This window comes from Mercenaria mercenaria, unplaced genomic scaffold (assembly GCF_021730395.1).
Source record: "Mercenaria mercenaria strain notata unplaced genomic scaffold, MADL_Memer_1 contig_2846, whole genome shotgun sequence".
NCBI lineage: Eukaryota > Metazoa > Mollusca > Bivalvia > Venerida > Veneridae > Mercenaria > Mercenaria mercenaria.
Window position 1 is genome coordinate 1 of NW_026460930.1, and position 58,562 is coordinate 58,562.

The window sequence follows — 58,562 nt, forward strand, 5'->3', positions numbered from 1 at the left end:
TTGATACAAGAGCAACGTGCCCGAACTGTCGGAATTTTGACACAAAATTCCTAATCGGTCACATCAATGAATTGTACTTTGGTTAAATTTTGCCAAAAGAGCTCGGATGGTAGATAGCCACCGATTTAAGGTTCTTATAAACGGAAATAAGGTTAAACAGTAGAAATAACTATCGAAGTAACAGCTGCAGACAAATTATATCATTTTTTTGACAATGAAAAAAATGAAATACCCATGTTTCGTAAATGTGTCCCGACTAGCAACATTGAAACAGCTCGATCGCGTTGTTCTCGTGTCAGATTCACCATATATGTTTTTCTAGTAGGACTTTCGTCAGTAACCAAAAGTGAAATAGAACACGTACATGTTGGTGCACATTAGCCCGGCTTATAAGTCATTTGATCTTGCACTTCTTAGTAGAGACAAGCCATGAACTTAAAATGATTGAAGGTTATGTCAAATAGAAATCTGGATATGGAACACTGACTTTTAGCACCTTCTCTTGTCAGGGGCAGACAACTCATATCAAGGATATTTTCAGCAATTTTTTCTTTAAATCTTTAAATCGTCATATTTTACTCAAGTTTTGATAAAACTTTAAGATATTTTGGATTTAACTGTTTTGTGTTAATATCTTTCTATTTATAGTATTAAAAGCAGGTTTACTCTCAAGTTTATTCATGCGCTGCGACTTCCGTTATTTTGATAAAAATGCTCTTACTTATAGTAGTTTTATTTTTTAATGAATCCTGAAAAATTGTTATGTAATTTATCTTTATAGGAATGCAAAATTGAAATAATGTAAATAAATGTTGTATTTCAGAAAAAGACAAAAATATTCAGTGTGGTTAATAAAAAGCTACCAGTCCATTTTTTATCAAAATTACCGTAAAATGTTTGTAATATAATACTCATTATTCAATACAAACCCCTGAAAACAACACTTAGTACACTTTTTTGTGACATTATCCGCGATCGAATATATCATTTTCCAGAAAAAAAATAGTTAACGTAGTTAAAAGGGAGGTAATCGGTAATTAGAAATAGATTGAGCATATTTGTCGCATTACCGTGAATAATGTGTTATAATATTGGTTAGTTACAAGTATCCAGGCACTTGTGTATTTAGATTAAAAAGTTCGTGGTCTCAAAAAAATTAATTGAGTGGAATCATTTATGGTGATTTACCGTTAAATAAATTGCACATTTCGACACAGCTGGATTTGGTTAGAAGTTAAACAGAGAAGAAAGTAGCCAATCTCTGTATATTTAAGAAATAAGAATTAATATCACGTGGGCATATAGCTGGAGTGATATAATGATACGCATTTATAAGATGACAAATAATGAAGAGCAAATCACTTAATTTGATATATTATTTCGATTCTAACACGTTACGAAGGACTGTAAAGTATATCCTTGACGATATGCATCAAATGTTAGTATTTGCCTATTTTCTATTATTTTGTATTGATTTCTTTTCCTTTGCGACTGACGTAGTAATTGTGACGCCAGGAAAATATATTGACATATAAAAATACCCAATAATCAGCTAGAAAAATGAATTCGGTTGTGTTAGTATCTGCGATTAACAATGGTTCATTATGATGTCAAATGGTGGCATGACGTCCGGTTTATTACTTGGATAAACGAAGCCCAGCAAAATTTTATCATGAAATTTCAGTAACCACGTAAGAATGAAAATAAAGAAGGCCGTCGAGTGGTTTTTCACCTGATGTGTCACAGTTCAGAGCTCAGGTGCGCAGGAATTGAACCAAAATGTTTTAATATAGCTAATTAAAATGCGATATTTTAACAGCGTGATTTTATAAAGACATGGATGTGATATGTTAAGTGAAATGTTTCTATAAATCTAACAAAGCTGTTTACTCTTTGTAACGGCATGATGTGTGTATCATTCTGTATATTTTTGCAAACTAACGTAATTAAAGATATACTCAAATGACCAGTACTAAGTCGCGATTTTTTTCTTACGTTAATCAAACTGTATTTATATCAGACAAATGAATATTTTAGATTGAATAAAAGTTGACATCAGAACATAATTTAAACACAAAAAGCATGAAAAAGTCTTACAGAGTCCTAAAGGTCCATGTCCAAAGTGTAAAATAAAAATCAGCTATATATATTCGTGTTTTAAATGTTAAAGGGTGCGTATTTCGAACGCATCAATGTAGTACATACCAAAATGGAAACTGCTAATTTGCTATTTATATCATATAAGCACATTTTTTATTGTTTTTCTTTAACATTGTTTATACTGATTTAGTTTTGCATTACTTTAACTGTTTTATAGATAAACTTTTCAACTTACGGCATATATTTATACTAGCATGCATCATCGTGAAAATGTCATATGACTAATGTCTATATGTGTAATCACAAAAGAATGACGACGCGACGCCTTTAAGCAATCGTACATACAAACGTTCTGATATTTGTTGCCCCGTTTTGGAAAGCCTATTAACTTTTATAGAACTATTTATTTCATTTAATTTCATCCGATGCAATCGTTTTAGAGTACTAAGTTGTGTAAATATGTTTATATTAATTTTATGTTCCCTTTCATTAAGAAATAGACTGTGGTTTAGTAGTTCACATCTGGGTATGAAACATATTGACGTGTTTTGCTCTCAGAAGGTGGTAGTCTTCACACGCGATGGTGATGTGTATCTTATAACTACTACTTGAAATATTCAGTCTAATTTTACATATTTTGGGAGTTATACTTCTCGGGAACCCTACAACAAATGTATTATTGTGGTATCACAATGCATCTTTTCCCATTGGTCACATCCGGTAACATACACAATTATCATACCGAAATTGTTCCACGTTTACGTAAAGTCATAGTAATGGTACATAGGTTTATCGTTTATAATGCAGAAGCAATTTTAACATATACTAATGAGGTAGCCTGTCCAAATTGTAATGTACTTTGTTGACTTAGAAACATATGTAAAGTGCATTGATAAATATTTTGTCTACAGTCATACGACAGACTAGCACAGTATATCATCTCACTGGTGAAATGCAGTTTGATATAAATATGTTAGATCAAAGTCGCCACACTATAAGAAAAAGCATTAAGCAATCATACAGTTTTTTCTCATTAAATTATATGATAGAATAATGTATCTATGACAGGTAAAAACACCCCAAAAAGGAAATCGTTTAAAACATGCGCAAATGTTCACTTTTATTCATCAGTTAAAAAGTATATTCGGACAATATCTCCTTCCCCGAACACCCCCCCCCCCCCACCCCCTCTCCCTCCGCGCACACACACAAAACACCTATTTTCCGGATATTTTACCTTATCGGGATCAACTTGTATTAGTTAGTGTCAAAATATTAGAGAGTTTGAGATTTCAAACTTCGCCTTCCCCTTCAACGTCTCTCATATATATATTGGGTAAAACGTCACCGATATGCGTGTATTTTATTTATATCACACGTTACTACTAAAGTTTTCCATGTAATATCACGTAAGCCTAAGACTTCTCTTTATTACTATGCGAAATAAAAAGCTTAGTTTCAGGATTTCTGCTTATTAAGTTATTTGATTATCCATATATATAATTAGACTAAATTTGATGCGAAACACTATCAATAGGTATAAGAATAATGAAGTTTCGTATGGCTAAAGATTTTAACTAAATACATTGAACTGAACCAGGAAGTATGAAGTTATCAACTGATTTTGAGAAACTTTTGAGATTTTGTTCAAACTTTAACTTCTACTGCATATTTGTTCCCCAGGCGGTATCGATTATACCAGATGGGCCTTTTTGTCGTATGAAGTGAAGTTTTGAACGTCCGAAGATGTGATATCACGAAAGTCGAAACTTCATTCTTTTTACATCTATTCTGTCCACATACTCGGCATTAAAGACTGAAATCTGGATGGAGGCACATGGCATGACAGTCATTTTACTTGAAAAATAAATAATTACGCGCGATTATCATTTGGTGGAACATTTTTTTTTCACATCCAATTAAAATCAATCTGTTTCTGCCGGACACTTAATACGACAATTGCATTTTAATTATAAACATAAAATGGTACTAGTAAGACAGAAAATTCTTCTGAAGTATCAGTCAATTTCAGATCTATGATATCATGATGAGAGACGTTTCCTGTTAGCCGTATTGGATAACTCTTTTCTTTAAATGCACGGAACCAGAGCCTGGCAGAGGGACATTGTGGGTTAATTCCCCCTTTGATTCTTACATTTTACAAAGGAAGTCGGTCTTGAAACGACCCTACCTTACCCCCCCCCCCCACACCCCCCACCCCACCCTGAAATGGGTGACCCCCTCTTTAATGTTGGTGTCCCTCTAACCAAAATTCCTGGATCCGCAGATGCTTTACTTATAAAATAGTATATTAAAATCATATTGTGCTGTCTGAGAGTTTGGCATTATACATAGTCATACAGAGTGACATTATCACGTTGATATGATCATTATAGGTTATTAACTTTGTATGTGGATATATGCACGAGTTCTGCAGCGGTAATATTGCGCGACTTTATCCACATACAAAGTTAACCTTTTTATTATATATACACTATCAAATGATTAATTTATATCTAAATTATCGTTCTGTCACGAAAGACAGGAAAAAATATGGGAAAAAATTCTCCGAAAACGCAATAAACAAATCAAACTGACGCGCATTAATATTTTCCGCGAAAATGACGTCAGCTTGTTGTCGCAACGTGCGCGTGGACGCCATGGACGTCACGCGATTCTTTCCATTACAACGTTAAGAAAACATTCCACGTCCTATATTAGTCCAACTCATGACGTAATTATAACTTTCAATTCATTTCAGTCTGATAAATTACTACGTGCCAGTATCTAGGTCAGATTAATCAAAGTGTAAAAGTAAACAAAATGTTGCATAAATTACAAATTAAACAAACACACAATAGCAACAAAAATCTAAAGAAACGAGATCCGCAATGGACGGACCGTCAGGGGAGGTAACTAGAGTCACGGATTGGGACTAGTCGATATGAAAGCGTTCAACGTCATGATATGGAAAAAAATTGCACGATCGCGGTCCATTGAAACCCAATAGAAAATAATTTTAGGTATGTAATAATCATTTTTATTTCCTCTCCTGTATGATTTACAATCGTGCATTGTATACTGACTATACTGACATAATTTTATATAAAACCTAAATGTTTAGAGCAACACTAACGAGTTTTTACATTGTTCACATTGTTTTATCGTTTTATTTATTTATTTTTTTTTATAAATTTGTTTTTTTTTTTTGGATAATCGCTCTAATATCCATGCGATGATTATATTAATTGAAATGTTTTTTTTATTATTTAATTTTCACTTTTTCATTTTTAAAACCTCTTGTAAAATTCCTGCCCTTTCGGACAATTGGTATCAAAATGCACGAAAACAACGATCATAATAACGGATAAATTGAATGGGCGGATTAAAAGAAGTAAGGTTCATTCTAATGTTTGAAATCTCAAGGAATTTTAATCGAACTTCAACTTCATACCTTAACTTCACAAGAGACGTTGAAGGGGATGGCGAAGGTTGAAATCTCAAACTCTCTATTATCTCACATGCCACTTTTAAAATGGAGTTCTAAACAAATGTTTTAAATGACTACAATAAACAATAAAATATGAGCTAGATACTTAAATATGTTAAGTTTTTTTTTTGAGCCGCTTCTAAATGGGTTGATCCACTGATGTGAATAAAAGTATTTGATATTGCCTGTTTCAATTAGCTGTAATTTTGATATTTTACTAATAATATACTTTTCTAAATGAGTAAAAATATATGCATGCAGTAATTTGAAAGGTATTTGAAAAAGTGTAAGTATGACACTAGAAAATTTGGTAAGTGCATGTTGTCATACAGTTTACAGCTGTATGCAACATCGCGGTACTGATAAAATCTCTCTGACCTATTCCTACAAATCTTCTTTAAGGGAATATTTCTTCTTTAGGTTTTATATACTTTTCTTGCTTTTTAACAATTAGAAAGGGTCTTATTTTCAGAATATTTTATATGCCATCTCTTAGCCTAGCTCTGTTGCGAAATAGTCATGAAATTAACCACTCCACATTGTTCTTCATTATGTTATATCAAGTTATTGATCGCTGTAAAAGTATAGAAAAGTATTTATTTTAAATTAAGATCTACGTATGAATTGATTGTTACATAAATACGAAGTTTAATTCGTATCCACAAAAAAGAAATATACAACATTTAGAATAAGCAAAATATGAGGCTTCTCTCCCGTATGTGTGGACAATTTTTAAATGACCCAAAAAGGCATTTATAGTCGGAAGAATTCTAAAGCGATATAATCTAATTATGAACGCATATTTCCTCTTTTGTATAACACTGTTTTACAAAAAGTTTGTTTTGTTTGAAAACAGGATGTAAAGTTTAAGAATGTGATACGTCGTTTTAGATAAGTTATCCCTGTTCATACAAATTATTCCAAACGTAACCTTTCTTCGACATTTCTTAAAATAATGTAACTTCGAGAAACTCTACATAACCTAATGGTTTTGTCACCAGATTATTAGAAATTTCGAACAGGGCGATAAAATTTTAAACGTTGCTGAACATGATTAAATATTTTTTACAAATTCAATAGTCCTAAAGATGACGTCATAAAACAGTTTGCCCAGGCTTTCATGGTTGACTGATTCGAGTGTTCCATATCCAGAATTTATCTTCTGGTATTGTTCTTTAAGAATATATTACCTTAAATCTCCACTAAAATGTGGAAGGTTCGGCCACTGTTTAGGATTTATAAGCCGGGCTTCATGCCCTGAACGTGCTAAAAAGCTATGTTGTCAAAACGCCTTATGCGTTTACTTTGGTCGTGAGTCGGCCAAAAATAAATCACGGAAATGGTAATATGCTTTGCAGGATATTTCAACTAGAGCGCAAATGATGTCGAATAATTCTGCACAGCGAATAACCACCTCAGTGCGTATGTGAATTAATCAAGAAGTTTTGCTTTTCGCTTTAAACATGTTTAAAGTAAAATATTTGATCGAATTTGAATGCGCTATTTCTCGAAGCATACATGACTCTAAATACGTTGTCATGAAGTCAGCTTAATATCGTTGTGATGATTAAGTATTGTTTTCAGTTCAGTTTCTTGTTTATGAAAAAGAGCAGCAGAGAAAACCGCCTTACGTTCTCTTTCAGTCATGAATAGTTATCAGTGTAATTTGATTAGCAATAATAAAACAGTTTTCAATGTCTCATAGCCTACTGGAGTTGAAAACATTGTGAAACGAGCCTGTGTCAGAAGAAAGTAAGAAATTCTTAAATGGGTAGTTATGTTTCTTGGACAATTAACTTTCTTTAAAGTAGTGTAAATGTACTTGTTGGATTTTTGAAGCAACCCTTCAGTAATATTTTCCCATTACAGCTTCTTTTTGATGTGGGCCTTCTTAAATGCATTACTCTGAGGCTGTGTTTGTGGTGCTCTGTGCTTTTAATCTACCCTTACCTATTATATTTTAATATACGCGAAAATGTCATGTAAAGCGCAATTTTCCCACAGAAGCTTATTCTGAGAATTTGAGAATTTACTCGAGGTCCCAAATGCTCAAACCGGTCAGACGAAAAGTTAAGCACGAGACCGTTTCTTTTTTATTATCTGAATTTCATTCAAATACAATGCTGCTTAAAAAAATATAGTTTGATAAATTTTACGTCGTACAATTTAGAACAAAAATTGTTTCAAACGTCCAAAACTACTTTAATATCTTCTATCTTTGTGTTTAGCACTAATTTCCTTCAACACTTTTAAGAGCTTTAAGGAAAATAAGGGAGAGAGTTATTGTGCGCTACATTTTCTTTTAATGTCCTCTGAAATAAAAAGTAACTAAAGTAAACTTATGTCTCGTATAGACTGTACAATTCCTTAGTGCCCTTTATCTTTGTAACGAGTCTAAACTAAAGTCAAGACCACTTTTATTGATATGACCCGTACAGCTAAATTCTATAAAGAAAGTTTATTCAGTGACAAAGCTTAGTAAAATTATGCCTCTTGCACTTGGCACTGCATATAATTTAACTTTCTCTGTCGTTATTTTTATGACAATCGCCTTTTTCGGGTGAGTAATAAAAATGTATTTCTACTAAATAAAACCGCAGCTGAGTCAGTATACATATTGTACACGACTAGTCTTCAAATACTATATTGTTCAAACAGAAGAAGAATCTATATTATCATTGACATTAGTCGTTTTTTTTATGTTAAACGCTCAGTTTGTTAAAAAAACAACACTCACTCTGTACATTCTGGCGCCTTATTTACTAATTCAGGAAAGGTCTCTGGTGTCACATCTGCGGTGCCGGTTAAGAAGTTTTTACTCAACTTTTTATCCTGAAAAGAAAAATTTAGAAAGGTATGCTACACAATACTTCAAGATCAAATATAACTTTGAATAACCGTTGAATGAGGCCTAATTTCCGAATATAATGCATCTTCAACATCTTTATCAGGCAAATCACTTAAAGATTCTTTCTTTTTTTTAACTACAAAGAATATACCCGTTTATTCAAAACTTTACACGCACATAACATATATACATATATAAATACATACTTCTGAATAAATCAGTGAACAGAAAAAAATCAACATTCAAATGTACATCAGTACGTAATTCAGTATAATATGATTATAAACGAAAAACATTCAAATATACATCAGTACATAGTTCAATATATTATGATCGAATGATGATTCGAATTTGGGCGTGTAAAGTATAATGTTTTGCTATGAGATAAGAGTCTAAAGGTGTCAGAGAGTTAGAATATGAGTTGGAAAGAGATAATTTATGAAAAAAGGTAAATAAAATGGTCCTAAGAAAGTAAAAGTATTCTTCACTTAGGTCTCCAAAATGTTGGAATGTCGCAATTTATAGCAGCCGCCGATCCCACTTTTTGTTAAAGCTGGTTATTTTATTCTTCTTTAATGCTATGTGCTTTTCAATTTCTTTCATTGTTTTGAGATAATTAATAAACGATTCAATCCTTGGATTTTGATTTCCTAAATTGCAATTATATATAATGTATTTTGCTAAGATTATGATGTAATCTGTTGAGTTGGAGATTTTGTTTGAGAACCAAATAGAACTTTTGAGAAGTTTAATGTATATTCTATAGCTTTGTTATTTAAAAATTGTTTGATACATGACCAAATGTCTTGTGCAATTTGGCATTCCCAAAAGAGATGGTTCAAAGATTTTATCTCCATGTTACAAAAATCGCATAAGCTAAATTCAATTTTTTTGCATTGATGCAGAAACTGATTAGTTGCTATAACCCTTTTAAGATATTTATATTTGAAACCCCTTAATTTTGAGTTTATACAACTAGAAAAAATCGCACTATATATCATTCTCCAATTTAAATTTTCATAGACACTATTCCATTTAATTTCAGATATGTTTATTGTCGTTGTGTTTTGTTTTCTCTGATATTGTTTATATAGTAATTTATTTGTTTGTTTTTCTAACTTTTTGAACAGTTGCAAATAATGTCTCTGCCTCATGATATTGATTTTCATTTTTTAGCCTTTCCTTCCATTCACTTGGAATATTAGAGACGATCGTATGATAATTAAGGAATTCTGAATTGTTTAGATTAAACCTATTTTGAACTGTTACAAATGGCAGAAACTGATTTTTTTCTAAAGTCGCATGTATTTTTAATGTAATTAACTCCAGCTGTAAACCATTCATTATAGTACATGATTTTATCTTCATTTTTGATAAAAGAGTTGTTCCACATGATTTCATTTGACACACTTCCTATATCTGAGTTGAAGTTTATACGTGCCTAACTTATAAGTACGTCTTTTAGAAATGTATATTTTATTTGTCCTTTTATATCGTTTTCAAAGATGTTTGCTTCAAATAACAAATTACCGCCAAATTTTTGTTTTTCTTTTTTGTATATATCTTTCCAGAAGCCTGTATATTCAATATTTGTTATGCGCTTTACCCAACTTGCTTTTATTGCTTGTATATGCTTTTATATCTATCATCTTAAATCCGCCTTCTGCATATTCCTTTTTTGTTACATTTCGTACGATTTTTTTTCTCGTTTATTATCTCACAGAAAAGAGTACATACGTTTTGTTATATTTGTCAGTATATGTTCTGGAGGATTTTCAAGGACCGTCAAAGGGTATATTATTTTAGGTAGAGCGAAGGTCTTTATAACAGTAATTTTTCCAATAAAGTTAGTTTGTGTTTTTGCCATCTATGTAAGCAGAGATATAACTCCACACTATTCTTTTGATTTGTAAATACAATTCCTAGCGTTGTTGCTTTGTCAGATGTCCAATTAAATGATTTCATGTTGCAAAATATTTTGTCTGTGTGTTTTAGGGACATGATTTGTAAATTAGTTGACTTCTTTGTGTTTAGTTTTAATCCGAAAAAATGTCTAAATTCTTCGATTTTGCTTAGCAAACAGTTAAAAGATTTTTCTTACCCATCTAAGATGAGTGTTACATCGTCAGCAAAAAGTGATTCTTTAATCTCGTGGTTTGTTAAGGTTACACCTTTTATATAGGGCTCATATTTTACTTTTAGAGAGAGAATATCTATCGCTTTGATAAAGAGATAGGGAGAGAGAGAAGGCAGCATTGCCTTACGCCACGACTCAGACAGAAATATTCAGACAGCTGTCCATTATTTGAAATACAGCCTTGCTATCGTTATAAAAAGTAGCCACCCACTGTCTTAAAGAAGTTCCGAAATAAGTATTCAAGAGTTTTCATAAGAAAATCGTGATCTAGACTGTCAAATGCTTTTTTCAAAATCGGCGAAGAAAAGTAGGCCAGGCTTGTAATTTACATTTTAAAGTCAATTATATCATAAATTAATCTTATATTTTCTCCAAGATATCTCCCTTTAATGAAATCAGTTTGCCATTCATCTATTATATCAGGCAGTATATTTGTTATTCTATTTGCTATTGCTTTAGTTGCAATTTAATAGTCAATGCTTAAAAGAGAAATAGGTCTCCAGTTGTAAAGAGATGACAGAGCTTTATCTTTCTTTGGTATCAGATTTATAATTCCTTGTTTTTGTAATGTGCTTTCTATTAAGAAACCTTCACACAACTGTTTTGTACCTCGTTCAGTTTTTTTGCTATTTTCTGGGAAGTTGTAGAGTTCAATATTTGACAGCGTGTCTTTTCTATACATTATTTCATAAAACAGTTTCGTTTCTTGTGATATTTCTTTTTCGTTTGTTATTTCATTTTCGTGTACGTTTAATCTTGTTATTAATTTGTTTTCACTTTTCCTTTTATTTTCTAAGTTAGAAAAATGTTTGGTATTTTTGTCCATGCCTTCTATATACTGTGCTTTTGCCCTAATGAAACAGCCTTATATTGAGTAATGCTATCTAGTTCCTCTTTTTTACTTTTAATTTGAGCATTTAGCTGTTCATTTGATTCATTATTCTCAAATTGTTCGTGTAAGCTATCAATACTTTTTATAAGCTGTTTTCCCCTTAATGAATTATTTTTTCTTTTTAAAAGAGAAATACTGTATTGTTACATTTCTGATAGATCCTTTTATTAACTCCCAACGTGTATTGGCATTAGCTTCATGATTCATTGCCACAGTTTCATTTATTGCTTTCTTTATATCCGTTTGATATTTTCGTTTAAAATAATCTGGGCCTCGAGTCTGAGAGGTCAAGTCAATATCAACAGTGACTATGAATGATCTGACCTGATACCGGTCGTTATCTTCGTATTTTTAACTCTGTTAGAAATATTTGATGAAATAAGAAAATAATCTAACCGACAAATAATAGGAGGTTTCTGATTAGAGAGCCATGTATTTTTTTGTTGTTGTTGTTGTTTGTGGATGTAAAACACGCCATATATCTACTAATTCAAAGTTTTCAACAATGTTTTTTATTTCATTTCTACAGCGCATATTTGTGTCTTTTTGCCAATTTTCTTATCCATATCAGTATCCAGAATAACAATAAAATCTCCCCCAATCATAAGTGTCTTGTCATCATTATCCGCTATGAGTCGTTCGAGAGTATTAAAAAATTCTATATCTTTCATATTTGGTCCACATACATTAATTATAACTACTACCGTTTCGTTTATTGTTACCTTTAAAAATTACAGGTGGCCCTCCACTATCTCTTCATGTTTTATTATTTCATATGCATCACTTAAAAATATACCGACTCCTTTGCTGTTAGTACTGTTGCCGCTAAGACAAAAACATTTGAACCCCATATACTTTTGTTTTTCACTTTCCGATTTCTTACAGTGCAATTCCTGAAGAAGACAAATATTAAATTCCCTATCTTTTAACCAGTTTAAGACATGAACTTTTCGATGTCCCCGAGTCCCTTTAAGTTAGTATTTAAAGAACATATTTTAGTAGTCATATTCAGTTAAAATACCATGCTTACAAGAAAAAATGAGAGATCGACTGAACGTTAATTCATTTTCGTCAATATTCAATGTTGCCTGACTTTTAAGCAGATGATATGATTTCCATGAGACCTCATACAAAGAAGAAAAGAAAGAATTAATAGAAGAATTTCCGATAGAGAAGAACATTTGGAGCACATCCATATGTATCTTTAAGAAGTTTTAAGACCTTCATAAACTATAAACATGATAATAGGTGGATATGTGTACTACGACTAACAATCTTCAAATTCGCTGCTTTGCGACATACATATTGCATTAATGTAACTTTCCTGTATTTTAAAACAACAACATAGAAAAATGAAACGAATTACGATAATGGACAATGTTAGTATGTATATATAATCTACAGCGAACAATAAACATAATTTTATGCATATTGCATTAATGTAGTTTTCCTGTATGTCACAATAATGAAAATTAAAACTGAAACGAATTACAATTAGTCAATTAGTGTTTCTATACCCGTAATACCTCAAAATGTTACATGTTAATATAAGAGAAAACAACAGTTTCAACAACTATGAGGTAGACTGTATATGTATTGATAGGATTTTAGACCCTGTTTGCCCTACGGTAAATCATTTGCAGGTATACTATAAACATAAACTTTCAAAATTGACAGCGCCGAGTGTTACGCTAAAAACTGCTACAATAACAACATAATTGAGGGAAAGTGTTTATAAAAAGATAGTTCGGCATAATAAATTAATGACTTATTCGTTGTATTTTTTTAAAAGAACTACCAATAGTATGTACTAAATGTATCATTATATTATTTGCACAAATGTAGCACATTTAAACAGATGCAAGTTTTGAGACTTCATAAAACATCTTTCCAACAGATTTCTACAGCATGATTAAATTTAAAAACCAAGGTAACGCAAAGGACTCTGCAAATTATCGTCCAATAACAATTTTCGTTGCCTAGGTAAATTATACACTTCTGTATTTAAATGAAAGGCTAACACATTATTTGGAAAGTTCACGTTTACTTAATTAAAATCAAGCACGGTTTCGAAAAGGATACTCTTGTTCGGCCCATATTAAGCCTACATTCGTTAACAGATATCTTAAAGAAAGAGGAAAGTTAATGTATTCGGTGACTTCATAGATTTTTCTCAGGCCTTTGACAACGTCTGGAGGGTTGGGCTCTAACAGAAACTACTCAAAAATAAATTCATTGGGAAATATATTTTCAAGTTATTTATAATATGTAAGTAGTATAGGCTGATGATCTGTCGCTAGGTGCCAGATCATCATCCAGCCTATCCGTTGCTAGGGGCTGCCATCCAGGGTGCCAGGTCATCATCCAGGGTGCTACATCATCACCCAGGGTGAAATATCACAACCCAAAGTGCCAGAGCACTATTTAGGGTACCATCCCATGCGTTGCTATGTGCCAGATCATCATTCAGGGTGCCAGATCACCATTTAGGGTACTACAAAAATTACCAGTAGACAGTAAGAGAAAAGGTACTTTCTTTCGTAAAAAAAAATGGAGTGGCCCTGAAAAGGGCCGTTGTGGTTTTTGAGTAGCATCTCTACTCAGTGGTGCTATCAGCAGGGGCCCTTTCGACATAGGGGTGAACCTGACGTAGCACCGATCCAAGTATCTCTCTTCCATTCTATGTCTTTCTGCCCGTCTCCACTGTTCCCTATCTCTTAAAGATCGGATGATTCTTAACGCCTCATTCGTTCTTCGTTGGGTGTCCCTCCACCTCTCTTCTTCCTTCCTAAGTGTATTGAGGATAATGTTCTGAAGAACAGCAGCTCTGGCTTCAGGTTGTTGCAGCTCATCAATTTGCTCGGCAATGGACACCATTGTGAACGAATGATGGAATGTAGGCCAATGTACTTGCTTATATGGGGATCGCGCGGACCGGATAGAGAATCAATATATTAGCCATTGAGATTTGACCTTACATGAAGGACCAACATCTACATGGTTAAGTTGAAAAAAAGACCAGGACTACTGGTCTTTTTGAGGGATGGGGTTATGGCACCTTTACTACTACCACTAGATAGGGAATAATAACAAAACAAGAATATTTGTACACATTTTTTATTGAACAAGTAACTGTATTAACAAAAAACATTAAGGGTACAAATAATCATGGTCTAACACTTACAATTTAAACAAAGCTACAGCGAGTTTTTCAGATTGATCTGCTTCCACTTTGAAGTCGTATGTTGTTCCTAGTCCAGCTTCGGGTATTGTTGTCAAAGAAGGGTCGAATAGCTTCCTCTAAGGGTTGTAATCCATAAGAGCCAAAGTAGATTGCTGTATTTTCTCTGAAGTAAATAGCCACCCCATGTTCTCCAGGTTTATCTGAGTCATGTGTGTTCACTATGTAAGCTTTAACATGACAGGGTATCTGCTTCGGTAGATGATCCTTAGGACACTCATCCAGCTTTCCCGAGAATCTGATTGATGACGGGCTTACTTGTTCCTTGTATCTACCCACAAATGCAGGGCTTGTACTTTCTCACTGCTATGCACGTCCATGAGCTCTAGTTTTGGATACCATTTTTCCATGACATTGTAGAAATTTAGTTGATTGAGAGCTTTTTCAGTGTACAGCTCCACTCACTCGCCCGTAGATGTGAACAAACACAGTTGATGCTGTAACTGACTGGGAAAATCCACAATACATCCATAACAGTTCTTATGCACTTCATTGAAGATGTGTGTTTGAAGTTCTTCCACAACACATTCTTTTAAGGTGTCTCGCATATTCTTCAATTTTCTTTTAAATATTAGTTCATGGTATTTCACTTTCTCAGCATCTTCTCTGTATTGTCTGGCATAGGCATGACCATCCATGTTTAATAATCTGTGACGACTTCTCTCAATCCGTTGATTTCAATTTGATTGTCGAATTCTGCGTACACTATCACGTTCACGACGCTAGGAAGTTGTTGTGCAAACTGAAGATCTATCCTCAGATTCCCCGTTTTTACAGGGTGAAGTTGACCTTCCTCGCAACCTTGATCTGCGGTGAGATCAAATCCCCAGAAAGTGTAACCACTTTTATATTCTGTCATAGTCAATCCAATCGACCTGTTGAGTCCGAGAGTTCCTGTTCCCTGGTAGAGTGACATTTATGATCGCATACATTCTCCATTTTGAAAATCTGGTTGGAAGGCTTTTTTGTGAATGGTTTTCCCGCCGATACTGACAAATTTAGACAAATGGAAATGTCTGAAATCAAATGGATTGGTGCGGTGGTCTCCATTCATACCTGCATTTCTCACCATACCAATGATAAGTCATTTAGGAAGTTGTCCAAGAAACAAGTGATCATTAATTTTAGATCTCTATCCATCGGGGATCGTAAATGTTTTCACTACAGCGCGTCGTATCGGGATCTTCATGCTGGCTAATGGCCTGATTCAAATCGTTGGCCACCACAGGAAGTAATTCAACCGTTCTCACGTTGAATCCCACTTGCTGGATATCAACTTTTCCTTCGGCGGTGCCCATGAGACAGAAGTTGACGGAGGCTCTGTTCAACTTGAGGCGTATTTCAATTCCACTGGGGAGGTTTTTCTCTAGTAGGAATAAATCCAGATGTAATCTTCCAATGACTTTACAGGATTTGCTTTCGGCTTTACGAGTTCTGCGGCCTTACCATCCACTATTACCTCCAGCTCGTGTATTATCCTGCTTATGAGTGGCTGTATCTTTACCCCAGAGTTCAAAAGCCCGCAGTTGTGTGTTTTTACATTCTTTGTTGTAGTACAGGAGATTTTCAATATAGGTTCTGTATGGATAGGTGTGTGTGTTGCTCGAAATCAGTTTATTGTTCAAATACAGATCAATACTACTGAACATACTGTGGAAAATGTTATTGACCACAGAAATTTCAGTGCCAGCCTCCACGTCTGTTCCATCAGCCTTAGTCACTTTGAATTTGATGTACAAATAGGACTGATTCAAATCTGTCTTTTTTTCTGATTTTGGAGGAATAATAAATTCGATGGGCGCTGAATTACTCAAAGCCGAAATCGGGTAATGTTCCGTCCATTGTCCATCTTGCATGGCTGACATGGTTGGAGGTACAGCAGAAACATCAAGTTCTGTTTTGCTACACTCGCAAGAAACGTGTTGCATCATATTTTTTCAGTTGAAAATATCAATAGGTCTAGATTTTCGTTGTGAACGTTTTTTCTTCCACGACCACGTTGTGGTAACACCACACCCTTCTTCCACGATGTCTGAATGAGTACTGACGACGAGGCCTTGGTTTTGAACCTTTTATAGTTTTGATCAAAGATTCTCCCAAGGATAAAGCTGTAGCTTTTCCAACAGATTTCAGTGCCCTTTTTCCACGAGACTTTAACCCCTGTTTTGGATTTCTTCCTAACATGAGATCCTTTACTGCACCCAGGCCTTCATGTTTGAGCACTCTAATTGCTGATTTAACCATGGGTTTCACAAAAGGAGGTGTTGTTTTGTTAGCTGATTTAAAAACAGACCCAAGTCTATGACCGTACTGGCGAGGAACACCACGATACATGCGATACATTGTGAACATAAATTTAGTTTAGTGGTGATTTCTTTCGAAAGTGCAACTTCACCATAGACTTGCCACCAACAAACGGAACAGTTTGTCCAGTGTCACCCCTTATATTTATACCAATTTCATCAATACTAGATTTGGAGATTGGGACATAATGCAAATTGACAAATTCTTCGTGAACATGATTTGAATCTCTCTTGCTCAGTTCAAATGGAACCACACGAAAGATTGATGCCTCAATATCTCCCAGAAAAGTAAAATCTGCCAGATCAGAATAAATGAATCAATAATTAGTGCCAATATTCAAATCCACACCATAAGGAAAAGGATTTTCATGTCCTGGAAAAACATCTCCCAGATGTTGACTTTCTCCCCCTAGCTTAAGAAATAAACTAGGATGAAAATGTTTACCCACATGCTGTGTATTGGAATTGAATTTGGTACGTCTCCTTGGTTGGGAATAACCTATATGAAACACCATGGACACTTTATGGAGAATGTCATCAAGTTCTTTTTGATTAGCATTGTCGATTTCAGTAATGAGATGTTCCGGAGAAAAATATACCCCAGATTGATGCAGCAATGAAAGGTGTACTGATCATTGATTTTCCTACACTTAGCAGAAGGTAATTTGCTAAATTCCTTGCTTAGTCTGGCATGGGTTGTAACAACTTGAAAATGAGATTCCTCCTCTGTCACATTGGCAATTTGAGAAGGAATGGTGAGTTCGACAGAAGCCATCTCATAATCATCTTTATTGACATGAATTAACCAAATCCCATCTTCAGATTTCAGACAGAGTTAAATGATTGAAACCACCAACACAAAATAAATGCCAAAAATCTGTGACATGTAAGTGAGACGATCATTCGGCTCACGAGTTTACAAAGCGTCGTAGTATTGTCTGCCACCTCCACGCTAGCCGAATCTGACTGAGACATCCTGTCAAAATTTAGAGTCTTTTATACCAAATGACTTTCTCGAATCTAACTGTCAAATGTCTTTGGTTAACCTTCCCAGTGAACTTTAATTTCTTTGATCTTTTATTCCACCCACTTTCCTTGTGCGACGAGCAAGGACTGATTCAATTTCGTAAATATCTTTGTCTTTCAAGCAAATAAAAGGATCCTGCAATTTTCCCCCCACCAAAATATTCTAACTTAACAGTTGGTGGCAAAGAACGGCAAATGTGAATAACCTTGAATAATTCTTTCGTCCAGTTTGGAAGAAACCCTTTGTCGAAAGTCCGCTTTGTTTTGTTGATGCGAACTAAATCACCCACATTGACTGAGATTAGGGGCTTCCGTGGCCGAGTGGTTAAGGTCGCTGACTTCAAATCATTTGCCCCTCATCGATGTGGGTTCGAGCCTCACTCGGGGCGTTGAATTCTTCATGTGAGGAAGTCATTCCGCTGGCTTACGGAAGGTCGGTGGTTCTACCCAGATGCCCGCGTGTGAGGAAATAATGCACGGAGGGGCACCTGGGGTCTTCCTCCACCATTAAAGCTGAAAAGTCGCCATATGACCTATCATGTGTCGGTGCGACGGTACATCCTAAAACAAATTGACCGAGATTGGTTTTGATTTTTGTTTTTGAGCCATACAAGTGTTTTGATACTTTAGGTTCTGTTTTTTCAGTGACCGATGCCAGTGTTGTTTGAATACTCCGATGAAAACTATGATTTTAGGCATGAACCAAATCATCTAAAATATCAATGTAACGTCGCGTTTTTTCATGTGTGAAATACTTCAATCTTCAATGAAATCTTTTAACAATTCTTGCTTTAGTTTAAGGATTTTCTGTAGTGAAACAATGAATATGTTTGGACTTTAAAAATTTTTGAAAGTCTTTATTTTTGAATTCAGACCCGTTGTCAGTTTGCAACGACTTTGGGGGTCGACCTGAAGTTTTTAAACAGACTCAAACGCTTAAATCAAAGTTTGACCTGTTTTATTATAAATTGGAACAATCCAAACAACAAATAACGAAACTGATCATTGTCTTTCATTAACCTCTATAAATCTGCTAAATCCGCCTGCCACTGATGATCAATGCCTCCCACCTTTGCTTGACGTCTTTTAAATTTTCGACGAATAGGTTTACGCAACGTGTAGGTTTTCTGCTCCTGCAACCATGATTTGACTTGATCTAAAGATAAAGCTTTGATCTGTTTTCGAGCTGACCGATACAGTTTTTGTACGCCCGAAAATCCTGCAGGATGTTTTGGATCGTAGTAAATTTTATGAAGCACTACTTCTCTTTTACTGTCCACGTTAATAAGCCTCCCACGACTGGGACATTGAAGCTTTGGATTCACGTTTTATAGATTTAGCTGGTGTTGGTGGTAAGTAGGAACTGTCTCAAAAAAATCATCCCCATCCTCTTCATCCTCGGAACCGTCTCTCTGCATACATAACCAGCGCTGTCTGTTGCCAACATAATCCTGAGGGACATTATATTCTCTCAGAACTCAAGAGAATTCTTGCCATCCGCTTGGGTTGGATTCTTTACGTTGTCTTAGGACATCATTGACTAAATCAATCATATTAGATCCAGGAATAGGTTTTCCATTGACTTCTTAATTTCCCTGAGCATTCATACTCATGTTAGGATGGTCTTCCAACATTTGAAGAAGAAATTTGGCTTTACGACGCATGGTTACTGGCACACTATCAATAATACAATCATGCAACGTCTCAGGCTTTTTATCTGTTACAGTATGTTGTTGCTGATGAAATTTTGGTGACGGTTGCACTGCCTTTTTATGAGCCAGTTGAAATTTCTGTAACGTTTGACCGTATAATTAATCTTTTTCAGACAAATCCTCTCGATGAAGTACAGACACCATGTCTTTCTGCAGCTCTGATGTGTGTGTGATGTTAGGGTTTGGTGGTAATCTTGGACGTTGTTGTGGCTCTGCTTTCCAGCGATTCATCTCTTCCAGCATTTTAAACGGAACATTGGTCATCTTTTATCTATCAATTTTCCAAGACTGTTGTTGAGCACAGGTGCTAGCAGTGGTAAAAATCCTCCTTTCTGATTTAAAATTTGTTTTGTTTTTTCTGGATGGGAATCTTTTTTTTTTTTTTGCCAAGTCCCGAAGTTGTTGACGCCTTGGATGCAACTGGCGCTTCTGAGCTTCAGATAGAGATACATTCCCTTTTAAAATATTTTGACAGCATTCTCCCACACAGTTGATCAGATCTTTAGGCGCTTCCTTGATTAGTTTCTTCCTACACTTAGACTGAGCTTTGCCTAAAGCTAACATCATTGCCCCATATTTCTTGATCAACGGGGTTTTACGTTCTGCCATTCTTTTGCGTGCCATCTTTGTGACTGTCCCAACAACAAAATTATGTTGTTTCTGTGGACTTATATAGGCGACAGGGCATCAAAAGCTGTCTTTGCAGCATCACTGATCGAACCTGATCTAAGTGTAGATACGTGTCGATTCCGTGGTGAAAATTGGGCTAACATTCCACTCGGATACCCTGCAAATGAGGACAAAGGTAAGCTTGCCCAAGACGGAGACGAGAACAAAGTTTCTCCTGGTGTTAATTTGCTTACAGTCCGTTTACCGTTTGGAGTCAAATAGGTTAAACCATCATGTTGATTGACCACCACGTTATCAAATCTTGGCTTAGGAGTATTAGGAACAGAGGATGGGGGTACTCTTGGATCTCGGTGGCATGGGACTTGGAGATTGAAATCCAGACATGATACTGATAGGTGAGAGAGGAGATCTGACTGGTGTTGTCTGATCAATCACATCAGAGACACGACTGAGTGGTCTCAAAGGCGAGTTTTGTCTTGGTAAAGACTTTCGTCTGACAGTCACAAACCGATCATCGAGTTTCCTCATTGGTGGTGCAAGTGTCCTCCCTGTGGTCTTGCGCAATGATTTCTTGACTTGTATTTTGACTTTCAACGGTGATTTATGTTTCTTGGCTGGTGTTTAAACAGATTTTTTTTCCTTTCTTGGCTGCTGGCGTTTTGACAGATCTCTTTTTACCTTTCTTGGCTGATGACGTTTTGTCCGTCCCATTGGCATCCACGTTGGCGTCTGCTAACTGTTGAATCTCTTGTTGATTTCTGTTCATGAAATTCAAAGTCTGTTTAGGCAGTTGAATCATTTTCTATATGATGATCTTGGCTGCTAACGTAAAAAAAAAAAACAAAGAAAAATATCAAACAGGGAGTGCCACGCACCAAAAGCGCAGCCTCCTCAAAACGAACCCCCAGCACCTTTGGTCATTTCATGCAGACCCGCTTGTAATAACTGTTTTTTTTTTTTTTTTGTTGTTTTTTGTTTTTTTTTGTTTTTGTTGAATATTTTTCTCCTGGCTGAGCGATTTGATGACAGCTTTTGGCGTGTAATCCATGACGAATTGTCTTGAAGTGAATACCTTCTTCCTATGTCTTTTTCTTTTATACTAGTCCCATGTATACAATAGGTCCTCTATTTCCCCCAGTCACCAAACGATGAAAGATATCTGTTCTCAGTCTGTAGGACTCGGGAGTTCTTGGATAAAAATCAATCAATAAATATCCGTGAGGAACTGAAATGGCATCTCGATAGGTTTGGAGTAAATGTGGCAATTGAATTTGACTTGCAAACACTTTTATTTGTCCTTTATCTCTAGTATTTTGAAACAGAATCATGTAATGCGCATTCAGACTCATTGTTCTACTTGCTTTGGATTATTGAAACATGTTCTGGGTGATATAAACCCAACAGTGGCATTACGATGATGTCCTTTTCTGGTAAACAAATGTTTGATCTTTTCTTCATCTTTATCGCCGAGCATGTCGGCAAACACCACCAAATGAGGAATACTGGTATCGCTGACAATTTTCTCGTCGGCGTCTTGGATGCCATTGACAAACTTGATATAAGATCCTTCTCTTTCTTGCAACATAGCGTAGGTAGCCTGTCATTCTTTGTAACACCACACCACTTGTTGTGGTACAGTTTGAAACACATCCGTTTTAAACTCAATCAATTGTTTGACAAATTGTGTTTTACCAGACCCACTTGGTCCAGAAATAAAAATATTGCAAGGATGTTGAAATAGTAAACTACTTTATTCCATGATGGTTTCAAGACTAATGACAACATATTCTGTTTTACATGTTTATTTGCACTGGCAAAAACAACGTTGATAACAACAATGTTGACAAGAACAATGATGACAAAAACAATGTTCACAACATAAACAATAGTTAACAATTACTTAACAAATAAATGTCGTTTATCTTGTCATCCATATACCACTACAATTTAATGTTTTCAATGTCACAGTTATAAAGTTCAGCCATTTTTTCCTGTTTGCTTGATGCTTTATCCATTAATCTCATCCTGTTGATGACATGAGCGATTGTTTCTGCAGGTGTAAATATTTTCTTCTCTTTACTGTCTGACATGCTGTTGTAATCTGTACTGATCATTCAGGAACAGCAGTTCTGATGCTACCATATAATGCCCTCACAAAAGTGACTTGATCTTTAGTAAATGTTCCAATATTTGATTCACTTGGTTAAGGAGATTGTTTCTTTTTCACCTCCCGTGAAGTTATTCAAATCTTGTATGACTGCTTCTTGCCGAAGTGCTAGCGGTAATAGTCCCGACTTGTCAACAAATAAATATTCCTTGACAATATGCATGATACTATCCATGACCTGGTGATGTCTGAATTCTTAATTTACCCTGGTTTGACAAAACAGCCATTTCATCACATACTGATATAATGTACTGCGAGCATGCTTTGGCATCAACGCTATGTCCAATGTTTTAACATGATGCTTAGGATTCCATCAACTCTTTGAGTTTGGGAGAGAACACTGCTGCTTTGTCTGACATCATGTTTACGAATGATGCATTTTCTGTAGTGTGGCTACTGTTTACCATTGTTGATTTGCATGGTGCACTTTATCATCTCCATCCATCATTTTGGGTTCCGTTGTGATGTTACACGTACAAAACGAATTTGGTTGCAAAATGTGTTCACACCACTCAAGTTCGAAGTCTACGTTTAAATCCGTCCTGTTTCTTATATAGGCTTTGAATAATTCTACAACAGAGTCTGCCGAAAAGCCAACATGTACTTTACTGTAATGTGTTTCATACGCCCATACTTTGTGATGTACTGGACACACTTCCTTGAGTTCAGCAGCGAAGGAATTCATCATGTTCTTGAATACTCCCGAGCTATTCTCCATCTTGAAGCCAAAAAAAATAACACAACTTCTTCTGTTTGATAATTTTATTCAACACACTTTTATGTATGACTTGTTGGTTACAATGCTGAAGTCAGTTCTGATTGATTCAAAAATGTCCAACGTTTGTCTTGTGAAAAAGTACCACACCTTCTCCAGTCGTCTATATGTAAACGGACTCTTTCACGCTCAGTAACGAAAATTTTCCAGTCAGCGCTGTTAATAGCTTCCGAGTTAATGTTTGCTTCTCCTTGTTCTACTGCTTTTTACAGTAGTTTTAAAACGTTGAAATGTATCAGGTTATTTCAACCACGCACGTATCTGACGGTTTGACCCAGTCCTTTCTTCTTCACAATGGATGTGAAATAAAACCACAGCATAAAGTTCAAAATCTAGAATATGATACAACGAAATCCAGGGTGTTTCTACAAAATCTCGATATACCCGCTGACATATATCTGGAGAAAGCACGTCCGACTTACTTGATGTCATGTTTAAGACTAAACATATCCGTAAGGCACGGTCTTATATTTATCCACCACGACACGTTTGGTATACACAGAACGGAAAGTCTTGGTTTGGAGTTCACTGGTGAGCTTTCGATCTCTGTGTCTTTTGATACGGTATGGATATTCAATAATTCTCAAAAAGATTCCCTGTTTTGGACAGCATGTAACATACTGTTAAAATTGACTTTTTGGGTGGTATTGTAATCCAGGGTAATGCCTTTGACCTTGCACACTGCGTGGCATTCCCCATTGACAATGTACCGTACCAGTAGTTTTTAGGACCCAGAGCAACATACTTGACAATTCTTGCATTGGGTACTTCATCAGTCCACTTGCCCATTCGACTGTCTGTAATGGAAATGTTGTATTTATCAGGGTCGTAAATGTACATACAACTGTCTGTTTCAAAGTACAAGACCCGATCCCCTAAACGTTCCAGGACTACTGAGTACAGTTCTAACCTAGCATAGGCAGCGACAAAAGCTGCAGCTACCACATTGGCTGCAGCATGGGAATTTGACATATCCGTGTAATCGGAATAATTGATCAGAGAAAACTCATCTTGTTCAAAGAAGTCTAAGTAACTGTAGTGGACTTTTTTGTGAGGTTTAGCCATGATCTCGTATAACTCATTCTGCCCGTGTGACGTATAAATTCGTCGGCCGATTATTATCTGTTAAAACTATTAGCACATATTTGATGTCATATGTCACTAATTAACTACAATATCCCACGCAAAAAAACCTGCAAAATCAATGTTATCTCTCAAAACGTCTCGAGGTATTCAGGGGTAGATTGTCTTATCAGCCTTCTAGGTGGCTGAAAGACAAATATCAGCAGAGTAGAAGTGGAGATAACGCTTTAGGGCAGATTGCGCTGGCTTGTCAATATATTCCGATTTGGGCAAGACATTGTTTTGGGCATTCTTTCCCCAGAGACAACTGAGCATGGTTTTGGCCACGGCCCTTTTGACTGGATTCTTCTCAACATCTTCAAAGATGACACCTTTGGCCTAAAAATAGTCGCTTTTGAACTTATCTTCATCTGCCTGAGTCTTGACCCAGTTGGGATATGCACTGGCCTGTTGTTTCCTTTTCAAGTACTTATTGATGTATTCCTTATAGACAGTGTCGCTCCATTCCTTGGAGTGCCAGATCTGATACACTTCAAGGACCTTTTAACCTAGATCTAAAGCCTTATTCAATTCCACTGAAGTCCAAACCCCAACCAAGACCCTTTCCTCCTCTGAATGAGTACAGGCCTGAAGTTCTTTCTCTGCACATGAACGGCACAAGGTGTACACCATTTTCTTGTTGCAATGCATGGGTAGGACGGGTAACCATAAATCCAGAGGAGGATGCACATTATACTTGACCAAACCTCTGTATTGTTTAAGGTTTGTCATATCAATTTCCTCCTAACTTAGAATGACAGTGTGATGAAGGGGATACTATTTGTTTTTGTTCACACAGGGATACAGTGAACAAATATCAGCGTAATCGGTCTCTTGATTGGTGCTTTCGTCTACTTCATGGTATAGAGTGACTGCATTGCTACGTCCAACAAACAGAGAATCACGAGGTTTGATCGGTTCCATATGGGGATAGAACCGATCAATCAAACTCTTGTACTCAGGGTCTTCCTTGCACTTTTGGCCAAATTTACATTCCAAAATGTATTCAATGTGGTACCCTTGGTTTTGTAAGCTTCAAATCATGAAAAGGTCTCTAGAAACACTTTACCGAGTGAGGATTCTTGACCTTACGCTTTGGATAGAATGTTTCACACCCATGAAACCAGCACCCTAGAAACTCATACACCGTGTTGGTCTCTGCATTGTACCCATCAACAGAATAGAGACCTATACAGACTTCTCCACCGTTCAATGCATGGCGAATGGGTTTTCCTGTGATAGTTGACTCGGCCTGTAACCATCGTACACCTTTAATGGAATAACGAGTCTTGTTTGCATATCCTGCATCTGAAATGATACCCAAACTCTTTCCATGAAATGTGTTTTTGCGATTGGCACAATAACAGACTTGAGCCAAAGTGACACATTCGGTAAAAGGACTGATGCCGTCACTGGCCATTAACTGATGTTGAAATTCACCACAACCCCTCCCCAAAAGATCTACATCTGATGGACAATAATTTTTCATCTCCTTTTGAAAATTAAAGATGGAATGTGTGTTTACCTTTTCCCGATGCCATTCTAAAAAGGCTTCACGGGCTTCGAGTTTCATACCGCCTGGATGGTAGTACTCTGAGTCTAAGTAATGTCCCACATAATTCTGGAATTCACCTTTGTTGGCCCAATGTGTCCTTTAGCCATTTCAGTAAGACCAAACGTTTTGGGAAAAGCTGACAATGGCATACTGAGAAAGCTCAAGGAATCAATCATTCTCAGTCCATGACATTTCAGGGAAATGAGTGTGCTTCCATTCATGATGTCCTCGGATTTTGTTGTGGTATGACTGACAATATACCACAAGATAAACTGACCATTATACAGTTGAAAATTGTGTGCTACGACCGTGGAACCTTTGTGGGTGGGGTTAAATAACCAAGTACAAAATTCAGCCGCGGTATTATCACCCCTAAACACCATTTCCCTGGGTTCAGGTAACGTGTCGCAGTGATAGCACGGTTCAGTGATGTCTTTACGGATACATTCTTCGCAAAAGCGTTGAGCACAACAAAAATGTGGTATGTGCTCACTTGTATCGAACCGACTCTCAAAATCGAAAAAGATGTAATCTGAAGGAAACGTATTTTGGTTTATGATATTCATGGTTTGGTCCAACAATGTCCTTACAATACCTTCATTTCTTTGACCCTGAACATGATTCCTCTTCCTACCTACAACAATACTATGACATGTTTGACATTGCCATCCAGATTCACAAATACTTTTCTTTTTGTGTCCTGTGATTTGCTTATGCTTTTGATAACATTCGACATTTTTAAAAGTTATCCTACAGTCACTACATGTAACCTGTCTGCCAGGTTCACAGAGTTCCGTTGAAGAACACCGACAAATGTTTTTACACTTGTGCTGTTCTAGATTGTAATAGCCAATGTCACAGTATTCACAATAATAACCATAGCCATAGAATCCTTTGATCGAAGTGATGGTGTCATAATGTCCTCCGTGGTGGTATACGTGTATCACTTTGCCCCCTTTCCTCATGGTGGGTGGGGTAAACAAAGGTTCACCTTTACCATGTTGAGTGTGAACCTTGATAATGTAGCCTTGGTAGAGTTTGGTCTGGATTTTCTGATACTCCTCTATTCCACACGGTTGATCATGTCCGATTCCAACACTATCCAATAATGTTTGAGCTTCCTTCTGTTGTAAATATTTATTGGATTGTTGCATCATGTGCCATCGTTTTTCCCATTCCTCGGTATTAGATTTTTGTGCGTGGCATATACCTACAAAAATGGATCGTGCCAAGCACATCCTGTCATTAGGATTGTCAATTTTTATGACACTTCGTTTGAGTTTTGTCATGTTCTCTATACTGATATTCGATCCATGATGCATATTTCGTCTGGCTTTGATGGATCCTTCGGGCATGGAAATATGAGTCATTTCAGCTTGCAGTTGACCGTCATGAATCTTGAAATCTTCATTGCTTTGCATGACATTTTCAAATTCTTGAAGCAAAGTTTCCCTTGTCACTGCTGACGCATTGTCAAATGGGACGTGTATTCCAAGTTTCAAACCGGGATGATCAATAGAGAGTCGAACTTTATCTCTTGGTTTGGTCTGACACACCTCTTTCTTCTTGTCTACCATTGCATTGAATAGTTCGTGGGTAAAGTCATACGGCTGGTCATAGGGTTTGAATGTAACATCGTACACTTTACTTTGCGTCTTGAATTTTCTTGATTTTAGCTCCATTCGAGGTGTAATGTTAAAATAGTTGCTTGCCAGGTCGTGTCGTTTCTCATTGCGTTGATCTTGCCTTGCTTGTTTACGTTTTCCATCTAAACCCTCACATCGTTCTTTTCTACTAGCTAATATTTATTTCTTTTTAGTTAATGATAAACGATGCTCCTTTAATTCTTCTTTATCATCTTCACTGCTACTCGGAGTATCTGAGTAAGGTACTAGTTTACGTGGTGCTGCCATATTTGCTCAGGCAGAAATGATACAAATCCCTTGATGACTGTCCTTTTATACTGACAAAAACTAAGCTGGTATGATGGCCTTGGAAAATCCTATAAATACGGGGACTGCCAGCACATGGACATCAAATGGCCTCTGAAATCTGAAAGGCCAAGATAGAAAGCAAAATTTATGCACCTGTAGAGAAAGTTGATGGGGCTGATTCCATGTACTATCAACAACCAAGGGACGTGTTGTTGGAGAAATTAAATAAGCATATCTGGTTGATCTACAACAATGGAAAGGACGTTTGTTATAATTGCAAGGAGGAAGGGCTAGTCAATGTCCCAACGAGCAAAGCTACATGAAGAATCTAAGAACGTTACTACTGTAACGAATTAGGACATTTTGCTAACAAATGTCCCACTCGACAAGCAGATGATAGCAAGGACACACAGGCGACTTTAGCCCGTAGGCCATTATTTCCACCTGTCGGAGGATTCTCTGGATACCACCAGTACCACCACGCATGTACAAATGGTCAGATATTGCAGAACCAAAGGGAAACGACGTTAACTTTGGCTTTGGCTCTGTACCCTCTGTTGATCCGCGACAATGTTTTGTTCCACAGAAGCCAACTGCTGGTGTACAAGGTATTAAGAAAACAAAAACATCTAGAGCATATGGTACATTTGATCTGATCATACCAACAGTGTCTCAGGGCAATACGGTAGAGAATCAGGATACCCCACCACAAACCGAAGAATAGGAGACTAAGAAGGAGAATAAGAAGCGTTTCATACCCAAACGAAAAGCTGGTGGTAAGAAGATCCAAGGAGAACCCAAGCAGAAGCAGCCGAAGTTATAAAAACAGTGGCATTGACTTTTAACATAGTTGTGTATATTTTTTCTTTAAAAGTTCTATCTTGAATAAAATAGTTTTTTTTTAAAAAAAGATAAGTGTTTGTTGTTTTTTTCAACTGACAATATACAAGGTATTTTCTACTCTAAAATAGTTGGTTGGTCCTTAAAGGGGCCTTTTTTAAAAGTCAAACTTAACTCAGACAATTCTGGGTATATATTATTAAGCTTGACTGGCTGAGTCTTAAACTCAGTCAAGTCCGGGTACAGGTTATTAAGTTTAACTCTGTACCGCGGACGAGGCCACTCCACCCCAAGTCCTGCAAAGAAGGCTTTCAGGCCTGTCTGCCTCTGTCTCGTCTCAATCTCTTCGTACACCTAGTCAGGGATCCGATCCTTCTTGATCAACCGGCGTATCAAACGAAGAAGTTTTCGTAGACCCATAGTGAATGGTATACTCTATATCTTTAGCAACATTGTATATAAAGTAAAGGCACTAACTGGATAGAGAAACAACGGACTATTCAGAATCAAGTTTACATCTTTAATTGTTAACCAATCAGAAGAGGCATTCCAAAACTACCCTTGGGGAATTAGACAACTTTGTTTTTAATTTTTTTTTTTTTTGACAATATAATGTAGGTATCTTTCTGAAAGGATGTGTGTAGCCCTGAAAAGGGCTGTTGGTTTTAGGTTTGGAGGATCTCCAAGACTTAATGCATGCCTCGGCAGGTCGGGCAGTACCGAAGGTCCTTCCTCTTTGAAAGTCCGCCTTGGAACGTGAATGCCGGCTCGTCATCTGCCCCCCAGTCCGACTCTTCACTGGCAGCTTGGCTATGGCCCGCTTTGTCTATCTTCCCCAGCCCATTTATAACAATGGGGTTGGCTGGGTTGTCCCCTGGACCCGCTGGCACGACTGGCTCCTCCTCCTCCACCCTCATCTACTGTACTCGACGACTTCTTCATCCTTTGTCTGAGTTGGCGTGCTTTGCATTTTCTGCAAGCGCTCAACCTCAGCCTCCTGAATGGCCTGCCGGAGTAATGAGATATCCATCCCCAACCTGTCGTAGCTCCTTTTAATGTATGCAAGTCTGTCCTCAAGCTCCATCGTATAGGTTACTGCCAGAAAGTGCAATGAAGCCTATGAAGCACTGCGCTATATAGATATAAGACGCGCGAACCTAATAGACAGCATTTGCTGTACGACTAAATGTAACGTTAATATGGCTTATTTTTGTTTCTTGATTAGTCGTCCGATTTTAATAAATAGACCCTACGAAAAAAGACTGTAGGAGAAAATGTAAAAAAATTACGTGGATCTTAGCTCATGTTAACACTTATTCTTGATCAGCCAATGAAAACATGTGTTACATCTGCATCATGGCTCTATGCAGGGTATATAAAGGCGGCGTATCCTACGCCCAGGTCACTTTTGAAGGATGGAGGATATCTTACCTTCTACTAAATCTATACTTGAAGAAGTCATGGAGGCAACAAATATCATTGAACCGTATACACAAACAGTACCACAGATGAATACCTATACACCGAATCATCAACCTGTGTATACATGGGTACCTCAAAATACCATGCAATGGGGTAGATTCATATTATACCACACCACAGGCGAATTTTACACAACAGTATCAACAGCAGCCACAGCAACAAGCTCAGCAACAGTCACAGCAACAGTCACAGCACAAGCAGGTACATATGGCGTACCTCAGTAAATTTGGAACATCCATACTTGAGGAGATCAAGACTATCAACATTAATCTGGTCAAACACGACTCTACCATCAAGGAGAGTAGAAGACATCATCGAGCGGAATTTGATGTGAAATTCAAGACAGAGCAACTTACGGTACCTATCCTCTTCACTTCTCCAACAACGACAGGTACGACTCAGCAGAAAAACAGTAAGGGTGAAGAGCAGGATGTCAGTACACAGTCGAACAAAAGGCCTTGATGATCAGGATGATACAGTGCCAAACAAACGAGTTGGATCAACAGAAAGAGGTGCACACATGAAATCTATCGACAACCACAAGAAGGCCAAGAAGTAAACACAACTAAAAAAACACACACAACGGCCCATTTCAGAGCCACTCCATTTCTTTTACGAAAGAAAGTACCTTTTCTCTTATTGTCTACTGGTATTTTTTATAGTACCCTAAATGGTGATCTGGCACCCTGGATGATGATCTGGCACCCAGCAACGCATGGGATGGTACCCTAAATGGTGCTCTGGGACCTTGGGTGGTGATATGGCACCCTGGATGATGATCTGGCACCCTGGATGGCGGCCCTAGCAACGGATGGGCTGGATGATGATCTTGCTCCTAGAAACAAGTAGCTTGATGCTCCGGCACCGGTGTCAGATCATCAGCCTATACTACTTATGTACCAAAACATAAAGTCGTGTTCTTTTTTTCACATAATGGAGAAATTTCATCGTTTTTCAGTTTACAAATCGGTGTCAGACAAGGCGAAAATTTGTTTTCGGCACTTTTCCCTCTGTTTTTGACTGATCTTTGATCCTACATGCGACCGAATCATGGGCATATAGTTAAAACGCCCACTTGACATAAACGTATGGTTTAAATTATGCAGATAATACAATTCTTGTATCTGACTCGGAAGCTGATTTTCAGAATTGTTTATATACTTTTTGTGATTATTGTAGCGAATTGTGTCTGACTGAACTGTTTTGATATTTGTCTTCTGGCCTGTTTCGTCGGGCCCTTAAGGGTGTTTCTCTTGTTGCTCTGTCTTCTGAAAAGGCATTGAGTACATACGTTTTTGGTTCTTAAGGTTTGCTTTTTATATATTTATACACGAGCATTTTTGTGTTTTACATGCCATGCCTTTTTGTTTCCATTACGTGTGTTAGAGATTCACCTGGAGGGGATTACTTTTATTTACACTGTCCCATGTCTTTGGAACATGGTGGGGGTAAGAGTGAGGTTGGGTGCGCATCATAAACCGGTTTAAGCTCCCCAGTGGTGTTTTTGCCACTGACCGTTCCAAGGCGGTGCCCCACTGTGTTCCTTTGTTTGTTCGTTTTGTCCTTGTGTGTGGACTTTGTGTGCGCGCGTGTGTGTATGCTTATTGTTCGTCTTGTCCTTATTTGTTGGCTTTGAGTGTGTGTGTGTGTGTTGTTCGTTTTGTCCTGATGTGTAAGCTTTGAGTGTGTGTGTGGTGCACGCCGCGGTTGCGTGCTGGGGGGGGGGGGGGGGGGGGTTCGTTTTGAGGAGGCTGCGCTTTTGGTGCGTGGCACTCCCTGTTTGATATTTTTCTTTGTTTTTAATGTAGATTTGAACACACAAAAATAATTGTCTTCGTAGCTAGAGTATTAAATAACTACAATTTCCATTTTACAGGACAAAACATTGAAGTCGCAGATAAGTACCACTGACTGGGCGTTACCTTTTCAAATAATGGGTCTTTCCTTTCAGCACGTAAGCATGTTGTTGAACAAGCTACCAAAGTCATGTACCTCTTGTGTATGAAATCCAATAATGCAAGTTTACCAGTTTATCTTACATTTAAACTATTCTATCATACTGTTATACCAATACTCACATAAGGGGCAGTAAGTTGGGCCTTTGAAAATCTTGAAATAATCGAAAAGGTCCACAATACTTTCTTAAGAAAAGCTACCAAAGCTGGGAAAAGCTCACCAATGTACATGATTTACCCGATCTCCATTATAATCCCAACGCGTATTATTTCCTTTTGACAGAGAATACTTGCGGATAAACATGATATCTTTTTAAAATGTAAAGTTACATGTTAAATGACACCAATTATAAATACAGTGCAACCTCTGTAGAGCATCACCCTTTGGGAGATATAGATATTGGCTGTTATGTATAGGTTGTTGTTCCGTAGAGGTAAATTTGATAGTATATTTCAGCTTAGGGAAATTTAGATGATGTTGTTGTAGAGAGGTTTTTGCATAAGAGAGTGCCGCTTTGGAGAGGTTGTACTGTATTACTGATTGAGCGAAGTAAAAAAGTATATTAAATGATGTTGGACGTCCAGAAATTTGGATTAATAAAACAATTTCACTCAAGTAAATATTCATAAGCAGGTGAATCAGATTTTGATAGACCAATTTTGACAATCTTTGTTCGAGCAAATTAATCGATCAAGTAAGGGGCAAATATTTATGAGTTTTAAAGATTGTTTCGAGTTAGAACAATGTTTTGCATTTCTTTGTCAATAAGGCTATATCTCCCTCTTTAAACTCAGAAATGCCAATCACAGACTAGCAATTGAAACTCGTAGACTGGATGTTACCCCAATCTATGACAGGAAGTGCATTCTTTGTAACCGTGATGAAACTGGATTGATAAAACTTTTTTTTTTCATGTGGCTTTTTTCAGTAATCTAGAAATAGGCTCATTAGTAATATTATCCATGGTACCAGGAATTTTTGTTTTAAAACAATACTCTCAAGAACTGATGTTCCTACTCTAAAGCATCTTGTGTAAATTTGTTTAATAATGTCTCAAGTATGCGAACTTTCTCAATTACCTTTTATACTAAATGTTTTTTATGGAATTGCCAATGCCCCTCGAAATACCGGTTCTACTCATATATTTCAAATATTAAGTCAGTTCTTACATCAAACGTAGATATTGTATTATTTCTTTAAATGAATAATTTATGTGCTGTCTCTTACCTTTTTTCACCAGTCTAGAAATAGGCTTATTAGTAATATTATCCATGGAATCAGTGAGTTTTTGTTTTAAGGTATTGGACCCCTAATAGTAATGTATAAAAATGGCATTTGCTTGGTATATTCTTAAAATTGACCATGTTTCACACTGTGTTGCAAATTTTAAACAACTTTTACCGGGCCGTTTTTTGTAAATTTTGTATAATTTATGGTATTTCCTCACGCTCAAGAAGAGACAAAATTCAATGTGATGGCCACTATCTAAAATGTTTGCAGATAATTCATTACAGCAATAATTTTGATAAAAGAAACATCAAACTATTGTTAAACAATTATAAAACACAAAATAAAACTGTAAAAATCATTTTTTTTCTAGGGTGCCTCAAGTAAACAGATTTAATGAGACAGAATTCTAACTCCAACATTGAAAAATTAAGGTCGAATCCTGTGGGTCTGTTTTGAGTTTTGCTCACTTCATTAAAAAAAACCTTGGGGCAATAGTAAAACCTACCTGCATTTCTTCCACAATATGTAATCTAAAGAATGAAGGCAAAATAGAGAACTTTTACCGCACGTAACTCAGTATTTTTAAGATGTCTTACTCTACCCCTCCTGATTCAGAGGTAAATTCACATTGAACAGCAAAAAGTCGCTTATAAAATGAAAATTTTCCACTTTTGTACAATGCATCCATAATTAGTCTTGAAAGAAGTAAAAACTTACTAGAAAAAAAGGAAAACAGGGAAAAAAAAGTTTGGTCCCAGCGGGGTTTGAACCTACGCCCCCTTGAAAATTGCAGTCAAAGTAGGTTAATGGTAGGAATTGAATACTCTTCAAAAAGGAGATACTCTATTATGGGTCCAATACCTTAAAACAATACCTTGACGTACGGACGTTCCTACTCTAAAAACACTGTGTACATTTGTTAGAATAATAATGTCAGAAGTACGCTAACTTTCTCAATCACCTCTTTTCCCTATTTGTTTTACATGACAAAATTCCTCTCGAAATATTAAGTAAGTTCGTACAGAAAACGTAGATATTGTACTTTTTATTAAAGGAATAATTTATGTGTTGTCTCTTACCTTTTAACACATTCAATAGAGTGAATAAATATAGCTGTGTCAAATCCTTCTCCCGTATTAGGTCAATCACCTGTCACTATGATGGGTGATTATACACCATGAAATAGTAGATACTATTTACACCAGTTATAGTATTTCATTCATAAAGCCGGACTGCTTTATTCATGAAAAATCATGCAACTGTTGTAATCTTATTACCTTGGTTTTCCAACGGTGTTCTATATTTTCAGTATTCTAATCCATAAATGTAACCCCCTCCAAACCTCATATCTACAAAGTTTGGAAATATTCCTAATCCTATCTTAAAGATAATATCGAAATGTTAAAGACTTTTTCTAACATAAGTATAGTGTTGAAATAACTCACAATATTTTTTTCCAGATCGATTAGATCAGTATTTATTCCAACATCATTAACAGCAATTGTAACACCCTTTCCGGTAATATTTCTTTCCCATACTTTTGTTACACTCATTCCATAGTATTTGCTGCATACCAAATTAGCCTAAAAATAAAATATGAATCCGCACTTCAGTTCTTAGCATTTTTCATGTAAATAAACAGATGGTATGTTGCCAGATAAATTACCTTTGAAACATAAGCAGAGTTGACTCAACAGCAGCATTTGATAATAAATGTTATTTATCTTATCAACAACCGTAAAAAATGTAATAGAATAGTAAGCACATGAATCGAATCGAGAAGCGTTAGTTGTTCTAAAATTGTTGCAAAATCCTGAACATCATGTTTGAAATTTATACTGGAATAATTACAGGTCATAATGTGAATATCTTAAGCAAAAGTGCTATTCGAATACAAAAGTAAAAAATGAAAAAAATGTTGGTTTTTTTTGTTGAAATTGTCTCATTATTTCTGTACAAGGCAATTTTTGGCGATTCGACAAATAGATAATACGTTCTTAAAAGGGCTGCTGTTACGGCAGTATTTGAACTGATAAAGTTTTACGATACGTTGGATTATTTATATCAAGTCTGACAATAGTAAAGGCAAAGTAACTTACTGTTCCACGGTATCCATTGTCTCCATGTACTGGTTTCATGGAATTTTTGTATAGTCTTGTCGGTTCAATATCTATAATCTTGACAATAAAAAGATAAGCATTGTACAATTACCAGTTTAATGAAATTTATCACCGTCTTATAACGTTTTGAATTTATTACATACAATGGTAAAATCTACAAGATAAAGACAATCAAATAGAGGTTGGAAGCTTGATTTCATGACCAAATCATATACATCAGGTAGAAATACCATTGGTTATCTAACTATAGAAGAATTTTTACCTGATCTTGAAAGACGTCAATCACATGTTTCAAGGCAGTGTGTGTATGCTTCTCTCCACCGTACTCAAAAATGTATACAGATGGAGTTATCTAAAACCAAAAAGGAGAACAATTTAAAGTAAAAGTAGATAATCTTCATATAACTCTGTACAAAATCAGCACAAACATTAATTTGTTATGTCAAGGACATGGCAATGATAGTCCAAGAATAGGGAAGGAATGCGGAAAATATGGTTTAGAAGTAAAGTATTTAATAACTGGTGATATCCTATAGTGCCATATACGTTATTCCGCCAATGGCAGGCTTTCTTTGATAGATCAAGTACCTGTTTACAAGTTTGATTGACAATAGAATTATTTGTAACTATCGCATACAATTAAAAAAGTAATAACATGTAGAGTGTTTTTTTTTTTCGTTTTTTTTTCAAAATGATAATAAAGGTAATTCATCTTAATACCGCAGCAAAAAAGGCATGGAGACCCGTGACGTGTATACTTTTTTCTGTGACATAAGGTAATTATACAGTAAAAGCAGATGATACAAATTCCTTAAAAAATATTATACAGACTGTGAAATCTTTGTGAGATCTTTTAGTATATTAACCACGAAATTTTCTCAAAAATAACATAAATATTTTAAGTGAATTTTGGAGTTTATATAACAATTTGTATCAGTTATATAATATTATATGTACTGAAGTGACTTTGCCTGAGTAATTAATTTTCAAGAATGCATTTTGCAGCGGCAGTTTAGATGTATGTAGTTCTGAGTCATTTCAGAGCTGCGCTTCCTTACCATGTTCAAACATTGGTTATCATGGCGACAATGAAATATTTTGAATAAAACGATTTCACAAAAATATCTTTATACAGATACGTTTCAGTATTTTAGTAAATTTTTATTTATTGCAAAAATCTTTTATCATTATCTCCTAAGGAAATGAAATTTGTCGAAGACAATGAATTACGGTCAAAGAGACATGCCAATTTACATACCAATTATCAAACAAATGTATGTACTTAGCATGAAATACAAAATGAGTAAATCAAAGTTATCAATAATATCGAAATAACATGACCTATCAAGATTACAATTAGACTCTGCATACCTTTATTCTATGTGACATAACATAGAAATAACTAAAGATTCCATGGGAGACAAACATGCATCTTTACTTCGTTTATTGAAATAGCTGGTGAAATAAAAACTATAGTGTCATAATAACAACATAACATGTTAATGTCATTAGTTCATATCTGTGGTATATATTAAGTAGTCAATAAATTAAATGATTTCGAAACATCTCAAATGCTTGCACTTGACAATATATAAATAATGCAAATCAATCAGTGATAAATATTTGATTAGGTTTCAAAAGCTTTTTCTCGTGATATGTGCATAATTAGTTACAAACGTGCATGCCAAAACACACAGGAGTACAGTGAGGCACCGCCTTGGAAAAGTCAATGGCAAAAGCACCACTGGAGAGTTTAAACTGGTTTACGATTAAACCCCAACCAAGATCAAATATTTATGCACATTTCATAGAAAATGTACTTAATTATTGATTCCGGGATCAGTTTCAATAAATTCACATATTTATGATACGTTATTAATGCATCATCTTAGACCTTCTGAAAATTATCAATGTTTACAGGTGAAACGACCTTGTAGTTTATTTATTTTCTTGATCAATATATGTGTTTTTCATTGTTAGCTCACCTGTCACATAGTGACAAGGTGAGCTTTTGTGATCACCCTTCGTCCGTCGTCCGTCGTCAGTCCGTCCGTAGAATAGAATACTATGTTGTTGTTGTTGTTTTTTTTGTCAGGGCGAATGTTCGCTCCCCGCTTTGGACGATCTTTATAAATGTAATATTTTCATATTCTTTTTAACGATTTAATATCAAGATAAAAAAATTATTTGACAAAAAGATTGTCATATCGACTAGCGAACCCGCGGCCCTAAAAAACCCTACAGTAATATGTACCAGCGCCTTAGACCTCTCGGGCATCGCGGCAGGTGGCTTCCAAAGCGAATATTTTTATTATAACCACTGATGATATCGTCTGTGTCCCGGCTCTGTTAGTAAATTTGAATCTGTTTTGGTCCTTCACGAATTCTGGAGATGTTATCAAAAAAAAAATAATAATCACAACAAATGTTCGACTATTTATTTATGATTTTTCTACTCTTTATACTAAGTTACCACATAATTTTTCCTAACAGTAAATTTACGAAATACATCCTATGGAGTTGTGATCAGGTTTGCGAAGCTCTAAGGTTTCCATTAGATAACATTTTATCAAATTTGTCAAAAAAAAAACTGACGAGTAATTGGTATCCCGGCGGGGACTAACTGAAACCCACTCATTGCTGAGTTATTCTTTTACTGTTATGAACGAGATTCCATGTCCAGTTTGTCCACTGAGACACAATTTGATATTAAGGAAGATTTTAACACAGACACTTGGAAGTCAAGCACCCTTCCTTTTCCGCCACTGCCAGATATCAGCCAATGGGTTTAGTCTTTAAAAACACACTGAGCACATATCATAAGCATTGAATATGTTTTGTCACAAATTCAGCATGTTTTCAAAAATACCATTCACTATCAATGCAATAAAAAGTAAAGATAATTTACTCTGAGCGTTTCAATACAAATTGCTTGTCAAAGGAATACGGGAATCGATCCGAGCAGTATGAAAGTCACGACATATATTTTCTAGATTACCAAGAAATGACAGATCTTATTTACTATACCAGCAAAGTGGAAAACACGTCACATTTTATTATAGTCTATACTGAACAGTTAATTCTCAAGATATATATTTTATTGTCAGTTTCTGTATCGACGCGAGATAATGAATCAGCAACAAATATGCCAGTAAAGGATGCACCTATATGGTGTAACATTGAGAATCTGAAACAAATTTGACGACGTATATCAATTTGTGTAAGTAAATAGTGAGTCGTACCACCCGATGCTATTATATTGCAAGCAGAACATATAAAAGTTGATCATACAAAATAGTTTTACCTTAAACTGCACATTAAAGTTGAGTTTCCGCAATCCTTGAATTAATTTATCTGTAAAGTCCTCTTTTGCTTGAATGGTAAATGTGTTACTTCTCTGCTGCTTCCCTGCGACTGATGTACATACTAAGAGAAATGTAAACCACAGCAAAATGTGCGTTTTCAAACATGACATTTTGCTGAAGTCGAAAACAATACTTCACACTAAAAGTAAGTTTTCGTCATTAGTTTCAAAATCAAATAATTCGTCTTACTAAGTGTACTGTCTTCTATATCTATAATAGATAAATATTTCAAATTGTCAAGCGGTCCTTACCTGCCATAAATTATCCTGATACGAAATGAAACTTTGTAAGAGTATAAAAAAGTAGAACCGAAACTTGATTATATCATGCAAATTGACAGATGCTATTCAGTTTTGTTTGAGCTAGATAATAAATTATAAAAGAAACGATGTAGATAAAAATGGAGTGTTTCTGTTTATACATTCGATCAAACATTACTTTACTTCAAAAGACAACTTTGCTCTTTATTCTGCCTTGCAGGGGTTACGAAACATATCCTCGCTTTATAATAAATAAATTATGTTTTCATACACCCGTTTAAAATAACCGGGACGAGTTATGTGATGGCGCGTGCGTTTGTCTGTCCGTCCATGTCCGGAGCATAACTCTTTATTAATAACCATAAAATTTATTGACTTTAGACTTGGCATATAGGTGGATAACGATTAAACAATGTATAAAGCACTTCATGTGAGCACACATTGAGTTAAAAGTTCAAAATATGCCATCATATTTCGTATCCGGAGCATATCTAAATAACCATGCAAGATGATGACTTTAAAGTTGGCATGTAAGTAAGTGGCGATAACACAATATAAAAGCGTATGAACCGGCTCTGTAGGGCAAAGGTCAAGGACACAAATTGAGCTCATAGGTAAAATCTGTCTGTCATATTTCTTGTCCGGGACATAACTTATTAAGCTTTTATTGTATTGACTTCAAACATTGGTTGCAGGTAGGTGGTAATAAGACAATATGCAGAGTGCATGAACCCGGGTGGTAATTCAAAGATCAAGGCAACAGCATGGTCAAATCTTCCGATGCTATTTGTCCAGAGCAAAACATATAAGCTATTAAAGTTGACTATTGACTTGAAACTATACAGATGGAATGAGCTAATACACAAACAAACACACACGCAAGCCTCTCACCAAACTAATCATTAAATTGTGTTTTTTCTTTACTTCTGTCCTCCTCTCATCCTTTGGGTGTTATTAGTGACACCGATTTTAGAACTTGACTGTAATGACCTATAATAAAATGCTTTAATATAATAATCTTGATAGTTTGATTGAAAAGGATCTGTATCACCATTGGTGCATATGACTCAATTTATCATAAAATAGAAAAACAAGAATTCTTCCTTTCTGCATCAAAGCGAAATCATCTGCCGAACGTGTTACATATCTTTGCGAAGATGCCAGATAAAAAGTTGAAGATGAAATAATACATTAGACAAACGCGTAACGGTTCTTGTTGATAATCATTGTCAAAATGAACCGATTTATATCACTGAATGCCACAAGGAAGTTTTACACAAAAATAGGCACAACACACGAATACGAATACAAGACCGCAATCCCCTTTAAATGCAAGTAATCAGACTTAAGTTCTCGTTGACTGAATAAATATTTATTTCACTTACTTGTTCTTTTTTAACTTGATTTACTGTTACCTGTAAATATTTGAAGCAATAAATAAAGTTTACTTAAAGCAAGTATAAAACCTGACATGAAGTGATTTGTTTGTTTGTTTTGTTTTTTTATTTTATGTTTAACATCGCACAGACTCTACTATAAATCATATGTCCCTCTGTGCATTATTTCATAAGCGGCGGACACCTGTGTTGAACTACCGACCTTTGGTAAACCAGCTTGATAGATTCCTCACATGAAATATTGAATGCCCAAGGTAAGGCTTGAACCCACGCCAGTAAGAGGCATGTGTTTCAGTCAGCGACATTAACCACTCGGCCACGGAGGCCCCCGATTTCGAAGTGAAGACAATATGTCTGGAAAATCAAAATGGCCTCATTGCGGAATCATACAAGGGGTATATTCTGTATTTTACCTTCTTCATGTGGTTAATTACGCCTATCAAAACAATTTGTAAATGTTAAAAGATACATTTTGATATTGGTGCAGATAATCCTGCATGTAAATTTACGATGACCCGGAAATGTAGCATGCTTTCTATTAATTACCAATTATTATTATATGCAAGTGAATTGTCGGATTGAATGGTTGATTAACTATTCAACCAAAAACACTTGCTCATGTGACTGCATAGGCTTCCAAGGAGGTCATGACAGTCATAGTACAATAAATACAAGCAAGGTAAATATTTAAAGCAGATGATACATTAAATAGTAGCGAACGACACACAAAGTAGAACTGAATCTCTTTAGGCAAAGAATATACGACAATCTACATTAAAATTTGAGTATCGTGCAGGGATCGAGATTCGGCATGAAAATGAATTAATTGAATATCGTTCAGCAAAGAAAATACGGCAAACAAAATTATTTTGTCGTGCAGCGAACGTTATTTGACATATTCTAATTTGTCTATTAACAACATTTGAGTATTGTTTAAGAAATACGTGCTGTCACATATACATTTATATTGCTTTCATATATATATAATCTGAAATAAAAAATCTAATCCGAACAGATCAAAGATTTTTATCTAACATTAGATTGTTTACCGTGTCCCGGTATGTCCATATTTGTATACACATTAAAACGTCAAACGAGAAATAATAAAACTATGATTTATTTCCACTTAAGATATTTTGCCCCACACCAAGACTTAGACATCTCATAAATTAAATGTGAAGCTTATTTACGTATTACGCAGTCTGTATTATCTTATAATCACAGACAGATCCGTAACATGCGTTTTTCTCAAATAGTTAATTTATAATCATAATTTTTATAGCCAAGAGGTACTACCGACATAACGTCATAAAAGAGAGCATCAGACTGTCAACTAAATGAAAACTGGACTGTTTGTTAACAAATGCATTTAAGATATCTAGAATACTTTGCCTTGGCGTATCAAAAGAAAAAACTATTTGAGTTTCTCTAAAGGTTTTTACGGAAGAGCATTAGTGTATGTAAATTATTTACTAGAAATTTCGTGTTAGTAAGTCGAAATTTTGAGTTACTAAGTCGAAATTTCGAGTTAATATCTCGAAATTCAGAGTTACGTATCTCAAACTTTCGAGTTACTAAATCAAAATTTCGAATTACTAAGTTGAAATTTAGAGTTACTAAATCGAAATTTAGAGTTACTAACGACAATAGTTAACGTTGATGTATAGGTCCTGGCCAAGGTTAGATACCTAGTGTATCCATCGGGTAGCCCCTCAGGGTCATATGATTAAGATGACAGGACAGCTTAATCACAACTTAAAGCATGTTTATTTATTTATTGTTTTTGTTGGGTTTAACGTCGAACTGATACAGTTATAGGTCATAGTGCGACTTCCCAGCTTTTATGTTGGAGGAAGACCCCAACTGCCTAAACCATGTTTATGTCTGGAAGTTTTTAGACCTAGTTTGAACCCATAAGGCAATGAAATATATAGATATACCCTAAATAAAAGTGTAGTTATGAGTCTGACTAAGATCGGGTACATGGACAGATCTATATTTTGAGGAGAGGTCATAGAAATATTTCACTACTTTTTACCATATGTTGAAGGCTTTCGGCTAGTTCGAGTCACTGCCACCCCAACATACTACACATATAAATGAAGGTATATATCCTGTTTGATATATAGAGTAATTCTAGAGGTTATGGTTTGTCATACATTGATTTATGGTTGTATAATTACGTTCTCTACATGTCTGGTATAACATAGGGGTGTGTAAATAGATGATTCCACTTCGAAGAGTCATAACTCGTCCATAACATTTTTGGCCTTTGACAGGCGGACAGATGTTCAAATTTTATGGATTAAAGGGCAAATTAGTACCTCGAAATTTCGTGTTATTAACTCTAAATGTTAAGTTACATTACTCGAAATTTCGACTTATTTGCTCGAAATTTCAAGTTACTTTCCGTGTCAGATGCATTTTTTAATTAACTCGAAATTTCGAGTTACTTTCTCGAAATTTCGACTTATGTAACTCGAAATGTTGAGTAGCATTATTCGCAATTTTGAGTAGCATCTGGCACTAATGCGCTTCCGTAAGTTTTAAACGTATGAATCCAAATTAAATTGAAACTGTAATACATTTTGTAATAATGTGTCTCACTGCTCTGTCCTTCCGTCATACTTCATTTCCGATAAATAACTGCAGAACCATATGATCTAGAGCCTACAAACTTCAAAAGGTGATTTACAGAGTTGATGACCCCTACTGTCTTGGAGGATATTTGATTTAAGGTCAAGGTCACAGGGACCAGAACATGGAAAAGGTTTCTGATCAATAACTGGGGAACCACTTGACCCATAATGTTGATATGATGATTAGACATGCAGATTACTTGGGTCATTCGATCTAACTTGTAAACCACTCGACCTAAAATGGTAAAACTGAACAGGATAACTGGGCATACAAAGTAAAACCTGCTTAATAATTTTAGGGTCACTTGATCAAAGGCCAAGGTCACAGGACCAGAACATTGAAAACTATTTTTAATAAATGGCTGGAGAACCATTTCATCCACAACCTTCAAAGGGTGTTAGGGTGTTTATTTGTAGACAGTTAATCAAACGTCAAGGTCACAGGGCCTGAACATGGAAAACCGTTTCCGATCAATAACTTAGGAACCACTTGATCCAGAATGTTAGAACTTCATAGGATGACTGGACAAGCAGAGTGGACGATACAAACTGCAATTTAGTCACTAATCCAACCATTAGTGGTTCTCTGACTTTCGCTCCTGTCCTCTAATAAATTCTTGCCTATTACTCTTATGCTTTGGTGGAGATATGCGCTTTTCTACAAAAGGTATTTTCTAGTTTAAATTGTTGCATCACACACGTTCGTAACCGTACCCGATAGCCTCAGTCTTGATACGCCCCTAGGGTATAGAAAATGTCAGTTGTATCTCCATACGGAACAGTCCGACTCCCCCCCCCCCCCCCCCCCCCCCACAAATGAAAGGTGTCCGTTTGCAGTGAGCTGATGCAAGTTTGTTTTCATGTATGCGTTTTTCTCTGTTCAGGATGTGGGCGCAAATACACATTTTGGCCTGTAATCGGTGTTGACCGGATACGATCAATCGGCTAGTCGTGACAATCCCAATGAAATGTCACTTTTACGCTTATTTCTTTTGTTTCAGTATTATATCGCATCTAGGTATTTTTATTCTTTTCATTGTCACAACATTTTAACATAAAATATTGAACACTTCATAGTAATACGAGTTTCAATTTTTATTTCTTAGAACACAGTGACTAAAGACCGATCAGGTGATTTACGTTAACATTCCTCTAAACCCCCGTGTTGTATTTTTGCAATCAGCTGGCGATTTAAAGAACATTTAAAGTATTTGTCCGAGTACATCACATCCTTTAAGACTCATCGGCGGGTGGGAGCCGCGAGTGGTGAATCTAAATCGTTTTATATGAATAACATCCCCCACATACACACACTAAAAAAAAATAAAGAAAAGAAACAATGAATAAATGACCGCATACCAAAACAGACTGACGACATAGAAGGGGAGAATTGATCTAATAGGCCTTTCAAGTCAAACGTTTCATTTCCACGATTTTTTCTCATTTAATCCAATGTCGAAAATTGTAAAACGACAAGCATCTCTCAAACTCTCTGTTGTACCAAAGTCAATCAAAAAGTTACGTACCAGTCATCTTCTTGTTGAATTTAAAAGAGCAACATGCGAATAAAGTATGCTTGGCATACATCCTTCTTCAACCATCCACGTAATTGTATTGTACAACGTACTCTGAATTCCTCAATGCGTATTTGGTATCGGAAACGAAAAATATGCAAAGCCTTTCAGAACAACATGTCGCTGCTGCTAGATGCATCAAAATCAAACGATTAGGCAAATACGTAAATGAACACAAACACTATCATTCTCACAACTTCATTTTTTCCGTTTTTAATAAACGTTGACTGTCTGCGTACGACCATTCTTGTCACCACGACACCGGCAGCGATCCAACCACTGCAAGACATGCATAGTCGAAAAGAAGTTTCTCCATTGGCTTTCCTGAAGCTAGACAAATTACCAATGGTGTATGCACATATATATTACTCTCATCAATATACCAACAAACAAAACAACAAAATGTATTGATATGTCTTCTCAGAGTGATTCTGAAATTGCCCAAGACGAACAGAAAAGGAAACCCGTAAGTTGTAGTATACACCGACATATGCAGCTGCTAAATCAATGCTGCCACCAGTTGTACAATTACAAAAATGTATTCGAATACGCCGTAATCAAAGCCAACACTTAGGTCATATACTAATTTATTTGGGGTGAATTAAACACCCAAACAACAACTGATTTTTAAAAGATGATGGATTTTGCCAAAAAAGTATTTATTTTGCATACTTTACATAAAATCGGTATAAAAGACAAATATAAAAACGGGACTTTAAACAAGCTATTTCAGAAAGCTTATATGAATTATTGTTCTTCGTTTATTTAAATTATTTTGAAATTCCTTACTATACAAAATACGATTACAGTGTAAAATGCATGGCTGTATCAATAGATTGTAATGTTATATTCTAATTTAAGTTTTCGATTGGTTTAAAATGAATCTGATGATCTCATACAAACTAATAATCGGTTCTCTCTTGGTATAAACAGGTCCACGCGGAAGATGACGACGATCCGCCGTTGTCTTCTCCATATACCTTAACTCTCGTGTAAGCGGATCTCGGATATGAGTCATTCTATATTTTCGCAACATTTTAGAGCAGGTAACTTTTGAAAATTAACAATCATCATCTGTTGTTTTCAACTGGTGGATTTAATCAATAGAACCTATCTCAATGTAAAATTAACTGGATGCAAGCTTAATATACCTCTTTGTTTTACCAAGATAGAACAAATTCTGAAGACAGAACCAACATGTTTTCCCTTTTGTAACAATAATATCAGTAACTGATACTTTATCATAAGATACAGTAAACACATCCAGACCATGATAACAATATGAAAGTTTGAGATTGATTTTTATAGAAAAAATAACATCTACTTCCTATATGTACGACAAAACAAAATTGCGATGTATTTCAGGTGATATTTAAAAAGAAAAACTAATTTATTTCATAGTTAAAATATTAATTAATTGTACTTTTTATTCGGTCAATGGTTCAAACTCTGGTGTTCAAAAGAACTAAAGGTTATAGGGATTAGAATATAATAGCGGAAATTATGATCAAAGATATCTACAATGTTACAGCAGGGACATGCTTTTTTCAAGAAGGACACTCTTTTGTGGCAGTGACAGAAAACTAAGAAGAGTTACTATGTTTATTGAACATAAAATTAGAACAATTGCTCAACAAATGCGAAACATGCCCCGTACTGAAAAATAGCGAAATTTTTTTTAAAAAAGGTTTACGATATTGTGTTTTTTTAATTTATAGCTGCAAAATTAATGTGTTACGTCAAGGACATTGTCTGTTACCAAAGAGAAATTTGACTAGAAAGGCTAGACGAAACGTTCTTTTTTAGAAAGTCAAACAATATTTTGATTAGTTATGAAAGACATAACCATTCTGTTAAACGTAACAAACAAAATTTATCACCATGTATTTAAAACATTTAATACAATTATTCCATATAATGTTATGTTTGAAGTCATTGTAATAAATATTCAAAAACATATATCAGACTGAAACGACATTATCTGTAAAAAGATACTTATCTTGTTAAACTGTAAGTTAATTAATCATAATGATTGCACATGTAAATAAAATGATAAAAAGATGATGTGTTATTTACTGTTATATTAGTGATATATTATTATCATTATATTATACCAGATTTTCATAGCGCTCTTTTCAGGATTAATTACACTTTACATACAAAGATAGCCACCCACCACGTCAAATTCGTATTCTTTACTAGTACAGACACAGAGCGAGATGAATAGAGAGACAGAGAGAAACCTGGCTAACATAGTGTACCCCGTCTAGTTCTTTAACATGTCCGGTTAATAGCACTGATACACGCAAATGTTTCTCCTGGGAAGAACCAGATCACTGGACCCTTATTTAGGTGGGAGACAGTCAAGAACATCTTAGAGTTCAAGTACTCCGACCATGATACGAACGATTGACCTTTGAATTGACATTCGAAGCGTTACCTTTAGACTGCCGGGCAAGTATTTATGGTGACCGAAACACGTGGATGATTCAACGTTGATGACAGGTAATCAAGTGTTGTGACGGATGATACATTTAGCGGCCGTGTTCCTAAAGGTTGGTATTATTAGTGGTGTGATACCTACTTCCGGAAGTCGATAGAGGACGGGATTCTCCAACTAGAAGAGCAGACTTTACAGTGTCACCACAGAGAACAGACATATGTAATCTCTTCTTACTAATTTACATCTCCGTGGGTAAGTCCCCGTCCTCCCCCTGGCCAATAAGGTATATCTGACTGTGGCTTAATTCAATGATGTTACAATAATGGCGACGAGGATTCAAATGGCAATTTAGCGGGCAGATACAGTCATTTGCCGTAAGGGTTGACAGCATCAATTTCGAGTTGACATTTTTGTCATAGGCCGGCACGGCGTAAGGGCGAAATTGATTACACTACATAAGGTTTGGCAGTGACTTGAAGGTTTTCGTTTTAAGCGCAGTCTGAAGGGTTAAGCAGGCTGGTAAATAAATTCCAGACTTCTAGTTTGATTTATTTATCATATAATCAACAATAAGGTTTCGGTCAGGAAAAAAGGCTTTTGTAGCCTTGGGAGAAGAAATATAGATTTAATTGTAAAGTCTCCAGGTTTCAAGCCAAGTAATTTTTCAACTTCTGCCGGAAATTAGTTGAAATTTTTTCACGAAACCTGTCCACTTCCGGTGAAGTCTTCTAGACTCACTTTGCTCTTCTTACAGGTTCTAACAGATTACAGAATAAAACTATAGAGTAGCAGTCTTCTAGACCTACCTATTTTCAACAGATATACAGACAGAAATAAGGTTGGTTTATTGTTTCCATATAAATGGTGGTGTCTACCAATGGAAAAATATTTTAGTGTATCCAATACACTGCTATAAGAAATTTGAATATTTATTGTTTGAGTCCGAGTGACCGGTTTAAATATTTGAGTAAAAAGTGTATTTTATACACAAGTGGCTGTCTGTAGCTTGTAATCTGAGGTATTTTGTTTTCGGCGTATTCTATACACGAAACAAATAAGTTCTACCATATAGATCTCTAATATTAAATTATTTCTTCAGTATTCTATACTGGAAATAGATTTAAATAGATAAACATTGGAGATAAATTGTTTTCGTTGTATTCTATACACGAAACAAAACAGTTCTACCTACTTGACCATAAAAATTGAATTATTTCTTCAGTATTCTATACTGGAAATAAATGTAAATAAATAAACAAGAAAAATAAATTGTGTCTGAGTATTCTATACTTAAATCAATTTACAACAACAAGTATAGAATATTTTGGTGTATTCTATACCCATAATATTAAAAATTGTGATTACGCTTTGTCCGACAACTGACATTTAAATACACACAAAATGTCCATCAACATTAATACGGCAGGCAAAGAGGAATTGCAGAACATCCCTTCAATAGGACCGAAGAAGGCGGAAAAAATAATAGCATTTAGACAGACATATGGATTTGTCACAAAAGAAGCTTTGGCTATGGTGTTCCCTGGTGAATTAACAACAGACATACTGGAAAATATTGATTTCACAATTCCAGTTACTTCACCAGATAAAATTAATAAGACAGGGGGGAATGTAGCAGTTAGTGTTTCACCAAAACCTGCGCCTAATCCAGATACTTTATCTGTAAAAACAACAACAGATGCACCTGTTACAAGCAGTCCACTAGTGCGACCGACTGCGACAGATAGTTTTACGGCTCCGAAAGGGACGTCACTCATGACAGACGCCTTGGGACCATTATCTCCCCATTCCCCACATAAAATATTAAATCAACAAATTGAAGAATGTCTTGAACAGTTGTTAGCTTTAAGTCAAGGCATGAATAGAACAGACATTGCTTCAATGATAGCAGCCTTACCAAAATCACCACAGTCTGATGAACGCCCAAATCAAGCAACATCACTACATACAGGGCCTAGTACTTCTAGTACATGGTCAAGGTCAAGGTCTCCTATCAAGAAAGAAATTGTCACACCAAAAATATCTCTGACCAAAAATATTTCGCACCCAGAACCGGTAGCAGATAAGTCATCATATAATCCCGAAAGCCATTCAGGATCAAGCGACAAAAAGTCAGGCGACAGACATGTACACGAAGAACCGACCAAATCCAGCGACAGTAATGTTACAGATAAACATTCCACACGTCACAGGTCAAGGTCACCCAAACATCAAAGATCTGATTCAAGGCATAGATCTACTAGACACAGATCTTCTAGATCTCCGTCTAGACATAGGTCAGATAGATCTAAATCGCGACATGAGTCACATCATGGTTCTTCAAGAAATAGGTCTCAGTCTCCACACCTAAGGTCAAATTGTCATAGATCAAGGTCACGTGATGTAAGGTCAAGAGATAAAAAATCATATCCATATCAATCTTCGCCTCAACGTTCTGCATCTCCCAGTAAACATCACAAGCAAGATAAATACAATTCAAGGTCAGATGACACTAAATCCGGTAGTAAAGAAAAAAGGTTAAAAGACACTAAATCTGGCGAAAGAACACCTAGGTCAGATGATACTTAATTACATCATCAACATCCACACAGTGAAAAGGTGGACAAAACAGCAAGGTCAGATGACAATAAATCATCAAGAACAAGGACAGATGACAAGAGTGCTAGGTCTCATACATCAAGGTCAGAAGATACTAAATATAAAGAAAGATCTTCAAGACATCAGACATCTAGACACTCGAACAACAAAAGGTCAAGGTCCTATGATAGGTCATCGTCATCTGAAAGTTCAAGGTCATCTGAATCATCAATGTCATCTGAAAGGTCATCAAGGTCAAGTAGTAGTAGTAGCAGATCTGGGGATAGACACAGTTCAGGAAACCATCATAGTAAAACAAACTCCAACAAAAGGTCAAGGTCACGATGTACTTGCATAGAATGTAAAGAGACAAGACATAGTGATAAATACAGTTCCAGAGCTAAAGAATCTGCATAATATGACAGTAGAAAAACTTCTTCAAGACATAGGTCTTCTAGATCTTCGTCTAGACATAGACAACAACACTTTCGACCCCGACGCAGTAAATATGGGAATCGACAGTATTACTACAGTAGTTCAGAGGAAGATGATTGTGATTACCATAAATATGTGCCAAAGTATCAAGAAAAGCGGGGTGACCCAAAGAAACGTCCTAAGAATTTAAGGTATGATGGGAAGTCCTGTTGGTTGTCATTTAAACAGAAGTTCAAGAGCTACATGTCGGTCCTGAACTGGTCTGAAAATGAAAGCAGAGATTATCTGAATTGGAGTCTTGAAGGAAAAGCTTTGGATTTCTTCACATTAACAACTAGAATGGGAGATCACTTTTCCTTCAGTCAGATTATGAAGAAACTTGAAGGTCGTTTTGGTGCAAAAGAACTGGCGAAAACATCCAAGGCCAAATTTCAGCAAGCTTCACAGCGTCCCGATGAGTCACTTGAAGATTGGTCAGACAGAGTTCTAACCCTAGCTACACCTGCATTTAGAGATCTTCCTGAGCAACACCGAATGCAGGAGGCAATTTCCAAATTCTGCCAGGGGTGTATTGATAAAGAAGCTGGAAAACATGCGTGTTTCGAACGACCAAGAAGCATGGAAACCGCATTAAATTCAGTTAGACATTTCCAGTATATCTCACAGGCAGTCGACGGAAAACAAAAGCCGCGAAAAAGTAAAGAAGATATTTCGGTGAATGCTGTCGATTCTCCATCTGAAGCAAGGGTTGAGAAGATGATAGAAAAAGCAATAGAGAAATTGACCGGTAAAATGCAGAAGATGAATGCTGGTACAGAAAAACCAGCCAAACGATACAGTTCCATCGAGTGTTTTTTCTGCAGAAAGATAGGCCATGCCAAGAAAGATTGCCTTAGATACAAAGCATGGGTAGCACAAGGCAAAGGCAGAGGTAGAGGTAGAGGCATGAACAGAGATTTAAACAAGGAAGGGCCGGGTGTGCAGGCCTCTCATCCGAGCCCGAAGAGGTAAGTGGCCTAGATACAGAAAATGTTGCAGCGACTTCTAGTCCTCACACAGACGAAACGGTCAATATCTTGAGCAAGTCTGATAATATTCCAGAGAACCAATCTTCTGTTAGCAAGAATGCAGACTTCTAGTCTACACGGCATTCAGGAAACCGGTAAAGTATGTGATACTTCTAGTACACATACAACAGTAGAAGAGGGAAGACATACACAAGAAACCAATGAAGATGAAGTGGTTAGTATACACCAAGTTCGCGCATGGTCTTCCTATGTGTATATAACAATTGGCAACACCAAGGTCAAGGCCAGAATAGATTCGGGTGAAGAAATAACCATTTTATCATTGCAAGTGTATGAGAAGCTACCGAAAAAGCCAGGCAAGGTTAAAAATGTCGTTATGCAAATGGCAGATAAGGACGCAGTCTTAAAGGGTTTTACAACCACACCTTTAAGAATGCAAATAGGTTCTAAACATTTCACGAAAGAGTTTATGTAGCACCAATTAGCGATGAAATGCTGCAAGGACACGACATCCTACATCATTTAGGCGTGATGTTAGATATGCACTCTGACACATTGGTGCTAAATGGGGAAAGAATTCCAATGAATACCAAGTTCAAAGAAGGTAAACCAGTTGTTGCAAGAGTAACAGTGGCTAAAAGAACCGTGGTTCCACCAAATTCAGCTGTTTGGATGTCATGCAAGATGGATGGTCAGCTCAGCGACTACTTCATAGAGCCAAATGAGTTGCTGGATCGGTTGGGTGTAATGATGCCAAGAACAGTTAGATCTTCAAAAACGGAACCAATAGTTTGTATAGTCAATGTCACAAACTCTTACAAGACATCTAAGAAAGGTAAAGAAATTGCCAATGCTTTCGAGATACAGGGTATATTGGAAACAGAAGATGTAGAATCTGAGATGACTTCTAGCCACTCAGATACTTGCAAATATGGTGTACATGAGGGAACAGAAGTGACTTCTAGTTATTCTGTTAAAACAGTCGAAAGAGAACCTATGTCAAAGATGAATGCAGCAGTAAAGAACCAAGCACCAAAACAGAAAGAAGATGCAATAACACAGATCCCAGATCATTTCGAGAAGTATTTAAAGCTTCTAAAGAACAATTAGATGAAGGGCAATGTGAGAAGTTAGCAAAACTTCTATGTGATTACACATGTATTTGCAAAAGAATATTTTGATTTAGGGAAACTCACCGCAATTGAACATAAGATTGACACTGGAGATGCCCTCCCAATAAAGCATCGTTTGAGACGAACACCAGCTTGTTTTGTTGGAGAGGAGGAAGCACATTTGAAGAAGATGTTAGATGCCGGTGTCATTCAAGAATCAATTTCAGAATGGGCATCCTCACCTGTTCTGATCCGGAAACGTGACAGATCCGTTAGATGGTGTATTGATTATAGATCCCTTAATGACGTCACGATTAAGGATACATTCCCCCATTGGTGGAAGATTGCCTAGATACATTGTCAGGTAGTTTCTGGTTTTCTAAACTAGATGCTAATTCAGCTATTGGAAAGTAAAAGTTAAAGAAGAAGATCGAAAGAAAACAGCATTTCTAACCAAATTTGGACTCTGTGAACATGGTTTTCGGTCTCACCAATGCACCAGCAACGTTTTCCCGAGTAGTAAATTTGATACTAAGAGGTTTGACCTGGAAAACACTATTGGCATTCTTGGACGATATACTGGTGATGGGGACAAGTTTTGAGGAACACTTGAAGAATATAGCAGACGCCCTTGAGCGGTTCCGCAAGTATGGTCTCAAGCTGAAGCCACGAAAATGTATTTTCTTCCAGACGGAAGTCGAATTTCTGGGGAGAATCGTTAGCAAAAATAATTTGGCTATGACTAGAAAAGACACAGAAACGGTAGCTAATTGGCCAGTACCTACATCATCGAAAGACGTAGAAAGATATTTAGGATTGGTCAACTATCATCGTTCCTTTGTAAAGAACTTTGCGGAACAAGCACAACCACTCTACAACTTAACAGGAAAAAATCAGTTTAAGTGGGGCGATAAGGAGAGAGCGTCATTTGAGGCGTTGAAGAAAGCTTTAACTGAACACCAGTTCTGGCTTTACCAAACAACAATGATCCATTTATCCTTGACTGTGAAGCCTCAGACAAGGCTATAGGTGCAGAACGTCTTCAAGTGCAAGATGGAGTGGAAAAAGTAATTGCTTATAGCAGTTTCACATTGACTCCAGAACAGAAAAACTACTGCACCACCAGAAAAGAACTTTTAAGCATTGTTAGGTTTACTAGACAGTTTAGACATTACCTTCTAGGCAAAGTCTTCACAGTGAGAACAGATCATTCGAGCTTGACTTGGTTATTAAGGTTCAAAGAACCGCAGGGTCAGCTGGCACGATGGATTGAGGAACTGTCTCAATACAACATGGTTGTAAAACATCGGCCTGGGGTTAAACACGGAAATGCGGATGCACTTTCAAGGATTCCGGACACCTTGGTACCGTGTTCAGCATATATAGCTGGCATAAAGCCTGCAGATTTGCCATGTGGTGGTTGCCATTACTGCAAACGAGCTCACAACCAGTGGGACCAATTCACAAAACAAGTAGATGATGCGGTCAAACTGTCAATGCAGGAAGGTCAGACAACTGTAAGGAAGAAGAGTAATGTTCATTTAGGGGCAACTGCAGAGATGAACAAGTCAACGCCAGAAGAGGTAGCAATGGTAAAAGATGCTGTTCGTTCGAAGTATAACAATGCAGAGTTCAACAGTAAACCAGAGTTTAAGCAGCCCTGGGATCCTGAACGATGTACAGGTCTTCTAGATGGTACATCTGACAGGGAAAGTACAAGTCTTTTAGACAGTACTAAAAACAGTGAAGAAACTAGTCTTCTAGACAGTATTCTTACAGTAGACCTCATGGGTCTTGGCGGAAGTGAATCACATTTCGATATCGTTACAATAGGGGATGGTGAGAAGCCGTACCTTTGCGCATGCCCAGTAAATGCAGCGATAGATTCAAGTACAACTCAACTTTTTTGTTGGGGGTTCACTTTCGAAGAGTTGCAAACAGAACAGGCAAAAGACAAAAGTCAGCGTATCATTATCGACTGGTTGAAAAGACAGAAGGTACCGGATGAAGGAATTCTATTCCTATCCAGCCCAGAAGCAAAATACTATTGGCTTAATAAAGAAGTATTCCTGTTGATTGATGGTGTACTTTTTAAGAAGAATCAAGATGCAGAAGATCTTCAGTTGGTAGTGCCAGAAAGTCTGAAAGAGCAGGCATTGATTTGGCATCATGATATAGATATTTCTCGTATCTTTCTCGTAAGTCTCTCGCAAGGTTCTCGTAAGTCTGACAGGTGTCTTATGAAAATTATCGTAGCTACGATATCGTAAGTTTCTACATAAAATCCTCGTAAAGTTACGAGAGGGTCAGGGGTCTCGTAAATATTTACGATATCGTAAATAAAATGGCGGCATCCATGTGAGCAACCACGACGAAACTTTCTGTCGAAAATACTGCAGATTGTCCAGCAGTAAAACTTGATTTTCCGTGTACATGTTGCACAACAGTGGATGAACTACGTCATCGATCATACAAAAGCACGCGCTTTGGGTCAGTGCGACACGAAGCGGACGCGAGTGAAAAGGAAATATTGAGCACATAAATTCTGTTTATCTTCGCTGTTTCCTGTGTTGACAGATCAATTGGAGGGACATGCTGGTAATAATTATTGTAGAAATATTCGGTTATTTAGGTATAATTTTATTAGTGTCGATATTGCAGACATTCATCATCAACGGTTATTTGGGGTCGACTCGTACCCTCTTTACTTCGTATCAGTGTTTTTTATCATCTATATAATAAAAGAAATTGAATGTGCATGAGACTTGATTTTAATATAAAAATAATTAAATAGGCATCAATGATCTATAGTGAGTATATTCGATACGGACAGATGCCTGCAATCGAAGGGTATGTTTGACAGTATTGCAACTGTAACAGTCTCAGGAAAAATGTGCAGCCTCGACCGGGTTTCAAACCTCGGACCTTCGGCTTACCATGCCAAAGCTCTACCAATTGAGCTACCGAGGCCACCCGATACGAGAACCGCTACACACCTTCCCTCTTATTGCAAGACATTAGCACTCCTGGCCAATGTCTGCCGCAGACTGTTAACCGAATTCAGATTCACACCCCAGCCAAACTGTTTTGCCCTGCATGGGCTCCAGTGGTGAGCATCCTGGACAAGCCCCCAAATGTAACAGTCTCACGAAAAATGTGCAGCCTCAGCGGGGATTCGAACCTCGGACATTTGGCTTACCGTGCCAACGCTCTACCAATTGAGCTACCGAGGCCACCCGATACGAGAACCGCTACACAACTAATATGACCTGTCTGTATTGAGAACATATGTTTACTGGATAATAAAGTAAAGGAATTCTCTTGCCCTCCAATAAATTAACAGAACGCCGCCTAGCCTGCATGATAGTCATCAGGTAACCCAATGCCTAGTCGAGAGTCCTCTAGGGGTTTTGTATCTGGCTTGAAATCTTGATTTGACATATTTGTGATATAACATATGTCATGCAATGTAAGTTACAAATGAAACGTTCTTATCACACAAGCTTGGTATCACAGTTTATTATAATGTCTTTAAAACTATTTATGTTGCAGAATGCCAGAATAAATTACAGACAACAATACTGCTCAGTGCAGTAACCAGACCTGAAAAAAAAACACTGCTCAAGACAAACTTTTGGGACAGAGTGCTGCATACATGGGCTTATGCACAAACTGAGATTTTGCAAGTCAACTGTCAAAGTCATAAAGAGAGGTAATAAAAGGAATGGAATCCATAATACCTTTTAAACTGTTAAGCAGATATTTAAACCTATGACAAATATATGAGTTATTATTGAGATAACAATTATAAAAAATAGTAAATAGCAAGAAATTGATATATTTTTTTATGTTCGTGATAAAACAAATTGGCTGCCAAATTATAACCAAAGTCATTATAACCCTTCAAAGGTAGTTTGTCGCATTAAACCAACTCTTTCTGTTTTCTTAATATTGTATTAGAAATAAAGTTCTAAACAGTGACATTTTTTTTTTGTAACAGATAGTGGACAATGTTGAACAGAGTTGAAGTCCTGGAATCTCGGTCAACTGCAGATAGCAGCATGGCGTAAAGCAGACGTCTTGTTTCCAGTCCAATTTTAGTCAGGTATTCTTGGTGGTATGTGACAAAAAAAGCCATTGAATTTTGTTTTCTTCCTCTTGAATTCATACAGTCATACAGAACCATGAAAATGTCAATTTAAGTTGATAAAATGTTCAAAATGAAGTAATTATAAAATTCCTTCATTCTAAAGATATATGTCTTTGTCTGAATTATAGTAGCAAATATATATATTCCTTCTTATCTTAGAGTGATAGTAATCAATGTATTGCACATTATAAATATTTTAATAATTCTTCATATTAAAGCAGATATTATTGTTTGTTTCTGAAATAACAGTTGACAGACCATATTACTGATATTACATTTTGTCATAACTAGCTTTAATAAACCAGGATGGCTTTGAACATTAGCTTTACTTTTTCAGGTATGAAACTGCAGTCAACACAGGTTTTTAGAAGTCTGCAAGTACAGAGTTTTAAATTGTGAAACAAAGTAAGTTATTTTTGTCTTTTCTAAGACCTGTAGGGCATATTTAAGACATACATGCTATACATATTCACTTTTACTTCTCAGAATTCATCATATAATATGTCATACCAGATAGCACACAGTACTGTTTGTCCATATAGAGTACACCTTTTATTTGCTTGAAAATATTTCGACTTTTCACAACTGATGTGGTATCAGTTGCCCTTTGTTGCTGTGCATTTGAAACCCACACTAGGGGTATAGCATTCTTTCATGCAGGAAAGTTATCCAGCTAATTTACATTGTGTTGGTTGTTAAAACAAATGCCTGCTCTATCTTGCCTGAAATAATACCTGGGGTCTTCTGTCACCATTAAAAGCTTGAAAGTCATACTAAAAAAATAGTTTTGTCCCTTTTAAGTTCCTTACATTTTGATGTTAACAAGAAAGCAGTAACAGTACACACCACAATGAACTGAAAATATGCTTATATAGCTTGATGAACTAAATTAGATTTTAGCTGGAATTTCTACAATTTAAAAATTAATCAATCATGTTTAATAATGTGCCAGAAGTTTTACATATCAGCAGGTTTCTCAAGCACTACTATATGAAATGCTTTCAAAGGTCAGTCACACATGTCTTCTTCATCATTAGTTGATCTCACAGACAGGTCACATAGAGCTCCCTAGCTTTTATTTTGTCAGAATTGTGCCTCCTTTTTAAACTAGAGATTTTGGTAACAGTTTTGCCTGTGTCTCAAAAACTACTAGGCCTTCATAAATTACTTTGCTGTCATCAGATAACCTCACAGGGCAAGTTGTGTAACTCTAGCTTCAGTCTTGTCGAAATTGTGCCTCTTTTAATTTTGAAAATGTTATTAAAGATTAATGCATGTAAGCTGGTTTCTCATAAACAATTTCCCATATGATGATAATATTTTCAGCTTTAGAATAGTTAAATACACATAAATTAAAACATGGATGTATATGTGACAGCCCTGATTTTAAGGGTTTGGATAGTAATATTTTAAAATAAAGAGTTATCTCCTTTTGTTAGTTTTATTGTGTTTTGTGTGCATTCATGTGCATTGACCCTAGGTCAAAATTTTCCCTCTGAAATGCTTTAATTTCATTGGATTAGTCTTTTCATAAGATACCTGGTCATTGTCTGTATAGTCATATAACTGAATACTAGGAATATAAACTAGCTATTTTTATTTAGGGACCCAGGCTGTCAAAAATAAATGTTTAACATTAGGTATATGGGCATTTTCTCCAACAATTTAGGGGCCCAGCCCAAAATCTAGGGGCCATTGGCTACTGGGCCCCATCTAATTTATATCCTTGAATTACATGTATTATACATGTATTGAGTTTTTTATTTCAAAACAGTTGAATTAATATTGGATTAAATACAGGTTTTTTATTTCATTCACTACAGTTTGTAATTATCAATTCAATGGTCTCATAAAGTGCTTAGTAATGATTTTATCTTTTATGCTATTGGCTCATTCTGTTTAGACAGTTAATATTTTGTTTCATAAATGGCAGTCTTTCTTATATCACAGTCTCATTCTCTATTTGCACTATAACCCATTTAATCATTTACAGACCTCTAACCA

General features: G+C 36.2%; 1 protein-coding gene across 1 annotated transcript; it reads right to left on the bottom strand.

Annotated features, from left to right (window-relative positions):
- Positions 1 to 8,309: 8,309 nt before the first annotated feature.
- Positions 8,310 to 39,176, bottom strand: LOC128552491 (uncharacterized). The gene is made up of 5 exons (XM_053533538.1): positions 38,865 to 39,176; positions 35,823 to 35,912; positions 35,540 to 35,617; positions 34,886 to 35,023; positions 8,310 to 8,422 (listed from the first exon to the last, which is right to left on the bottom strand). Exons 1-5 carry the CDS (start codon positions 39,033 to 39,035, stop codon positions 8,324 to 8,326), a joined length of 576 nt encoding a protein of 191 aa, XP_053389513.1. The 5' UTR covers positions 39,036 to 39,176; the 3' UTR covers positions 8,310 to 8,323.
- Positions 39,177 to 58,562: the final 19,386 nt, after the last annotated feature.

What these genes read in the sequence shown, in the direction of transcription:
- LOC128552491 (XM_053533538.1), bottom strand. Translation starts at nt 39,035, where the DNA reads ATGTCATGTTTGAAAACGCACATTTTGCTGTGGTTTACATTTCTCTTA. An exon ending in TTGACGTCTTTCAAGATCAG is followed by an intron (nt 35,618 to 35,822) that starts GTAAAAATTCTT and finishes TTTATTGTCAAG; the next exon opens with ATTATAGATATTGAACCGAC. An exon ending in ACAATGGATACCGTGGAACA is followed by an intron (nt 35,024 to 35,539) that starts GTAAGTTACTTT and finishes TTTTATTTTTAG; the next exon opens with GCTAATTTGGTATGCAGCAA.